Genomic DNA, 72,089 nt, shown 5'->3' on the forward strand with positions numbered 1-72,089 from the left:
TTGGGTCGATCAAGACCGCCATGATTGAGTACTTTGATGAGCGCTATGCAGCTCTTGCGGAGGCGGCTGCCGCGGCAGCTACAGCGGTTGTAACAGCGACAGGAGGAGGATCGGTCGAGGTTTTCAGTATCGGGACTTCGATAATACGAAGCCCCCTACTTTTGATGGTGTTCAAGATCCGATCGTTTCTATGAGATGGTTGTCATACATGGAGGGTTGTTTCTTCACGTGTTCATGCCCTGCAGATCAGAGGGTGAGGTGTGCTCTGAACCTTTTGAGGCTCGGGGCGAAGGATTGGTGGAGGTTGACTATGGGATCTTATTCGGATGCACAACGGGCTGCGGTTACTTGAGATCAGTTCCGAGAGATGTTCAACACTCGTTATGTTCCACGGGTCGAGAGAGAGAGAGAAAGAGAGAGAGAGAGAGAGAGTGGTTGGCTCAGGAGTTCTTGGAGTTGAAACAGGATTCAGAGTCGGTGACCGAGATCACCAGGATGTTCACTAAAACGGCGATGTTTTGCCTGGAGTTTGCTTCGGAGCAGGCTCAGATGTCCTGATATCTGAGTATGCTCGAGAGGGACATCATGCAGTTTTTGTCCACACAGAGATGTGATACCTTGTTAGAGTTGCAGGAGGCCGCCAGGCGGCGGGAGTTAGAGACAGAGTTGCAGTTACGAGAGCAGAGGCAGGCCCTGGTGCAGTCGCAGCCGGCGCCGAAACAGTCTAAGACCGTTGACTCTACGGTTGCAGGTCAGAGCAGCCACACTTGTGAGAAGTGTGGGAAGGGTCATGCCGGAGCTTGTATGTAGCACCTGGTTCTCGGTACGTATTCCCTTATTTTAAATATTTTGCATTTTGGCCTTAGACTCGGCGAGTTGAAGGACCAACTCGCCGAGTAGAAGCGAGATGAGACACAAAGTTTAAGATGTGGACTCGACGAGTCGGGTCCCGGACTCAGTGAGTAGGCCCTGTCTGTACAAAAACCCTAATCCGAGGGTTTGCACCCTATTTAAACACGTTAACTCGGCCTCCTTTGTCCCATTTGCTCCCAGAAGACCCCCATAACAAACCCTAGCCGTTATTGAAGCAATCTAAAGCTTTTGGAGTGATTTTGGTGCTTTTGTGATCCAAGGAAGGAAGGAAAAGCTTGAAGGATCAAGAGGAGGCTAGAGGGATCCGACTTTGAGCATCATTTGCAGCCTATAGAAGGTATAAAGTCTATACCTTGTTTGCTCTTTTGATAGATCCCATTTTGTGGAGTTTTAGGGCGTTTTCTAAGCCATTTTGGTCACCAACCATGATTGCAAGCATGGTTTGGGGTTGATGTTTCGAATCTGGTTCCTTAGAGGGGTTACAAGGCAGAAAGGAGTGGCTTTTGCACTCAAAGAAGGCCCCATGCATTGTAAGAGTTTGTTTTAGGACCTTTTGAGCTCAAAGTCCCATGCAAGCATGTAAAGGTTGTAACTTTACGTGCTAGATCGATTGTAGAAGCATAGATCTATCTTTTGATCAAGGGTTGTACATCAGAAATCGAAGTTTTAGTGAAGGGATGTGACCGACTCGGCGAGTCCAAGGTTTATGTCCCATTCAGTGAGGGTCAAAAGGACCTAGTTGAGTGTGGAAAGGTTTTAGGGAGTCCCGGGGAGTGACCCAACGTTTTGGACTAAGCCATTGTTCTGGAAATTCATGGGACTCGGCGAGTGCATGAGCAGACTCGGCGAGTCCAAGGCAATCTTCTTAAGGATGAAGATGAAATCGACGAGTTGTTCATCAACTCGGGAGTCGAGGACAGAACTTGTTCATCAGATGAAGGTGAACTCGACCACTTCTTCATCAACTCGGCGAGTCGGATGAGTTTTCATGTGATGTTCATATGAGAGAAGAACTCGTCGAGTTGACGGCCCAACTCGACGAGTGGGGTCATGGATGAGGACGAGTAAAGGGATAGGGACTCGGCGAGTCAGGTCAACTGGAAGTTGAATTTGACTTTGACTTGGTCACGGGTAAAATGGTCATTTTATGGCTAAGTGTTTTGTGGGAATTATAGCCGGAGGATTTCCGGAGCTGCAGCGGCAGCAGTTAGAGGATTCCCGCAGAGTTCAACAGCTACTACGAGGTGAGTTACCTTCCAGTAGCAGTGGGTCTACGGCCACAATGCCTGCCCACCAGTAGGAGTTGTATGTTAGATGATTGTTTTTGTGATATCATCTAGGTCTGCTTCTACCTGATATATTATATGTTGGCATGATATGTTATATGTGATAGTAGTATAGTTCGGTTGTTAGGACCGAATGGCAGGTCAGACACCCTAGATATGTCTGACAGTATGTGATGATATGTTTATATGCTGGCATGATATGTTATATGTGATAGTGGTAGTAGGAAGGGAATAGTCCCCAAGTTCGGTTGTTAGGACTGAAGGGTAGTTCGGACACCCCAAATATGTCTGATAATATGTGATAGTAGCAGTAGGGGGTGGAATAGTCCCCGAGGGTCGGTTGTTAGGACCGACGGGCAGGTCAGCACCCCAAAATGGCTTGACACGGGTAGGACGGAAACCCAAAATGGCCGCATGGGTAGGACGGCACCCCAGAATGGTCGCATGGGTAGGTCGGCACCCCAGAATGGCCGTACGGGTAGGTCGGCACCCCAGAATGGCCGTATCGGGAAGGTCGGGCGCCCCATAATTGCCCGACTGTATGTATGTTATGTGATTGTATGGTATGTGGTACGATGGGGGAACTCATTAAGCTTCGTGCTTACAGTTTATAGTTTTGGTTTCAGGTACCTCTTCAGCGAAGGGGAGGAGCTGGCGCGGTACCGGTACATCATACACACACATTGTTTTCCACACAATGAGTTATTCTGGGAATTGTACTCTGACATTATTATGTTTTACGAGTTGGTTTTCAGACTCGAGACATGTTTTTATATGATCGGTTGATATTTTGTTACAAATGTTTTGCAAATAACTTAATCAAAAATGAAATTTTTGGACGTGAAAATTGGGTCGTTACAAGGTGGTATCAGAGCCCTGATTTGAGGGATTCAGACACACCTTTGGGGGTGTCTGGACTCAAATCGAGGGATTAAAAGATTTTATAAGAAAATGATTTCCTAAAGAATAAGATAGAAGAGTTTTTGAGAAATAACAAGTGTGTGATGTGCGCAACCGGCCGAGCTCAAGTAAGTATTCCCCAAAGTACCCATACAATGTTATACTATGTTTATCAGATTCAGTAGAACAACATGCTAGAATAGGACTAAGGATCTAGGAATGATGCCTTATCTGCCTGCTCTATGTGCTTCAGCTTATGTGAATTTTATGCTAGTATTGAGTAGACAGCAGTAGGATAGCCTGTTTAGGTTATGCCTGATAGTAGGAGCTTAGCAGTGTATGCTAGTGGAGCTACTCATTATGAGAACAGATTTGCTTGAGTAGTTTTCCTGCATCCGAATGACGCTTGCTTTGTTCTTTGAGGGACTATGAGTGATGGGACTTAGCCATTAGGTAAATACATCACGTCACATGTGATCAGGGTTGAATAATCTCAGAGTGTTGGATTTGGCCCTATTGCGCAGCTCTTGTCTGAGTCTAACCGTTGTAGGGATGAGTCTGCTACTCGAAGGATTATCTGAGCCTCATCACTTGTGATGGTATTCAGGTAATGGCTAATTGGCATTACAAGGAGGCCTTCAGCAGCTGAGGACCGATTTGGGTGGAGTCAGAGATTTTACCTAGGGTAAGCCTAGAATGGGAATAACAGAGAATCAGCAGTGGTGAAAGGGACTTGGTGGAGTCAAGGCAGACCTTGAGGAAGGTACGGATAGATGTGGAAGGTAGTATGGGCCCGTACTACTGAAAGCAGAGGACCGGTACCCGAATTAAGGAAGGCTGAGACAAGACCAGGGAACTTGTAGTGAATGTGATCCCTCTAGAGGTATCGGTATCACTAACGGTTGGTATTATATCTTGCAGAATGGTGGTACTACGGCAGAGGCCAGTAGTTGGCAGTTCAGGAGAGGGATCGGGTTCGGGATCAGGTTTCGAGCTAGTAGATGAGAGGCTACGTGAGTTCATCGCGTCAGAGATCACCAGAGGCATCCTTGAGTCGACCCCCATCATCTTCGGGTCGATCAAGGAAGGGATAGTTGAGCTGATGGAGGATCACCTCAGGGCGTTCAGGAGTGATGTGGCGTCTGGCCAGTCAGGATCCCGCACACTGTCCTTTAAGGACTTCAAGGGTAGTGGTGCGCCGGATTTCCATGGGGCGAAGGACCCCATTGCTGCCAAACGATGGATTGCAGACATTGAGTCTACACAGTTGACCAGCTTTTGCCCCGAGGTGTCGAAGGTGAGATATGCAGCAGGGTGTTTGAGAGACAGAGCTAGAGACTGGTGGGAGTCTGTTGGTGACTCATTGGGAGCCTCGGCTGTGGAGGCTATGACCTGGTCGGACTTTTTGACCAGATTCAGGGCGGAGTTTGCGCTAGCTGTAGAGCTTCAGCAGCTGGCTAGAGAGTTTTTGCACATGAGGCAGACTACAGAGACTGTGGCGGAGATCACCGCCAAGTTCCGGGAGAGGGCATTGCTGGTGCCCCAGTATGCGGGAGATGAGGATATGAGGAGGAACTGCTATCATGACATGCTGCGAGCCGACATTCGGGAGCATGTTAGTTTTTCCGCTTGCTCTACCTTGGATTCCATGATTGCCGGGGCTAGGGAGAGGGAGATTGATCTGGATCATCTCCGGAAGAGGAAGACTGAGGAGGGTCAGACGACTGGGGCTTCGGGGAAGAAGCCCAAGGGATCAGATGGTAGGCCGAAAGGCCAGTCAGGACCGGGCCGCTGCAGGAAATGTAGCAGGCCACATGAGGGGGCATGTAGATTGGGATCGTCGGGCTGCTACAAGTGCGGCAAGGCGGGGCATTTCCGCAGGTACTGTACTGCCCCTGCATCGGTTATTCAGACGTCTGAGTTGCTATGTTTCCACTGCAACCAGAGAGGCTACAAGAAGGCCAATTGCTCCCAGTTAACAGCAGCATCAGCGCCAGTGAAGGCGCTAGCTCCAGCGACCCTGCGGATCACTGATGGCTGGGAGGGCAAGGTAGAGGCTCTAGTGGTGAGGAGCCGGGCATTCCAGTTGACTACCGAAGAGGCACGCACTGCCCCCGATGTGGTGACGGGTATGACTTCTTATTTATGCTGTTATGATATGCTGCTGTGATTTTGATATGTTATGTATGTGCTCTATTTAGGATCGTTCCATGTGAACGGTATCCCAGTTCAGGTATTGTTTGATTCAGGTGCTACTCGATCATTTGTCTCTCTTGCGCTTAGCAAGAAGTCCCCTGAGTCTTCGGGCATGTTGGATTGCCCTTTAGAGGTAGAGATTGCAGATGACCGATCGGTGCGAGCATCGACGGTATTCCGAGACTGTGTATTGAGAATATTCGAGGAGCGTTATCTGGTAGACTTGGTTCCTATTCCATTGAGAGGGAACAAGGTGATTATAGGCATGGATTGGTTGAGCCCCAATGGGGCAGTGATAGATTGCGCTCAGCAGCTGGTTCAGATCAGGACCCCAAGTGGGGGAGAGTTGGTAGTTCAGAGCGAGAGGCCACAGCAAGGACCTGCGGTATGTTTAGCAGCGAGGGCTAGGCGTTACCTTTAGTAGGGTTGCGCAGGATATGTCGCTCATGTCATGGACACCCGGGAGACGGGTAGGGCGACAATGGATGATGTGCCTGTGGTGCGAGAGTTTACGGATGTATTCCCCGAGGAATTGCCAGGGATACCTCCGGAGAGGCAGGTGGAGTTCAGGATCGACCTAGTCCCTGGTGCGGCTCCGATAGACAAGGCACCGTATCGGTTGGCTCCTCCTGAGATGAAGGAGTTGTCTACATAGCTGCAGGAGCTGTTAGACAAGGGATTCATTAGACCGAGTAGTTCTCCCTGGGAGCCTCGATTTTATTTGTGAGGAAGAAGGACGGGTCGCATCGGATGTGTATAGATTATCGGGAGCTAAACAAGGTAACGGTGAAGAACCGTTACCCACTCCCGAGGATTGATGACCTCTTTGACCAGGTGTAGGGAGCATCTTGGTTCTCCAAGATTGATTTATGTTCAGGATATCATCAGATGAGGGTCAGAGAGGAGGATGTACAGAAGACTATGTTTCGAACGCGCTATGGCCACTATGAGTTTGTGCTAATGCCCTTCGGGCTCACCAATGCTCCTGCCGCGTTCATGGACCTCATGAACCGTGTGTGTAGACCGATGTTAGACCGATCGGTGATAGTGTTTATTGATGATATCTTGGTTTATTCCAAGACGCAGGAGGAGCACGAGGAGCACCTGCGGGAGGTGCTGGAGACCTTGAGGAGGGAGAACTTGTATGCTAAGTTCTCAAAGTGTGAGTTCTGGTTACGCGAGGTGCAGTGCCTTGGGCATCTCGTCAACCAGAATGGGATTTCAGTGGACCCGGCCAAGGTGGAGGCCGTGATGAAATGGGAGGTTCCGAAGTCTCCATCTGAGATTCAAAGTTTCCTAGGATTAGCCGGCTACTATCGGAGATTCATTCATCATTTCTCCAAAATAGCCGTACCCCTGACCAGGCTAACAAGGAAGGCCGTGGTCTTTTGATGGGGGCCTGAGCAGCAGGCCGTGTTCGAGACACTAAGACAGAGATTGTGCGAGGCGCCAATCAGAGCCTTGCCAGAGGGCATGGAGGATTTTGTTGTGTATTGCGATGCATCCATCTCAGGGTTGGGCGCAATATTGATGTAGAGAGGGCATGTCATCGCCTACGCGTCGAGGCAACTGAAGCCTCATGAGGCGAACTACCCGATGCATGATTTGGATCTGGGGGCTGTTGTGTTCTCCCTCAAGATTTGGCGTCATTACCTCTATGGGGTTCGCTATACCATCTACACGAACCATAAGAGTTTGAGGTACCTCATGGATCAGCTGAATCTAAACATGAGGAAGCGTCGGTGGATGGACGTGGTAAAGGATTTCAATTGTGAGATCCTTTATCACTCGGGGAAGGCCAATGTGGTGGCTGATGCGCTTAGCCGCAAGGCAACGCCGATCAAGGATATCTGCCTGAGGATGATAGTGGTGACTCCGCTGTTGGAGCGGATTCGGGAGGCCCAGCAGGAGACCATGAAGGAGGAACATCGAAAGAGCGAGCGGATTATGGGGTAGGTTTCCTCCTTCGACTATGACAACCGAGGATTACCGACACTACACCGTAGGGTGTGGGTGCCATACCTCGGGGGTGTGCGCTAGGTTCCGATGGAGGAGTCGCACAAATCTCGATTCTCCATTCATCCGGGGGTGACGGAGATGTATAGGGATCTTCGTTTAGACTATTGGTGGCCCTGCATGAAGCGGGATGTAGCATGGTACGTGGAGCGGTGCTTGACCTGCATGAAGGTCAAGGCCGAGCACCAGAGGCGACACGACAAGATGCAGCCATTGGATATTCCGCTATGGAAATGGGAAGATATTACGATGGATTTTATCACAAAGCTTCACAGGACCGCGCGGGGAGTGGATTTGATCTGGGTCATCGTCGAATAATTGACCAAGAGCGCCCATTTTATCCTGATTCAGGAGAGTATTTCGGCCAAAAGGTTGGCCGATATCTATATCAGGGAGGTAGTGGCGCGGCACGGGGTGCTAGTATCGGTGATTTCAGACAGGGATGTGTGGTTCACTTCCAGGTTTTGGAAGAAGTTTCATGATGAGATGGGTACTCGTCTACATTTTAGCACCGCCTTTCACCCGCAAACGGATGGTCAGAGCGAGCGGACCATCCAGACCCTGGAGGATATGCTACGAGCTTGCATGTTAGACTTCGGAGGTAGCTGGGATACCTACCTTCCATTGGTAGAGTTCTCCTATAACAATAGTTATCATGCGAGCATTGATCGTCCTCCCTTAGAGATGCTATATGGGAGGAAGTGCAGGACCCCGATATGTTGGGGTGAGGTTGGCCAGAGGGTGATGGGGAGCACTGAGGTAGTACTCGAGACGACAGAGAAGATTCAGCAGGTCCGGAGCAGGCTTCAGACTGCTCAGAGTCGGCAGAAAAGCTATACTGATAAGCGTCGATCAGACCTGGAGTTCCAGGTCGAGGATATGGTTCTCCTGAAGGTGTCGCCATGGAAAGGCATTATCCAATTCAGGAAGCGGGGAAAGTTGGGCCCCAGGTTCATTGGAGCGTTCAGGGTTGTAGCCCAGGTGGGCAAGGTGGCGTATAGGTTGAATTTGCCAGCCGAACTCAGGCAGATACACAACACTTTCCATGTTTCTCAGCTACGAAAGTGCCTGGTGGACGCCTCAGCAGTGGTAACCTTGGAGGACAATCAGGATGATGGCAGCCTGAACTACATTGAGCGACCGGTGGCAATCCTCGACTGAAAGTCGAAGGATCTGAGGAACAAGAGAGTGGAACTCGTGAAGGTGCAATGGCAGCACCGGAAGGGGTCGGAGTGGACTTGGGAGCCGGTGGGTGAGATGATGGAGCATTACCCCGAACTGTTTCAGGGTCGTGCAGCAGACTTCGAGGACGAAGTCTAAAATAAGTGGGGGAGATTTGTAGCACCTGGTTCTCGGTACGTATTCCCTTCTTTTAAATATTTTGCATTTTGGCCTTGGACTCGGCGAGTTGAAGGGCCAACTCGCCGAGTAGAAGCGGGATGAGATGCAGAGTTTAAGCTGTGAACTCGACGAGTCGGGTCCCGGACTCGGCGAGTAGGCCCTGTCTGGACAAAAATCCTAATCCGAGGGTTTGCACCCTATTTAAACACCTTAACTCGGCCTCTTTCATCCCATTTTCTCCCACAAGACCCCCATAGCAAACCCTAGCCGTTATTGAAGCAATCTAAGGCTTTTGGAGTGATTTTGGTGCTTTTGTGATCCAAGGAAGGAAGGAAAAGATTGAAGGATCAAGAGGAGGCTAGAGGGATCCGACTTTGAGCATCATTTGCAGTCTACAGAAGGTATAAAGTCTATACCTTGTTTTCTCTTTTGATAGATCCCATTTTGTGGAGTTTTAGGGCTTTTTCTAAGCCATTTTGGTCACTAACCATGATTGCAAGCGTGGTTTGGGGTTGATGTTTCGAATCTGGTTCCTTAGAGGGGTTACAAGGCAGAAAGGAGTGGCTTTTGCACTCAAAGAAGGCCCCATGCATTGTAACAGTTTGTTTTAGGACCTTTTGAGCTCAAAGTCCCATGCAAGCACGTAAAGGTTGTAACTTTACGTGCTAGATCAATTGTAGAAGCATAGATCTATCTTTTGATCAAGGGTTGTACATCAGAAATCGAAGTTTTAGTGAAGGGATGTGACCGACTCGGCGAGTCCATTCTTGGACTCGGCGAGTCCAAGGTTTCTGTCCCATTCAGTGAGGGTCAAAAGGACCCAGTTGAGTGTGGAAAGGTTTTAGGGAGTCCCGGGGAGTGACCCAACGTTCTAGACTAAGCCATTGTTCTGGAAATTCATGGGAATCGGCGAGTGCATGAGCAGACTCGGCGAGTCCAAGGCAATCTTCTTAAGGATGAAGATGAACTCGACGAGTTGTTCATCAACTCAACGAGTCGAGACAGAACTTGTTTATCAGATGAAGGTAAACTCGACCAGTTGTTCATCAACTCGGCAAGTCGGATGACTTTTCATGTGATGCTCATATGAGAGAAGAACTCGTCGAGTTGACGGCCCAACTCGATGAGTGGGGTCATGGATGAGGACGAGTAAAGGGATAGGGACTCGGCGAGTTGACGAGCCAACTCGGCGAGTCAGGTTAACTGGAAGTTGACTTTGACTTGGTCACGGGTAAAATGGTCATTTTACCCTAAGAATAGTTAGCAGTGTATGACTAAGTGTTTTGTGGGAATTATAGCCGGAGGATTTCCGAGCAGCAGCGGCAGCAGTTAGAGGATTCCCGTATAGTTCAGCAGCTAGTATGAGGTGAGTTACCTTCCAGTAGCAGTGGGTCTATGGCCACAATGTCGGCCCACCAGTAGGAGTTGTATGTTAGATGATTGTCTTTGTGATATCATCTAGGTCTGCTACTACCTGATATGTTATATGCTGGAAAGATATGTTATATGTGATAGTAGTAGAGTTCGGTTGTTAGGACCGAAGGGCAGGTCAGACACCCCAGATATGTCTGACAGTATGTGATGATATGTTTATATGCTAGCATGATATGTTATATGTGATAGTGGTAGCAGGAAGGGAATAGTCCCCAAGTTTGGTTGTTAGGACCGAAGGGTAGTTCGGACACCCTAGATATGTCTGATAATATGTGATAGTAGCAGTAGGGGGTGGAATAGTCCCCAAGGGTCAGTTGTTAGGACCGAAGGGCAGGTCAACACCCCAGAATGGCTTGACACGGGTAGGACGGCACCCCAGAATGGCCGTACGGGTAGGTCGGCACCCCAGAATGGCCGTACCGGGTAGGTCGGGAACCCCAGAATTGCCCGGCAGTATGTATGTTATGTGATTATATGGTATGTGGTACGATGGGGGAACTCACTAAGCTTCGTGCTTACAGCTTATAGTTTTTGTTTCAGGTACCTCTTCAACAAAGGAGAAGGAGCTGGCGTGGTAGCGGCACATCATACACAAATTGTTTTCCGCACTATGAGTTATTCTGGGAATTGTACTCTGACATTATTATGTTTTACGATTTGGTTTTCGGACTCGAGACATGTTTTTATATGATCGGTTGATATTTTGTTACAAATGTTTTGCAAATCACGTAATCAAAAATGAAATTTTTGGACGTGAAAATTGGGTCGTTACATTGTAGGTCCGGTGGCGCGTGTCACAAGTGTGGGAAAGAGGGGTATTATGTGAGGGATTGCCGTCAGTCGGTCCCAGCTCAGGATATGAGTATCTATTATCATTGTCATCAGGTTGGACACTTGAGGGTCAACTGTCCACAGCTTGTTGCAAGACCGGTGCAGGATACAGCACCGACCACCTTGAGGATTACGGGTGGAGGTCAGGGTGGAGCGGAGTCTCCGAGGGCTCAGGGACGTGCTTTCCAACTTACAACAGAGCAGGTCAAGGCAGAGCTGGATGCAGTTGCGGGTATGTTTCCATTTTGATATCTTGTTATCTTATTTATTGTGTGGTATTGTAAATCTGTTCACCTTTTTCGCATGATTCATGGTATGATTGAGGATATTAGTAGTTATGCGTTGTAGTCAGTTAGCATCCAAGAGGATAGGTGATTGGAAGATAGGATATACGATCTCATTGCTAGGAATAGCAACTGCGATGCGAGAAGTGTTCAGTTGAGGTTCGAACTTCCTTGAAGTTCGGGATGTGCGATATCGAAGGAGTACTCTGTGAAGATTGCCCACTCTGGAGGGATTTAGTTCCGGGAGAAGAGGGGGAAACTTATTCAAGTAAGGTCGATCGAGTGGTGCCGGTTTGTTAGCGGAAGTTAGTAGTTGGTACACCAGGTGGGGAGAATTGGAAAATTCTCCGGAAAAACAGCAAGTATCCAGGGTTGGTTAGCTATTTAGATTTATCGGTGTTGTTAGCCGAGAGTGTGGCATGATTGGAGCAAGTGATAGACAAGTGGGGAAGGGAACAGACCATGGTTTCAGGGAAGGTAGTGGTCGATGTGAGGCCTGGGTTTAGGCCATGGAAAGGATTCCAGGAACGAAACGGGAGTTCGGAACCCCAAGAGGGCTAGAATAGACTGCATGGGAGAGATTCCCGAGAAGGATGGTTCAGGGCGACGCACGACAGTTTTGAGCGGTCCGGATAGACTGAAGGCCGGAAGGCGTACCAATCAGACCGAAGGCTCGAGGAACGGTCCAGACAGGCTGAAGGCCCAAGAGGGCGGCCCAGACATGCTGAAGGTTCTGAGAGTGGTCCAGATAGGCTGAAGGCCTGGAAAGGCGGTCCAGTCATGCTGAAGACTCTGTATGTGTTAGTGGATCGATATGAGGAGAATGAGTAAATATGTCGCCATGCAATAGTAATCGATATGGTCTGGCCCCAAGTATTGATCATGATGATGGAGTTGGCTGGAGGCCGTGCATGGGCCTAGTTAGTTATGTGATCAGATTCGGAGTTTATGGGAGTCCGAGAATAGCAGTTGCTCTACATTGATAGTGTAGAGTGGAGTTTAGCTCCGTGGCACTTATAGGTGCGGTAAGGGTTGTTGAGTAGACTTCCTGATCAGGGAAGGTATGTAGCTATGGAGGGAGTGTGGGTCCTCTGAAAGGAAGGCAACAAAGTAAATGGATGATTGAAAGAGCTTTAGTATTGGTAGTAAGCACTGGGATTGTACCAGATATATGGAAGCACATACGGGTTGGATGCCCGTTGAGGTTGTGGCAATGTTGGATGATGCGTAGGACGGCACCCCAGAATGGCTTGACACGGGTAGGACGGCACCCCAGAATGGCCGTACGGGTAGGTCGGCACCCCAGAATGGCCGTACCGGGTAGGTCGGGAACCCCAGAATTGCCCGGCAGTATGTATGTTATGTGATTATATGGTATGTGGTACGATGGGGGAACTCACTAAGCTTCGTGCTTACAGCTTATAGTTTTTGTTTCAGGTACCTCTTCAACAAAGGAGAAGGAGCTGGCGTGGTAGCGGCACATCATACACAAATTGTTTTCCGCACTATGAGTTATTCTGGGAATTGTACTCTGACATTATTATGTTTTACGATTTGGTTTTCGGACTCGAGACATGTTTTTATATGATCGGTTGATATTTTGTTACAAATGTTTTGCAAATCACGTAATCAAAAATGAAATTTTTGGACGTGAAAATTGGGTCGTTACATTGTAGGTCCGGTGGCGCGTGTCACAAGTGTGGGAAAGAGGGGTATTATGTGAGGGATTGCCGTCAGTCGGTCCCAGCTCAGGATATGAGTATCTATTATCATTGTCATCAGGTTGGACACTTGAGGGTCAACTGTCCACAGCTTGTTGCAAGACCGGTGCAGGATACAGCACCGACCACCTTGAGGATTACGGGTGGAGGTCAGGGTGGAGCGGAGTCTCCGAGGGCTCAGGGACGTGCTTTCCAACTTACAACAGAGCAGGTCAAGGCAGAGCTGGATGCAGTTGCGGGTATGTTTCCATTTTGATATCTTGTTATCTTATTTATTGTGTGGTATTGTAAATCTGTTCACCTTTTTCGCATGATTCATGGTATGATTGAGGATATTAGTAGTTATGCGTTGTAGTCAGTTAGCATCCAAGAGGATAGGTGATTGGAAGATAGGATATACGATCTCATTGCTAGGAATAGCAACTGCGATGCGAGAAGTGTTCAGTTGAGGTTCGAACTTCCTTGAAGTTCGGGATGTGCGATATCGAAGGAGTACTCTGTGAAGATTGCCCACTCTGGAGGGATTTAGTTCCGGGAGAAGAGGGGGAAACTTATTCAAGTAAGGTCGATCGAGTGGTGCCGGTTTGTTAGCGGAAGTTAGTAGTTGGTACACCAGGTGGGGAGAATTGGAAAATTCTCCGGAAAAACAGCAAGTATCCAGGGTTGGTTAGCTATTTAGATTTATCGGTGTTGTTAGCCGAGAGTGTGGCATGATTGGAGCAAGTGATAGACAAGTGGGGAAGGGAACAGACCATGGTTTCAGGGAAGGTAGTGGTCGATGTGAGGCCTGGGTTTAGGCCATGGAAAGGATTCCAGGAACGAAACGGGAGTTCGGAACCCCAAGAGGGCTAGAATAGACTGCATGGGAGAGATTCCCGAGAAGGATGGTTCAGGGCGACGCACGACAGTTTTGAGCGGTCCGGATAGACTGAAGGCCGGAAGGCGTACCAATCAGACCGAAGGCTCGAGGAACGGTCCAGACAGGCTGAAGGCCCAAGAGGGCGGCCCAGACATGCTGAAGGTTCTGAGAGTGGTCCAGATAGGCTGAAGGCCTGGAAAGGCGGTCCAGTCATGCTGAAGACTCTGTATGTGTTAGTGGATCGATATGAGGAGAATGAGTAAATATGTCGCCATGCAATAGTAATCGATATGGTCTGGCCCCAAGTATTGATCATGATGATGGAGTTGGCTGGAGGCCGTGCATGGGCCTAGTTAGTTATGTGATCAGATTCGGAGTTTATGGGAGTCCGAGAATAGCAGTTGCTCTACATTGATAGTGTAGAGTGGAGTTTAGCTCCGTGGCACTTATAGGTGCGGTAAGGGTTGTTGAGTAGACTTCCTGATCAGGGAAGGTATGTAGCTATGGAGGGAGTGTGGGTCCTCTGAAAGGAAGGCAACAAAGTAAATGGATGATTGAAAGAGCTTTAGTATTGGTAGTAAGCACTGGGATTGTACCAGATATATGGAAGCACATACGGGTTGGATGCCCGTTGAGGTTGTGGCAATGTTGGATGATGCGTAGGTATGTTTTCAGTCTCCTTGGAAAAGGAGTGGATAGTGGTTCCAGAATGGAGATTGGGACAAAGGAAGGTGAGACAACAGGTTAACAGACTCGGGAGTAGTCTGGACCGGTGCTGAGGACTGTATAAAGACATTACAGTCGGAGGTCAAGGACCTAGAGATCGTGATAGAGAGGTGTGAGTAGGTTGCACTCCGTTATGTCGAACCAAAGGGTTCGAGGGTGACGCAAGGACAAGATCCTTGGTTTCGAGTATGGTTGTGGTCATGAGCTATGGATGTAGTGGTGTTCTATCCTAGGGATGGTTGGACCATCATAGGCGTGCCTGGTTTTCCAGCCCGAGGATAATTTGTCCAGGTACGTTGTGTGTGAACGTTATAGCTGGGTGTTCAGGAGGGTTGGTCGGAAGTTGTAAAATGTTCCATCATCTCAGTGCAGTAAGGGATTTGATCCAGGGAGGAAACATGATGAGTTTCCATTGGTGCAAGCTAAGTAAAGTGGAACCAGATGGGCGACAGATAGCGGGATAATACTGGGTCAAGACCCAATGGGTTTAGAATGGTATCCAATTTTTGCAGGTGGCGAATGAATGCGTAGAGCAGAAGTAAGGCAGTGTCTTCTAGAGGCACTTAGTTGATGAGTGTTGTTATCAGAGAAAGGAAGCCGGTGGCCGGCTTGAAGCGGTTATCAGGACCCTGCAAGGGAAGAGATGGATTTTAGGGATTCGATAACAGTGTTTGAAGGAATTTGGGTCAGTTGAGATCAGTGGACGCATTGTGGGAGTATCATCCGTAAGTTAGTGTTGCCGCAGGCTTCGAGGACGAAGCCTAACTTAAGTGGGGGAGAATTGTAACATCCCGAATTTTAGAAGTATGGATTAAAGGTTTAAAGTGTAATTTTGAAGAAGGGACTCGACGAGTAGGTATGCTTACGCTCCGAGTTGGAGCGAGTTTGGGTCGCGAATTAAGTGACTAACTCGCCGAGCCGAAAGCTGGACTCGACGAGTTGGTGCTGGAATGAGAAAACCCTAATCTTAGGGTTTGCACCCTATTTAAAGGACGTCATGTCCTTCTCCTAGCCTCCTAAACCTCAGAGAGTTCCAAAAAACCCTAATTTTGTGTGAGACTTCATTATTGAGGAGATTGGAGCTTGGAAGAGGAATTTGGTGGAAAGAGCTTGAGGAATTTGAGGCTAGCATCAAGGGGCTTGTGTAGATCTGGGATCTACATCTATTTGGGAACATTTCAGAGGTAAGAAGCCATAATCTTAAGCTAATTTCCTTTTTGGTTCATCCTTGGTGGTTGTTTTGGGAATTCCTTAGCTTGTTTGAGATCTATTTCGGGTTTGAAGTTTAGATCTGAGGTTGCTACTCCAGATCTAGGCTTGTGATGGTCCATAATGTCATAAAGTTTCAGTCATTGAGTTGTTAGTGAAGCCCCTTTGTCTAAAATCCAAGCCCTAGTGTGTTTTGGGCCTTTATCTCCTTGGTTTCACGTAAAGTTTGCAACTTTATGTGAGGGTTAGATTGTAGAAGGGTGGATCTATGGTTTGGAGCCCCTACATTGATCGAAAAGCCTCTGAATGGATTGAGAACTGGAGAGACTCGGCGAGTCACATGGGTGTACTAGAAGAATTGTATGAACATGTGCATGGACTCGGCGAGTTGGAAGAACAACTCGGTGAGTCTGTTGAAGATTGCCTTGGACTCGGCGAGTCAGGTCGCAGAACCCAACCTCTTTTGGTTAAAGCCTTGGATTAAGTGAGTCGGTCGGCGACTCAGTGAGTCGGACAGGATGCGACTCAGAGATCGTTGGACTCGACGAGTCTTAGGGCGACTCGGTGAGTTAAGCTGTGTTATGAGAGTTTTCTGGGAATGGGAACTCGGCGAGTCGACGGGTTGAGTCGGTGAGTAGAATCAACCAGGCAGGTTGACTTTGATTGAGGACTTTGACTTTGACCAAGAGTTGACCAATTTGACTTCCAAGGGTATTTTGGTAATTCTGGTATTTATGGAATTGGTTCTTTGGTAGTGTTCTGTGGTGTAGTTCGTGTCGGTGGTCGGAGCAGCTTGGTCTTATCTCGTCAGTCGACAATTGTAGGTGAGTTATCCTCACTATATCGACAGGGTCTACGGACCAAAGCCGGCCCTTTATCGGATGGAAATCCGGGTATTGTTTGTTATGTTATTGCTCTGCTAGATCTGCATACTGGTATTTAGGATGATATTATGTTAGTGACCAGGTTAAGGTCGGTACCCGGTATTTAGGGTAATGCTATGTTAGTGACCTGGTTAAGGTCGTTACCCGGTATATAGGGTAATGTTATCCTAGTGACCAGTTAGGTCGGAATCTTGGTTAGGATGTTGATATGCTATGTGATCTGTTAGACTGTTTGTCTGATTAAGGATTTGTTATGTGATTAACTGTTGTATGTGCACATGGTTGTTTGACGGGGGTTGGGTTGAGGTGGGTCCTGCTTTGTGCTGTAGGACAACATACCCAGGGCGGACCGGATATTCCGAAGGCCCAATGAGCGGTCCGGATAGGCTGAAGGCCCCAAGAGGGCGGACCAGACGTGCCGAGGCTCGGAGAGTGGACCAGGCCGACTGAAGGCCCAGTGTGGGCGGACCAGTCATACTGTAGACTCAGAGAGTGGACCAGGTGGGTTGAAGGCCCGATGCGAGCGGACCAATCACACTTTAGACTTGATGTACATTGTTGGACTCGAAGGGTGGACCAGGTGGATTGAAGGCCCGGTGCAAGCGGACCAGTCACACAGTAGACCCGATGTGCATGGCTGTTCTATCTGTGATATGTTTGAGTATGTTGATGTGTGGTTGGTATTTTTGGGGGTAACTCACTAAGCTTTCGGGCTTACAGTTCAGTGTATTGTTTCAGGTACTTCAGGAGATCGTGGCAAGGTGAAGGCGTGATCGTACCGCTCCTCATGTTTTATGATTTATGTGATATGGTTCTGGGAGATACTCTATTGTTTAAACTATTTTGAAAACAAGATGTATGAACTTAATGGTTTTTGAATGAGATAAAATGTTTTAATTTGGCTCGAATTTTATGGTCGTTACAACCGTCGTTAGCATACGCATCTGGCTTTGGTGTACTAGGCTTCAAAATTTGGTACTTTGTAGTAGGCATCATCTTTTGGTGTGTCGAAATGTTTAGTATGTGTATTCTAATAGAATGTTGAAAAATCGAAAGATGTTAACTTTGTATTCAATATAAAGTGTACTTTGTTTTCTATTAGAATGATCTAAAATTGAGTTACGTTGGATTTTATATTTAAAATAGACATCAGTCTTTGCTAGTTTATAGTAGACATTAGACTTTGGTACATACATTATATTGGCATATGCTATATTAAATCTAAATTGTATTCTATTAAAATGAAGGTGTAACATCCCAAATTTCGAGTCCAAAAATTTCATTTTTGATTTAATAACAAAACCATAATTATCAACCATTTCATTCATAAACAGAACTGTTATATCAAATCAGAGTATAATCTCAAAACATATTATTTTTATTAGAGTAAACATCCCAGGCTAAAACTCCTTTGGTGTGTGTGCCATGTGATCACCTCGAGCTCTTTCCTCCGCTACCTGAAGTACCTGAAACCAAAACTAAAAACCGTAAGCACGAAGCTTAGTGAGTTCCCCAATCTACCACATACCATACACAATCACATAATACAAGCACTGGGCCTCGCCCGCTACATTGGGCCCCGCCCGGCTCCGGACAAATCTGGCATCAAGCCACGCCTGACTCCTGGCCCCGCCTGGCTTCGAGCCCCGCTCAATATACATATTTGTTTCTCTGAGGCCCCGCCTGTCTCTGGGCCTCGCCCGCTAAACACATACAACATACACACATAACAAGTAGCTAACATACTCTACTATACTACTAATCTAAGGCCTCTCCTAACTAGGGCCCCGCCCTTGTCCTGCTACTGACGAGTCATGAAACCCCGTCCACGCTCCTTCTGATAGTGAGATACGGGCCCCCGCCCACACTCACCTCTCTCCTATCTCGGGCCTCGCCCCTGCTCTGCTACTAATGAGATACGGAACCCCGTCCATACTCTGCTAGTAGTGAGATACGGGACCTCACCCACACTCACCTCCCTACCAGGCACATACGAGTATCACACAGACAAAAAGTATAAACTATCATACAAACATTCCTCAGGCACCCGCCCGACATCAGACCTTGATCCGAAATCACATACTACCATATAGTACCTAGGGCTAACCCCCGGGTCTTCCTACTCATAAACTACATGGGCCGACATTGTGGCCTTAGACCCATTCACATAGTGAGGAGACTCACCTCGCACTGCTGAACCCTGCTGATACTCCTCTGGCTGTTGACTGGCACTTCCCGAACTGCTGACCCTTCGGCTTCCCGAACTACCAATACCAAACATCACTTAGTCCAATACAATACTCCTTCTTAGGGTAAAATGACCATTCTACCCTTAGTCCAACTTGGTCCATATCTAAGGCCCAAAACTAAGGCCCATTACTAGGTAAACTTCGTAAGCCCACTAGTGGCCCACTAATGGCCCAATTTGCTGAATCGGGCCCAATCCTTATAATTGGACTTATCCTAAGCCCAAACATTTCCTTGGCCCATATTATCTAACTTCTGATGACCCACTAAGGCCCAATAACCCAAAGCATGGCCCAATCCGAGGCTCAACAACACAAAGTCCAAACTGACAGATTACGCGGGGCGTACTCCTATGTACGCTAAGCGTACTGGCCAAATGGTGTGTACGTTGGGCGTACCTGTATGTATGCTCAGCGTACTCCCCCTGTTAAGTCACTTTCCCATTAAGTGCTTAATATGCTACTCCAGAAGCTACAAACACAGATCTAAGTCTTTTTCCATGTCCTAATCCATAAAGTCACTGACTTGGTGACTTTACATGGCTCAAACAGACCCAAACTCCCAAAATGACATTCCACTTCCATAAAGAGGGCTAGATCTCATGCATGAACACAAATGGACCATCAAGGTGGCCACTTTCTGCCTTAGGGACTCATTTAGAGCTGAAAATGGCAACTCAAGGTCAAACAAAACGATTTGAGTCATAAAGGTCCAATCTTGGGACCTAAAAGATCCGAAAACTCCATCCTAGAAGATCTAAACATTCAAGAGACAAGTTCAAGACTTTATACCTCAAGAAGGTCTGGAATGAAGCAATAACCCCAGATCTATATCTTATCCTTTGATCTACCACCTTGCTTTGCTCCTTCCTTGCTTGGAAAATGGTTCTATAACACCAAAATGCTCACTAATGGCCACCAAAGCTTCAAGAACACACATGGGAGGATTAGGGTTTTGTGGTGGCTGTTCAAGGGTGAAATGTAGGCTGACCCTTGAGGCTTATCATTCTTTTTATAGTGACATGCCCTAAATTTTAGGGTTTCTGGACTCTGGACGTACGCTGGCCGTACGCCAAAAAGCACCTGCAACCATTTCTCTTATACGCTGGGCGTAACCCAGCCTTACACTGGGCGTACTCGCGCGTTTACCACCTTGCATGCATAGTCCCACCTTGCCATTTATTTCCATTAAAGCTCCATTTCTGCCAATAGCTTCAAGTGTCATAGCTCCTTCGTTCCAAGTCCGTTTCCAACGAACTTTATATCCACGGAAAGGTGGCAAGAAGCCCTACGCTTCTAGCGACACACCCTGGCACAAAACCTCTAGAATAAAAACTCAAGCCCATAAAAGACCAAAACGCCCGTAGCCTTGGCCTCTGCAATCCATAAATGGATACTTTCAGAATACGGTGTTACAGAAGGTAAATTGGTCTTTAACTGAACAAGTATACGTAATTCTAAACGAATGTAAAATGAATAAAAAACATTTGAAATATGATAAAATTAGTGTTATGTTAACAGAAAAATAAAAATTTAAACAATAGTTTATTAAGCAAAAAAAACAAGAAATTAAGAATAAAATAAAGTCATTGTAAACTAGTTATCTTTATTCTTAAGAGGACAATTTCGCTTGTCATGATTAACCATCTATTGACATGATGCACACAATCTCTTGGATTTCAATCCTTGAAGTTGAACCATTTCGTTCTTAGATTTGGATCTTTTCCCTCTACTGCCAGAACCTTTGTTCCGAATATCTGATGGATTCTCAATGTCCACCACATTAGGAATAGTGACATTTAGAAGGTTCTTATAGTAATTGTCTCTGGTGGGAAGTTCATTTGATGGACAATCATCAATATATTTTTTCTTCAACTTATGCTGATCATCGAGATATGCTTGTAACTTTTCAGGATCATGACTCAAACTTGATACACAATTATCAACAATTGAAAAAATTTCAATGGCATACTTGTCAGTATGTAAGTCATATCCGGAGTCCGAGAATCACCTTTTAAGTAATTCTATTGGAATAACATCCCTTATCCAACGTTTCAATATGTATCGTGATGGAATTTCAACACGACTGTAATATTTAAAAACACAAAAAATGTTTCTACACAAAAGGCCAACATGTTTGAAATTCATGCAACTACACACGAAGGTATCTTCTGATGTTGAATGTGTAACCTATAAAAATGGAATATTAAAAATTGAGATGATGTAATTAAATTTCACTTAAATGAAGTGAAATATTATAAAATAATAAAGTATATGTACCCTGAATTCAGTATCCTTCAAAATTCTATCGTAATGATATTCCTACACTGTTTCATCACCTATTTCCTTTTGAGTTTGCCTAGTGATAATGTTTTTTTTCACTAATATAGTAATTGTGTCAACACCATCTTCAGATGACACACACTTTTGGAAACAGGTTTCTCAGATTTTAAAATCTCTTCCTGAACTTGGTAAAAAATGGTATGGGTGTACAGTTTGGATGCATGAACTTCGTATGGAAGATGCTTGATTATTTTAGGAAAAGTGTTAGAAGTCTTAAAATCATTGAAAATCTGATTATGTCTTTTTCGTTCCAAATTAGTCTCAAAAGACATCATAAACATGACAAGATACAAACTAGAAAGGGTATTGGTTTGAAATAACCAGTTTTGGCTTTCGGACAATGACGTAGTTCGCATAAGACCAGACATTGGTATGTCCTTGAAAAATGTTGGGATCCATAATCTACGCAACCTGTACATAGCATTCAACCACTTGTTATTTGTAATATTGAATTCGCTCAACAAACATTCCCAACCAGCCTCAAATGCTTGTGGTTCAATTTTAGAATTCCATATGAAACCATGGAAATGATTACGGAACTCTGGATTGGTAGAAATTTCAATTGATATCTATTCAAAATACATGGATGTGTTAGTATGAATAAGAATTTCTTTGTAATGTAATGAAATGCAGGATATGGTTTGTATTCAATTTGTATTGTGATGGAAGAATGACAATTCTTTATGAACTGGTATGATTCTGATGTAATTAGTATGGTTATATAATTATTATACAAGTATGAGAACTAAATTGTACCTTTTTTGGTAACTTTTTAGTTATATTCCACATGCAAAGTCTGTGTTGTGTCGTTGGAATAAATTCTTTAATAGCTTTGGACAATGTTGGATCCTGATATGATAGTATCAATGTAGGTGGTTTTGTAAATGTCTTCAAGAAGGCCTTAACCAGCCAAGAGTAAGAGTCATAGTCTTCTTTACTCAACATACCAACACCAAATGTTACACATTTTTTATGGTTATCTATACCATTGAGTGGAACAAAAACCATGTTATACCTGTATAGAAAATATATTTTATATAAATGAAAATTAACTACATGTTTTAGTGAGGATAAATTAAGAAAAAATAATAAAAACATACCTATTTGTGTTGAACGTGGCTTCAAGTGATACAACACCCCCAAAAGCATTATAGTTAAACTTAGTTGTCTCGTCGGCCCAAAAAAGTGTATTTAGCTTCTTGTCGACAACTCTATGCTCAAAAGTAAAGTTTGGGACATATTTTTTCCTTTCGATCATTTTGTCAATAAGAAATTTGGAATGCCTCCCACCTACGTAACAATTAAGATTTCTCGTACTATTTTTGAAGTCAGAAACCAAGCCTTGATCATAATGACAACCAGTTATGCCAGTATAAAATCTATGTGTTTTTGTTGCACCAATGTTTTGTTTGGACATGTTGTGAATAAAACTTCCATGTGCGTAATCAAGTATTCTCTTGGCATGTGATAAGTGAATAGTTTCCTTACTAAACAAAGCGTGAGAATGTTTCTTGGTAAAATCTTGAACCACATACTTTACAGTGCCAGGTATTATCTTTAAAACAATCTTTGCTTTGCAATCCACCCTAAATGAATCTTTTCTTCTTTTAGGCTTATTGTGTTGAATGTCCAAAGTATCCACTTTACCAGTGTTGGGCTTGCCTTCACGGTTGCAGAATAAATGTCTTTCCGTAATAACTTTATATGTTGATGTTCTAAGAGTCCCAAGTCTCACATCAAATCCAGCTTCTAATGCATAGTTTCTATACATTCTAACAACATCAACATATAAATCATATATTGATTTGATCTTTGGCTTAATATGATCAGATACTTCGGGAGTCCAATACAGTGAGCCACCAGGTGAAACATAATCATGATCAACAGCTGATTGTTCTGAAAGTAATAAATCATAAATATGTCTATAGTCAAATTATTGGATTAAAATATATGTTACCACGTAGTTGATCGATATTCTATGCTATATCATCGTCATCTGATGAGTAATTGTCAATTTATGCATCTTCAAATTCTGCTAACAAAAGGAATGAAATTAAAAAAATATGGAGTTAAAATCTATTGGTATTGGGAACATTAAATAATTAAAAGAATCACCTTCATTAGATTTACTACTTTCACCAATTGACAGTCCGTCGTTGTAGAGTGTGTCAGAACCAAGGTTGGCATATGAATAACCGCCTTACAAGAAACAAATTCATAATTGACATTTAAATGTTTATTATAGAACACATTATGAAAAATGATATACTTCATATATAACAATAAACTCACAATCATTGATGTTACTAGTATCAACAATCTGCAAATTTACATTGTCAAGTGTATCATACTCAGAAAATTCAAACTCTTCTTGTTGTTCTTCATAATTTATAGGAATTACTTTTTCATCAACTGAAAGTACTTACTCCTCCATTAAATTAATATGATAACATACACCGATCTGTAGAAAGAATAGGAAAATGAATAAAATCTACTTGATCAATAGGAATTTCAATGAACAAACAATCCAAATCGGTGTAACTGATAACACGTGATATCATGGGTCCAAATCGGTGTAACTGATAACACGTGATATCATGGGCTATCATTCATTCATTTTATGATTTTAATTTTTTTAAAGATATCATTCATTAATTGATAATATCTTGTTTTATGAGAATATTTTGTCAATTAGTTTTAGATTTGGTAACTTGGCTCCTTGACATTATGTTTTAAAAATTGAATATATTCTCTAAAATTTAATGGTGATCTGAAATCAAAAGTTAATTACTCATGTAAAAAATTTATGGTAATTACACGGAATTCTGACAGAATGACTACAACATTGGTATTTTAGCAACTAAATACCTGACTATTATAAACAAATTACATGATAAAAAGCTTATAAACAGAATTATACTAATCACAATAATATAATTTTGTTTCACTTTTGTTTCGGAGTACTATTGAACTTAAGAGTTCTGTTATCCTTATAAGCCCACAATTCTGGCAGAATTGCATCGATATTTTACTTTTATTAAATACGTATAATAATTCTGTAAACAATTTAAATTACAAAAATTCTAAAACATCAATATACAAATGGTAAGACTATAAATCTGTTTTCCTTTTCTTTCAGAATTCCAAAATATAAATTCATACAACTTCACATTGCATTATCACATTTAAAATTAAATTGAACATTTAAGTTTGTATTGTTGAATAATTTAAACATAATTGTGAAATATCAAAACAAAAACAAGATTGCTCATTATCTTCTTTAATAAATGAAGGTTTTTTTTTGCCATTTGTCACACTCTTATTCATTTTGCCACATGTCATTTTATGGTTATTTTGAATTAATTTTTTATTCCATATGTAATTTTGTGGTTTTCCTATTTTATTAAATTCCATATGGTATTGAAATTTAATAATAAATGCATATCAATTTCATTAATGAACTTTCCTTATAATTTCAAAATTTTAAAATAAAATCTCATTAATTTGCTTTGATTATTTTATCTAAATGATTTGTTTAAAATTAAAAAACAAAAAAACACTTTAATTTTAGTAATTCATTATTTTTCTCATTTTTATTATAAATTCAAATTTCTCAAATGTTTATACATATTTAATTGTTTTAACTATACCCATGTAATACATGGGGCTCACACCTAGTATAAACTAAAAAAACACCAATTACTATAATAAAATCTACCCATACATCAAATGATGTATGAATTTATTTGAGTTACATAATGAAAATACCTAAAGTTTTTAAAGCTTCTTTGGTAGAATCAACCCATACATATAAGCGAAAACTTATTTTTATTGAAACATAAACTCCAAACAACTAAAGTTCTAGGTTGATTTCCTGGCAAACGGGCACTTTCGCATGTAATCATTCACCAACTTATTACAAATCGAACATCTTCTTTTTCGAATCTTACTTGCATTCGTCAGAGGAGGATCCATTTGAACATTGAAATCGTTGTTTGGTTGTTGTTGAAAAAAATTATGATACTAACACATATTGTATCGAATTTGTTAATTATATAAACACAAACTGTAATTCATTTGTACCTGATCTTGATTATTGTTCGGATGCTCCATTGCAATTTCAAAGAAAAAAAACGAACGAGGATGATATACATGAAGTCAGACGTTCAGAGATTATATATGGGTTAAAGGATAATGAATACAAATTATAATTATATCTATAATTAGGCTAAAAACAAGGGATTTGATTGGGAATAATATCTAATTAATTAATTTATTATTTTGGTTTAGAATGATCCCTACATCCACACAATATATGTGGATCCACATTTGAACCTATACACACACACAACGAAGAATTTGACGTCAACAAGTTTAGATTAATAGGTGTGAAAAAGACCACCAAAGTTTATTATGGAAAATGACTTTCTTCTATTGGTTTTATTCAATTTAACTAGTTTAACTAGGTTTTAAGGGTACAGTTTAACCAGTTCAACCATTTTTTTATTAAAAATACTAAGGTATAAAAAATCCTTAAATCATATTGAAGTTAGTCACTGACGAATACAAGAAACAACTCAAAATCTAAAAAAAACAAGCTTGATATCGGTTTTGAAGTTATCAACTTGTAACAACCTTCATGGCTTTGTTCTAACAAATGCTTTCTATTTTGGGCAAGTACTAAACTCAATTTATCCTTATGAGTACATGTGTGAAGCTATAAAATATTATAATTTCCTCATACTTGCTTAAATGCTTCATGAATATGAGAGGCAGAACCAGGAATTTTCGACAGGCGTATCACAATTTTTTTCCTGATAAAATATAAAAAGTAATACCAGATTAACCACAAAAAATTCATTGGTTATATTAAGAGCAATACCAAAGAGGTACACGTACATTCATATTATAAACGTTTGATATTGACAAGTTTATAAATTCCTCCATGAACATTAACAAGTAAAAATACGAAAAAAACCAACAATAAAAAAAGAAGTCAATTTAAAAGGACAAAGTCTATGTATGTTGTGTCCATCCACATCATATTTTAGATATAAGCAGTAAAACACTCAAATATTATTAGCCGTAATCATAGATACCCAATTTGTTTCGATCTAGTCCTTTATGCATAACATCAAACACTTGTAAGAGATATTGGAATAACCCTCAACACTTACCAATTTCCAGAAATAAGGATTACCCAAACAAATTAAAGCTTATCAACATTTGTAGATGAGATTGATTATGAAAAAAAGAAACAACAATACAGAAACCCATTTGGAATCTAAGTAAAAAATGAATTAGGAAAGGATATGATATTGTTGAGTTAAATTTGACTCCTTCAAGACAATCTTTAGGATATCTTTGAATAAATCTCTAGTTCCTAAGAAAAGGGAAGCATAATTTTGAGAATAAATTGGGTTAAGATTGAATCGAGAAAATAGTCTTCCTAAATAAACATTGAATTGATTTTGATCAAGTAAAATTGAGTGTAAAAGTGATTATTTGAAGAACCATTTTTAACAAATCATAATTTTGAGAAGAAAGTGGGTTAAGAACACGTACTTATATGATCCTTCATTTAATCATCTTTCTTTGCAAGGTCTAAGAAATAGCACCTCGGAAATCTAGTATTAGCACTAGAGAAACATAAAAGAAAATATATTTCTCGAACAAACTTAAGGGGTAGCACAGGCTACCACTGGTTACAAGTTGGTTCCGCCACTGCCAAATAGTTAAAACCAAAAACAAAGTTCTAACTTGGGTTATGGACAGTTGTATTATGTTTTGAGCTACTTTAAAGAATGTAATTTTTATAAGATGTTGGTATGGTTAGGACTCAACAAAATAACCTATACAAACAAGCATGCTAACCCAAAAACCATACACAACACTATACATACAAAAACCCAAGTAAAAAACCCTAAAAAAAGAAAAATGTCTCCATTCAATGTGTATATGTTGAAGATACACCCACTAACACAACATGTTAGTAACAATTCTAATGATTCATAGACCTATTGGGTTATACATAAAATACAATTAGTGTTCAAAATGACAAGAACAATTTAAGAGGGACTAATTTGTTAATTAATCATAAGTACGATGACTTAATTAGAAAATTGAAAGGTTGAGAGGCTTATTATGTTATTAATACGTGTTTGGATTATTACCATATATTATTAATAATGTATTATTGTTTTGAAATTCAAATAAAACATATAATAAAATATAACAAATAGAAGGATAGAAACGTTTGACTTCTCTCATATCTTGAATAATTCACATGTCCCTCATAGTCTCTCCAAATCTCTCAAATATCTTTCCTTTTTTGCAGAAACAAAGGAACACACACAACTTTAGTTTGATTTTTGGTGACCAAGAAACAACAAGGCATATTTGCTCGTTTGTTCGATTCTCATTTTGGAGTGCGACTTTAATAAATGAAATCTCATTTATGTTCTCTAGGCCATCCACCAAGTTGAAGAAAGGTATCCATTTAATTCTTCTTGTAGTTAGTCTTTTCGTTGTTTGAATTTTATGAACACAGGTCCAATAGCTAGATCATGATATTTTGATAAATTCCTCCCTGTTCTAGTTTTGATTTGTAAATTTTGATTGAGCATCATTATCCAACAGTGATATAAGAGCATCGTGTTCATCATTTCTTGCATAACAAAAAAATTTATTTTGATGATAATTTATTAAGTATGATCTTGTACACACAAATGTGAAGTTATGTGTACCATATATACATATAGAAATTTCAAAAGGTTTTAAAAACAATAATAATATACTAGTTGTGAGACCCATGTATTACATGAGTTAATTTTTTTTTAAAAGTTAAAAATAAATGTATAAATATTTGAAAACTTTGAATTTATTAGAAAATAAGAAAAATAATGAATTATCAAAATTGAAATGTTATTTTGATCTTTTAAATTAAAGAAATAATTTAGATAAATAAACAAAATTTTTTGAAAATTTAAAATTATAAGGTAACTCCATTAATGAAATTGATATCTATTTATTACAACTTTTATTGTAATTATTACATTAAAATAGTATGTGGAATTTAAAAAAATAGAAATGCCATAAAATGACATATGGAAAAAAATTAATTAAAAATAACCACACGATGACGTTTGACAAAATATATGAGAATAAGACATGTGACAAAAAAAGCTTCATTTATTAGAATATATATATATATATATATATATATATATATATATATATATATATATTGTAGTGACAAAGAACATGGTTTGGCATGCGGAATTTAAGTTTGCACAACTGAACATGGTGATTTGGGTGCTAAAAGATATATTCGATCATAGTAAATGAGTACAAAAATGGATCTAGTCTAGAGCTTCATAAATATCTCACTCATTAATCACTATGACTACATCTCTCAAGCACACCTCTACAAGTGGACAAACCCACGTTATATGGAGGCGTTTACATGTCTCTCTCTCACTGTCACTAACAAATGGGTCTAAAGGCTAATGCACCACATGCAAGTGAGTTTTACAAAAGTCAAACATTTACAAAGTCAATCATGAATAACTTTGCACCCCAACATTCTCCCCCTCAAAGTTAGGAATGAATGACCCACTTTACATCTTCAAAAATCAAGCACTACGCGGTTCGAGCCTCAAAGGTGACATATGTTGAAACAAACTTCAATATTCAATTCTTCCATGATTCTTCAATTTGGGCTCTAGGATGTGAGACCATACAATCCGAGCAGCAACGAATGATCAAGAGTATTCCAAACTCCAAATAATCACCCATAAGTTGCGCACAAAAAAACACCCCAAAATTCTTCAATAAATCCAAACCCATTTCGAATACATCACTTCCAAACTTCCAATTGCATCATCTCGTGGGCTTCAAAACTTCAAGATCACTTCGGTCTTCAAATCCGTGTAATATGAAAAATTCAAGTTCGAATTTCCATATAAAACTTCTCCCCCTTTTTATAATCGAAATTTGATTATAAAACTCCAAGGAAAAAGAACGTGCTCTATTTAGAATTTTTCATGTCAAAACTCCCCCTTAACATGTGGCATAAACTCTGTGCTTCAATCTGGAAAACCCAAAAAATAATAAATTTTTATTGTCATTCACGGATTGCCTTTGACAAAATTTCTCAAAAATGGGTAGAAATTGTCAATTTTAAAATTCTGCAGTGATCCGTTGCGCCCAAAACAACCAAATATGCAAAACTCTCCCCCTTTTCCAAATCTGGGTAGAAAGCGTTAATTTGCACAAACTGCAGGGACCTGAAATGCATTTTCTTCAATTTCAGCAAAAACAGTCCTTTTTCGAATTTGGGTATGAACTGCCAAACATTCGAAATTTCAGGGGCTGAATTCGAAAAATTCTGCTTTTTGATCAAAATGTTCAAAACTTTTGCCAATCATTCGAAGCCTTGCCCCAACATTCGAAGTTAAACCATTTGTGTCACTTCGTTAAAAGAGCAGGGACCAAAATTGTAACTGTTCGGTTTCTTCTCCAACTCACCGATTCACTTGGTGCGAAGCGACGCTTCGTACAAAACTGCATCCAACACACACGATATATATATATATATATATATATATATATATATATATATATATATAGAGAGAGAGAGAGAGAGAGAGAGAGAGAGAGAGAGAGAGAGAGAAAGTTAGGTTCAAATGTTTTTAGCAAATAGTGTGTGACTAAATGCACCAATGAGAATTCAAAAATAATAAATCATTAAATAAATTAAAAAAAGGTATAATGGTAAACTTCCTATATCTAATTATGGTAAAAAATAATTCAATGAATATCTTCTTAATTAGTTTAACCCTACAAAGCCCACATCCCTAACCTTAAAGAGTACGACGGCTTCCTTAAATCATCAATATCTCAGTTCCTCCTTTCCACCAGAAATCATCGATACCTCAATTCCTCCTTTCCACCAGAAATCGATTCTTTCACAGCTGCATGTTCGTCGGCCTATTATGATCGGAAAGAGGCTAGAAGTGAGGGTTCAGTGGTGCTGGTGGATCGCTAGCATAGGCGATGGAGGGAGGCCGGTAGCGCAGGGCTGCTCCCCTCGGCTCCATTCTTCTTCTGGTCCGATTGTCTTGAAACACGAGGGGGGTTGCAAAATTGGGAGTTGTAAGGCGACAGTAAGTCGTATGGGGTGGTGGCAATCGGCAGGTGGGTGGAATCGGTGATGGAGGAAGCTGTTCAACAATGATTCAATCAATAGGTAAAGGCTCCTTTTTTTCTTTTTGTTCTTGTTTGATTTGGCAGAATTACATAGGTGTTCGTTTGATTAAGAATCGATGGATGTTTGTAGAAATGCCTCAAAGAGAATTTGACAGCTTTGTTGTAGAAATGGCCTAAAAGAAATTTTGATTCCTATGTTGCACGCCAGGTGTTTGTAGAAATGCCTCAAAGAGTATTTCTTTTATTTTCATCATTAAACCTTTTGATATGTTTTTTTTGTTGTTTTATTAACTCCTTGTTTGTTAATTACCTGAGTAACATCAATCTTTTCTATTGGTATTTGATTCTTTTAATCAATTTAGGGTGAAGATTTGATTAAGGGTTTATAAGAGATTTTCACAAATTTGAGACATTTTAGAACTTAAACATTGTATGAATGAGAAAACTATTCTCAAAAGCATTTGTAATCACCTGATTAAATAAGCAATATGTGGAAAATATCAAAATCTAACCTTCTAATATTTGAAAATTATTAAACTTAACATGTTTCACTGTTCACAATTTTATAATCTTGATTTAGTAGCAAATTTTATGTAATCTATCAGAATATATTCTATGTATTCTTCCAGAATATATAAAATGCTAGGAATTGCAAGTAACATTATAGTAATTCTGACAGAATGCATTTATACATTCTATGCTTTAGAATGTTTATATATAGAGAAATACGATTGCAAATGGAAAATCACATGCTTTTAATTCTTTATAGTGGCATGTAAAGTTATAACTAGCAGATTTTATTCTATGTATTCTGCGAGATTGTATTCTATGTATTATGCAAGATTATGTTCTGTATATTCTACCGGAATGAATTATATGTATTCTCCCAGGATGTATAAAATAATAGGAATTGCAAGCAACAAGTTTTTAACCATTATTAGTTTTTGTTGCATTTGTGATAGGAATGGTCGGAAGAATGGCTTGAAGACCTGATAAGAATGAGTTGAAGAATGAGCCAAAGATTGATGACACTCACAGTTTAAGAATGTTCTTATTTTTTAAGAATTACACTTGTATTTATTCATTAACTGTATATTCAAGAATGCTGATTTTTTATGATATTTTTTTAGAATATGTATAAATATATTACATTGTAGAAGGCTATTAGTATGTAAGAATATGTATGAATTTCTATTTAAGTTCGAATGTATATGAAAATATTAAAATGTTGTTATTCTTCAACTAGGAGTTCAAGAATTCTGTTATTCTTCGTTAATATTCTACTAGAATTAAACTCTGAAAGAACATCATTCAAACAAAAATTCATTCTGACGGAATAAAATCGGTTATCTTTACAAATTATGTTTAGAATTAATTGAAATTAATTTAAAAAATTAAGATTTTAAAATTAGAAGTGTTAATGATCCCTTAAAATCCGAAAATTACATTTTTTAAAATAGGTTAATTGACCAAAATGCTCTTTTTCTAAAATTTGTGTGATTATATGGTACATACTACTTTATTGTAATATCATAGACCCTCAGATCATAATCATTGATTTTATTCATCCGGTGGTCCAGATCTGTGCATTCTGGCACACAATAGTTAGTAAAAACAAAATAACCTAAGCCTATATATATATATATATATATATATATATATATATATATATATATATATATATATATATATATTCAACCAAACATACTCTCTCCTCTTCATATGAAAATCATCTTCCCAAACACACGAATTCGAAGAATACGAAGACTTATATATGAACAGTAACCCTTCTTACATTTAGATCACCCTTCGTTCAAACAACAAAACATTTTCCCAGTTCATTGTTTATCTAAAATCACAGACCCTTCGATCATTCACTCTTTTTATCCCTTCGTATCTAAAATCTTCAAAACCAAATCACAAATCGACCATCTGTTCGTTATTAATCGTTGACCATCGAATCGTTGTTTTTCATTCACCAACCTAAAGCATCAATCATCCTTCGCATACGACCCAAAGAGAATTCGATTTCTACTCATTTGATCACATACCTTCGTCGATTAACCTAATGAGCTCCATCGATTCAATCCTTCGACAATTACTCCTTTGAAATCGACTCCAAAATTCCAATTTTATACCCAAAACAATTTCACAATCTTCGTTTCTCAGTTATCAACAGCCCTTAGAAATCAAAATCCAAAATTATCGCGAATCCAAACATCCGTTCTTCGCTTTTCAATCGATTTTCAAATCACATTAAACTCCCACAACAAATGGACTTCTTAATTCCAAATCAAACCAGTGAAAATCAATTTTGATCTAAAATAGAATGTTGACTTTCGTCTTTGACCATAAAAAAATGTTGTTCTTCATCTGTTCTTGATTTTTCATCACAAAAATCATCGAATATTAAACGGAAATTCTCAATTTCAAAATCATAAAGTGATCATCATCGATGTAGAAGAATATTGATCACATGCTTAGAATCATACCCGAAAATCATCAATTTACAGAACTAATGAGAAGTGATAAAGAAATCAATGAAAGACTTTAGATATTTGAATGAACAGATGACAAATCGTAAGGTGAAAAACATCACATATGTTTATCTTTATTTGACGATTTGGAATTAATTTTGTATACAGTGATGGATTGATTTACTTTTGGGCTTATCAAATGAAGATATTAATTAGATCGAATTGGGCTCAAGTATGAATTAATATACAAATTGAATTAATATACAAATTGAACTTGGGCTTATTCTGGACTAAACGAATAGAAAACATGAATCAATCTCGATGAACAGTAACATACGCTTATATTCGAATCAAATACAAGATGCATTTTGGACTCGGTTTTGATTCAACACAACAAATTCAAATTTAGAATTAAATCAAACAAATGGATTCGAGATTGGATTAGGCTCGATCAATGAAAAATTTATTGGATCACAACAAATGGGTTTTTCAAGAAAAATTTGATCCAACGAGTCAAACGATCACAAATAAAAAACGCAACGTACGATTCAATGAAATTAAGAGAGATCATAGAGAGAGACTCACAAAAATTGCCTAAATTGCGACAAAATTTGCCAAACTGAGAATCGTTCTTCAAAAATCACCTTGATCTTGAAGACCCGCTCTGATACCAATTGTAGTGACAAAGAACATGGTTTGGCATGCGGAATTTAAGTTTGTACAATTGAACATGGTGATTTGGGTGCTAAAAGATATATTCGATCATAGTAAATGAGTACAAAAAGGGATCTAGTCTAGAACTTCATAAATATCTCACTCACTAATCACTATGAACTACATCTCTCAAGCACACCTCTACAAGTGGACAAACCCACCTTATATAGAGGTGTTTACATGTCTTTCTCTCACTCGCACTAACAAATGGGTCTAAAGGCTAATGCACCACATGCAAGTGGGTTTTACAAAAGTCAAACATTTACAAAGTCAATCATGAATAACTTTGCACCCCAACACACACACACACACACACACACACACATATATATATATATATATATATATATATATATATATATATATATATATATATATATATATATTAAAAAAATCAAATAAGAACTTATAAATGTAGGAACCATTTAGGAACCCAAAAAAGTTAAGAAAACTTTTGTCAATAAGAAATATTTAATCCAATCTTATAAACATCCCATCATATTTTAAGTTGAGCTAAATTAGATATACTATTTTTCTCTCAACATGGTCTAAGAACAAAACCCTTCCCTCATTTCCTTTTACACCTGTGATGAATAATATTGCCATCATCGACCATCATTATCGTTGACCCCTAGATGTCGACATTTTCATTAGATCAACCATGAGCCAACACCATTGTTTTCATCAAATTTGTCATGTTCATCAGCTCTTTCCAACGAACGCTGCTACCACCATGAACTAACACCTCCGATCTGACTTGTGTGGTCAGATGTGATTACAAATGATGAAATCTCACAACCCTACCGCCTCTTGACTTCTTAAACTATCAAATATGATGAAAATTTCACTCCATTTCTCTAGATCTATGAAGTTACGAGGATGATCCAACACAACCGCCTCCAGATCTATAAAATTTCAGTGAGGATGCACCACAACCACTTTAAATATATAATTTCCGACACCACCGCCTCTAGATCTATGATTTCCGACATCACCGCCTCCAAGTATATGAAGTTTCGACGAGGTACCACCAGATCTACCACCACCACGATATCTACTACCTATCACCACCGCTAAACACCACCATATTTGTTCCAACATGCGGTGCAAAGAAAATGTTTGATAAAATGCCTCAATGAAATTTGGTAAGTTATTAAGTTGTGAACGATTGTTCGAACTAGAGTATTAAACTATGAATAAGTGTGTCTGAACTGATGTGTAAAATGTGAATGAGTGTCCTCAACGGATGTATTTGAATATGGATTATAAAAAAGTGATTTTTTTTGTGTATATATGCACATATTTAGATCCGCATATATGTATATCAGAAAACGTGCTTATATACATAGAAAAAAAATCACTTTTTAATTTTTTTCTAGCAAATTAAGTGCTTAATAAGTGACTTAATGGGTGGTATTTAAAAAAAAGGTTAAATGTCTCAAAGTATATAAAAAATAGAAATGTTCTCGGGTTTTCACAAATGTTTGAACTCTCAAATGCTAACCTTATATATATATATATATATATATATATATATATATATATATATATATATATATATATATATATTCTCCCGCTTCCTACAACAATTTCACCTAGCTTATCAGACGCCATGTCACCTGCCTACTTAACGACACGAGAAACTCACATGTATTAGCTCGGAGAACTAGCTGCAAGCAAGTATTGAGAAGTTGAATAAGCGGTAAATCAAGCTCTAAATAACCTATACAATTTACCACTAATAACTAGGCATGTCAATTGAGTTGGGTTTGGATTGGCTGGTCACGGGTTGGGAGGTTGACGGGTCAGAAAACATAAACTCAACCCAACCCATATAATATATGGGTTGACGGGTTGTTGGGTCATGGGTTAGTGGGTTGGAAACTTCAACCCATCCCAACCCATATAACTCGTTTAAATATACGGGTTTGCAGATTCACAAGTTAATGGGTTAAACGCAACCCATATAACCAATTTAATAAATAAGCAACACATTCTAAAAATAAGGTTTTTCAACTTAAACTCATAAAATGATTAAAGTAATTAACATAAAAAAAGTTTTCAATATAAATTCATAAAGTCAATAACATCCAAATAAAAATGAAAAATGAAAACATTCATAAAAAGTGGATGTGTTCTTCTTTCGTGACTTGTGGAAATAACGACATATATTTTTTCTTTTTCTGATTAGCGAACCGCAAATACAGATTAATCATATATAAATATGGAAGGAATACAATGATACGGAATATTACGAATACGAATGGAAAAAATCAAATTTCATATATATATATATATATATATATATATATATATATATATATATATATATATATATATATATGGGTTGACGGGTTGACCCGCAAACCCAAACAGATAACCCAACCCAACCCATGAAATAATCGGGTTGGTGGGTTGACAGGTCAAAACCTCAACCCAAATTACCCGTCTATTTTCGGGTTGGGTCAGTGTCGGGTTACGGATTGGGTCGAAAGTTGCCACCCCTACTAATAACTTGTTGGTTCACAAAATTTAGTCCATACTTAACTATACTTGTTTAGCAATTCATTTTAATTACACTTTCTGTACTGCAGTTCGTTCGAGCCATGATCTACCCCGTTACATGCATTTTCAGAGAAAGGATTTATAAAGGGAATTACTATCTCTTAGCTTTACATGGATACTAAGCACGCATGCACACGATGTTTCTATGATTTACTATGGATTTTACAAGTTGATAGCATCAATGTGCCAACTTAGACCAGTTTGTGAAAAACGCATCTTGCACCAGATTAGGAATTGAAATCAGGTTAAGTGATCTATAAATGGGGAAAGTAGGCTCACATATATTTCTAATGACAAAAACCTCACCTTCAAATGATTCTTTTATGATGTTTTATGATTTTTACAACCTATAACTGCAGCAGTCTAGTTCAGCTCGACAACTCTAGACAAATTGCACTGTTTAACCCTATTAAACTTAGAATCTGAATATAAAGTCCAGTAATGAAAGAAAGCAGACTCCTAATCCTTCTAACTTTTGCCTCATACGATATTTTTACTATTTATTATGATTTTTACAAAATAGGGTAAAAATTTCATGATCACCTAACCCTAGGGTTAGTGTTTTCGATCCAAGCACCCAACCCTATGGCTAGGCTTCAGACCTATACAAACACTCATGAATGATCTATTATGCATCAACTTGCACCAAAAACAATTTTTCTTCTTGCTGAAAATACAACCTTGTTCCATAACCTATATCTCGAGCTCTATTCATTGAAATCACAATCCATTCGGTCAAAACCTTCATGTATATCTTAGAATTCTGTAGTCCAAAAATTACGATGATCCAACGGTTCAATATCTAGGGATTGTCCGAACACTTAGGCTATGTCTTCAAAAGCGGGAAATCCGAGAATTCCCTTTGATGTCGTTGATAACAAAAAAGGAGGGAGAAACGGAGGCTAGAGTTTTGGACAAAAATCCAAAGAGAAGGGACGGAGTCAGCTTTGACTTCCCTTTCTCCATTAACCACAAAGCTGACTTTGCAAGAAAATATTGTTGTTCTTTCTCTCCTTGCCTCTCTATTTTTTGATGATTTATTGCTGAAAGATATAAAAGATAAGAAGAAAGGTGAATGTGTGTTGTGGGTATGTAAGTATGTTGCTATTTTGTGAATGTTTTATAAGGTACATGTCCATTTGGCATTTATAAGTTTAATTCTTTTTTTTATTCTCCTTGGTTTATGATTTCCATCATTTCGTCAATCAATCATACGCAAGGTGTCTCCGCTACCATCTTCGAGTTGAAGGAACAATCCGACATTGAGGTTGTTGTATTAAGTGTAGGAGGTTCAAGATGAACATGAAAAGTTACTTGTTGTCTTCTCCCGATCCTATCAAATTTTAAATTTGGGTGTTTCAAAACTCTATATGATGATATCATGCTAAGTGTTTGTTGAAATGAAGATGTGATAATTATAACCAAGAACATTGTTCCAACCACTAAATAAAACAATGTTGTTTCATATTTGTGACGATTGATGTTTGGAACTAGAAACTTCATGGTTAGTTGGTCGGATTCCCTTGATCAATCTTGTGTTTACATGTTTTTGATGCAAACACATACACATACACATTTATGATTAGAATCATTATGTTATTCCCATGTTTTTGTGTGTTCTTTCATATTTCTTACGAGTTGTTCAATTTCAACCAATCTTGTCCAGATAAGGATGTAATGGATTACATCTATGTGCATCATCAGGCAGCTTTCGATCATCTTGTTTTGAAATGAACAAAGTTATTGGTGAGTTTACATTTCTTGAAAAATTACACAATTCATTATTTTTAACATTTTCATATAATTTATCTTTGCATTTTTTGTATGCTTATATTAGGACCCACCTTATAGACAAAATGGGTATAATCATGCAGGGATGGAGCTGGAAAGCTATCAGCTATGGATATCTGGATAATCTTACCGGATGAGATGAGAACATTGTGACTAGAGGAAGGTATAAAAATTCCAAAACCAATTAGAAGAGAAACTTCTAATGGGGCCATGACGTAAGTTCTTCCAACCATCTTTTTATAATTTGGATTATTAATTACTTAATTCATATGTGAATGCTCTCGTTTAAGTTATAAAGTTTGGTTGGTAAAGAGCATCGTTTTTCGTTTTTCTTTTATAATAAGTTACCTTTTTAAAAATAAAATACGTTTATTGGTATTTTGAAAACAAATGACATCGTTATTTTTCAAAAAATAATGATATAACCTAAAAATGAAAAATCAAAGTGGATTTATAAGTAACAATTTGCTTAAAGGATGCACGTTCTCTCAATTTTTATTTTCATCTATTCTTTTTCAAATTTAATATTTAGACCAATAAATTAAAACATAATTTAAATCGTAATTAGACACGCAAAAATCCAATTCTATAATAATATAACATTAAACGAAAAAAAATATTGTGAATATTGGGATAATGCCTTACCATGATACATCCCTTTCTATCTCGAATTCTCGATCATACATCCTTAAAAAGATGAAGAATTAAAATTAATTCGTTTCAATGGCTCCACTCGTTTCATTTTATGTCCCAATCATATCTCTTCCTTTTAATATCAGGATATCATGTTCGACTTTTTTCCAACATTTTTAGGACACTTCATGTCCTTCTTTACAGAAATAATTAAAATTTATATTCATTTTCTTTACAAAAATTATATACGGCGAGTAGGATGCTAAAAATACCTTAACGACAATTACTCTTCTTTAAGACAATCTTATTTAATAAGAGATGATATAACAAGAAACCTTGTATATATTGCCAAATTCAAAAAAAAAAAAGGAATAACGCAAATACTTTGTAAAAATAAATAAAATGAAGTTTTGGTTTAATCCGAAAAACAATATATAACTCTTTTTTAATATGGACCGGCTAATAACTTAAAATTCAGATCTTTGTAATTTGAAGAATTATATAAAAATACAAAATCATTAAAGTTACAATTATAAGAACCTTAGTTGTAACTAGACCTGTCAAACGTATCGTGTCGTGTCAAGAAATTAAACGGGTTGAGAGTGCTTGATCTTGATCCGACACGTTTAATTATCGTGTCGTGTCGTGTGAACCAGTTTATTTTTGTGTCGGGTTTCAGGTTAAGGTTTATACCTTATAAATATGTTGTGTCACGTCGGGTTGAAACATTTTAAAGGTTGAAAAGTAAGAGTCATGGAGGAAAAAAATGAAAAAGTGAAATGCTGGAGTTGGGAAGTGGAACGGCAAAAAAAAATTATAGTAAGTTTAGAAAGCAAAATGGAAAGAGTTAGAGTTAGAAAGCAAATGCGATAGGTAGTGAGGAGGAGTAAAATTAAATCACTTTGAAAGTTTGAATTTTGCTTATAATTCTTGAGTTTAGGCCACTAGAAATGTATAATATTTAAAATATTTATAAAAATATGAAATTTATAAAAAATTATATATAATTAAACAGGTCATATTCGAGTTGGAAGTGTTGACCCTAACCCTACTCGTTGAATTATCATGTCGTGTTGTGTCATCCCATTTACATAAACGTCTCGAAATCTCTTACCCAAACCCGCTAACTTCGTATCGGGTTGTCATGTCGTGCAAAATTTTTTCAGGTCTAGTTGTAACAATCTAACTAGAAAATAATTCATGCATATTTCTTGTAATTTTGTTTTAAGTTCAATTTTTTTAGGTACTCATGGTATCATTTGTGTTTGAATATCCAAAAAAAACCCTAATATTTTGAGGTAGATTACGGTTTAATCCAAAATTATTTATTTTACTAAAAAAAGGAAAGATTACAGGATCACCACCTTTTCCATCGCCGGGATCACCACAAACATCTTTATCGGAGGTCGGATAGAAACCTACAAACATTTTCCAACCAATGATGACGGTAGCCACCTACGATAACACCACTGCCATCACCCGATCACCATCACCACTTTTAATGTTTATAGGAGTTTGTTGCACATTGTATGAGATATGGATGATTCCGACGGATTGTGAAGAGGTTGTCGTAGGTTGCTACCGATGATGTTGGGTGGAAAAAGTTAGTAGGGTTTACGTCGAACCTTCGATAAAGGTGTTTGCGGTGATCCCGATGATTTTCGTTGATGAGAAGTGGTGCTTTTGTGCATTTCGAAAACTTTGTAGTGAAACCAATAAAATTAAAACTAACTAATATCATACAATAAAAATAAATTAATAATATAGTAAATAATATTTATTATAAAAAGAAAATAATAAACTAAAAGTAATATTCCAATAAAAATAATTAATCCAAAAAAAAGAATTAAAAATTTAACTAAAATAAATTAATAATATGATAATATATTATTTATTAGCATATAAATATTATAAATTAAAAAAATATTTATTAATATATAATAATCCAATAAAAAAGAATTACTTTAATAAATAAAATTAACTAACATAAATTAATAATCCAATATAATAATATTTATTAATATATAAATATTATATATTAAAACAATATTTAGTCTTATAAAGTAATCCAATTAAAATATCCGATAACAAACAAATAAAAAAAATTTAATTAAAAGAAATTAATAATCTAATAAAACAATATTTATTAATATATAAATAGTATATATTAAAAATAACATTTATTAATATATAATAATTTAATAAAAATAAAAATGAGATATGTAGAAATGTTCCTTATACTTTGGTTGTAGAAATAGTCTGTAAGGGTCAAACAATCATTATAAAGAAAGTTAACAAACAAGTTGTCAAAGTTAACAAATAGTTGAAAATGAGTAAATCTACAGCTTTTCAAAGGTTTGGACTGTAACCATATAAAATGAGAAACCACAAAGACTATTTTTGCAATTTTGTCAAACCAAGGCCCACTTTTTACAGGTAAGTGGAATCTTTATGCTCAAAATTCCGATTCAATGAGGGGCTACTTAATGAAAAGACAAACCCGCTACTAGAGCGGAAGAAGGATTATATACTCTATTTGACAGGTCCAACAAGTCCGTCTTCAAAGAAAGCCTTCATGAAAGCTGCAACAGGATAAATGATATCCCCTCTTCTCGCTCTGTCTGCTTAATGCCTTCTATTGAATCGAATGGTGCCATTTCCCCACTCTTCTTTGATCCGTATTAGGGCCGAGTGGCAGCCTCGACCCGAGCGGAAGTGCGATGTGTCTGGAAACTCGGGATCGTAAATGGACTCGGCGATTCTACCCTACCTTTTTCCCAGGATTTGATTGCTGCTTGACGAGAATTTGGCCGGTTTCAGAAAATTTAGCTGATACCCTTTTTTTTTTGTTAATTTCGTCAAAACGTTAAGGCTTTTCTAAAGATTATGTTATTTTTAACCAACAACAAAAGAAATACAGTCGTTGCTGAATTCTAGGAATACAAAGGTGCATTAAGTACCCTCATATTGCTTATTGACAACTTCAAACTTTCTATGTTCATCTTATGCATCGTTATGTGTGTTATGGTGAGATGCATTTTGTGGGAGTTTTCTGATGTTGGTGTTCCTCTTATGTGTGACATCCCTAAAATCACGGCCAGAAAAGACCGATTTTGTTTATGCTTTTTTATTTTATTTTAAAATCACAGTACTTCTTTTAATAAAAATGTTGCGGAATTTGTTCGTAGAAAAACATGATCAAATACGTTATTAAAACATTTTCGAAGAAACGTATTTTATTAATTTTAAAACATTTGGGATGTCATTGTCAATACAGAAACATAAACATAAACATAACTTACATTTATTTACACTAGTGATCTACATCTCTTTAATCTCTCAGTGTAATGTGACTTCATATCAACACCTGTGATATAAATAAACTGAGTGGGTCAGGTTGGGAAACCTGGTGAGTACATAGGGTTTTCAATCCACAATAATATAATTATTATGTTTAAACATCAAACAATCAACCCAATTTACCAAGAATTCGTAACTTCTTCATACAGACTCCGTTTTCGTCCATCTTTTTACCGTTGAGTTCCTATTAGTGAGATCTTCAACTCTCATTTAGGTCGCGTAAGCCAAAAACCGCTCGAACTAAAATTCGAGTTTCGGGCCGTGCACTGCTAAGCCGAATCTTAGAAAAATCATAACTTCTTCATACGAAGTCAGATTTGGGCATTCTTTTTATGGATTTTCTCGGTTTTACAAATTCTATGACTTTCTTTTTGGTCTCTAAGGCTAAATCTCGCTCTATCGTAAATTCACTATTTACGCTTCCCGGTGTCGTGCCGGTTTTGCCGTAAAACTTCGACGGGCCATAACTCCTTCGTTATAACTCGGATTTAGGTGTTCTTTATATGTCGGAAACCTTGAGACATATTCTAAAACTTGGTTAAGACTATTTATTATAAATAATATTTTTCCGAAAAGTCATTTTCACACTTATTGCCTCTAAATTGATTAGCCCGGATCTACGGGCGTTACAATTATATCCCCCTTAGGATGATTACGTCCCGGAATCATCAACGATACAGGATAGTATAATGAATCCATACGTTATCTCTTCATCCTAGGTAATAATTGTAACTTCCTCATTTCTTCGAATGAGTATCTATCTCTTGGACTCCTTGACTGCAGGCGGTGCTCGATCTTGCACTTGCTCGTTAGACTTTCAATCATGACCTTCGTGTCACAACCTCATTCTTTATCAGAGACTCCTGCTTCTTATTAACAAACTTAGGATAAGTTAATTTGATTTCTACAATTGACCGATGTGTCATATTCTAATGACCTATCACCGTATGTAGCAACGCTTAGACTCAGGTCTCTTAGAGTCAAATTACGGAATGGAATATGCCTTCCTTCATGGTCTAATGTGATGTAATCACATGTAGCATTTCTAGCTACCAACTTCTTTAACAACGAGCGCGATACTTCTATTGATCGCTTTGATTTCAATCGTTTGGGTTAAGTCGGACGCTACATCAAACTTGGTTCTCTGAACCACGTAACCTACTCATCGTAGTCGGACTCAATGTGATATGACCACTAGGGTCGGGATAACAACAATCTTATTAGTCATTACCGAAACAATGGTAATGACATACTTGAATAAAACGAAATCAATTACTAGTTTTTTGGTAACTTTGTGACTTTCCCTGATCCAAGTTTGAGTCCTGTGCTTCCGGTAGTATAGGCCTCTACTACCATTCACACCTACTCTTACTCGTCCCAAGTATCGTCTCGCAGTTTTCCAAGTTACCATACAAGAAAATCACATAACAATTTAACACACCAGATAACAAAACAAAGATTTTATTATTTCTTGAAACTATTACATAGGTGTTCAAGTTCACCCTGGACTATGCCTCTAATGGGCTACATCATACGATACTATGGCTACTGCATATCTTGATCTTCGGGTATAAAGTCCTCATCCTTGATTCCTCGCATGGCTTTCTGCTTCGTCGAGGATCATGTGAAATGCCCTTGGCCTTGGTGGCGTTTTTGGTCTTGCTGCTTTATTTTTCCTTGGGCAGTCTCTGGACATATGCCCCTTGCCTCCACATCCGTAGCATACTTTATCATTATGTGTGCAGTCCTTGGAATAGTGACCAGTCCTTCCACACTTGTAACAAGTCACTTCTTCGTTGCACTTCCCATAATGCTTCTTCTTGCATTTATCACGCCATCTCGCTTCACCTTCATCTCCTCCTCCAAGCTTTGAGAATTTGCTTTCCTTGTTGGACCTTGAAGATCCTTCAAACTTCCACTTCTCTCCTGCCTTATCTTTTTCTAGACCCTTTTATCTTATCCGGGCCTCTACGTTCTTAGCTGCCCTAACAACTGTTTTCAAGGTAGTTGGCATTTTGACCATTGGGCCAAAGTCAGTGGGCAGTCCGTTAGCAAACATATCAATCTTGGAGAGTTCAGTAGGCACCAAGTAGGGGAATAACTTCATCCTCTCGGTGAATGCGGTGGCATACTCATCAACACTCATCTTCCCTTTCTTCAGGTTCTGAAACTCGTTGTTTAGGTCTATCAGATCTATCTCCGAGCAGTACTGCATTTTCAACTATTCCAAGAACTCTTCCCATGACATCCGTAAGGCTTCTCCTCGTGGAATCGTATCTGCCAATAGCTTCCACTAGCTCAAGACTCCAGTTTTCAGTTGTCTTACAGCGAAGACGGTCTTCTGTTTCTCGCTACAGTCGCAGCTCTCAAACAACATTTCCATCTCGGAGATCCAATCCATAATCTCAACAGGCTTTGGGCTTCCTGAGAGACTTGGTGGTTTCGTACCCAAGAAATTCTCCTCTCCGGGCCATCCCTTTGTTCACCCTGAGTCCCCACTTGACTCACTTGGCGGCTGTAGTTCCCTTCCTCCGATTGCTCGGGAATCAGCTCGGGTTGCTCAGTGGGCATAGTAGGTTTGTCCCTCTTCGACATCCGCCTCATTTCTTCCCTTTGTTCCGCTAGCATAGCCCGAATCATGGCTTGAACTCCAGCCATGGTGACTGGCTCAGGTGCAACTTCTTCTACAATAGGTATTTGCTGAACCACTGGGGGTTGGTTCATATTCTCATTTGCATTCACGTTTCCGCTACGGGTCCTTGCTATCTTGATCTATACACCGAATAAGGTGAATCTAGACTAGGACTATTAATTATTTGGATAAAACCGAATTGTCCAATTGGACAAATTGGATTGGACTATTTGGTTCGGATATTTGGAGTTTTGGATTGGTTTTCAACAAAACCGAATTACTATTTTGAATTTCGGATTGGTTTTGGTTTATAAAATATGAACCGAATAATCCAAAAAAACCGAATAACAATTTATTATTTATTTATTTTTAATATAACTATAACTATTTATTAATTTTATAATTTATTTTTTTAAATAAGTTCAAAAATTTTCATCTAATAAAAAACATTAATATGCATTTTCTCTTAAAAGTTCTTTATCTATTAAATATTCTTTATCTATTAAATATTAAACTATAATATACATTCTTAGTAGTTTATAAAATTTAAATTACAATTAAATAATTTTTTGCTTCTTCTATAAAAATTAGATAATATTATAATTATATGTCATTTTAAAATGTTTTACTTTCTGAAAAACCGAATTATAAAAACCGATCCAACCGAATTGTAATTGGATTGGATCGGATCGGATATGAATTTAGTTTGGATTATTCGGATTCATATTTTGAAAACCGAAATCAATTTGGATTTACTTAATTGGATCGGATCGAACCGATCCATCCAAACGAACACCCCTAATCTAGACCTTTACTTAGGATTGACGTTTAAATCATCCTTATCACTCCGAAACGTTTACATGCTAGTTCTAATATCGTATTCGTACGTTTAGAATCCTAAACACATAAGGTCTCCAGATCCGGTAGGCAATAGACCATAGATCCGAATAAATAACAGCATATAAGGCACAAAGCATTTAGCACATAAAAGCATTTTAGGCATAATTCCTAAAATAATCTAGTGCTCACACCTCACAATCATCGCTTAACATTCTAAGTTTAAGTCTAGAAATAAATCCATATTCCTAGTTCGCTTAAACTAATGCTCTGATACCAACTGTGACATCCCCAAAATCACGGTCAGAAAAGACCGATTTTTTTTATGCTTTTTAAAAAAAAAAAATCAGAGTACTTCTTTTAATAAAAATATTGCGGAATTTGTTCCTAGAAAAACATGATCAAATACATTATTAAAACATTTTCGAAGAAACGTATTTTATTCATTTTAAAACATTTGGGATGTCATTGTTAATACAGAAACACAAGCATAAACAAAACTTACATTTATTTACACTAGTGATCTACATCTCTTTAATCTCTCAGTGTAATGTGACTTCATATCAACACATGTGATATAAATAAACCGAGTGGGTCAGGTTGGGAAACCTGGTGAGTACATAGGGTTTTCAACCCACAATAATATAATTATTATGTTTAAACATCAAACAATCAACCCAATTACCCATTCCTATAATCCTCACATTACGTCCCTAAAACATCTAACACAAGGGACCTAGTCTAAGGACTATCATCGGGATGAACACTACTGCTAGGGGGATTCCTCAGCATTAAATATCCTAAAGGCAACCATGTAGGGGATGGAGTACACCTGGTGAGCACACAGTTCAAATAAACACACAATTCGAATAAACACCTACAGGCTGCGAGCCTGCTAGTGTTCCACTGGACTGTCTAGAATAGTCCGTGGTCGTCATCTATACTTCGCTAGATGACTAGATCATCAATAACATCTATAACGAGGCCTCTCATTATTTCATTTTATCACAAAGCAACTAATACATCTACCCATGTTTTACCCCAACATTTTCGTAGATATAAAATACATATACAGTTTAAATCATTGAAAACATGTATAAAAATGTTCATCCAACATAGATAGCAAGTATTCAGGTAATATGCACACATAACACGTAATTTATATAAAATACTTCATATCTATGTGTAAGCTGAAAGTAACTATGCACTCACCTAAAAGGTGGTGACTCAGCACTCGGATAGCGTTTCGATACTCTCAAAACAATTTTCCTTCGATAAAACCTAGTACCAATACCACTAGGGTTTAGTCTAACGATAATCGCGACTAATTAATAGTCTAGCTATTATTACTATTATATAAGCTTTAAACAATACTTATATAACCCATAATAATAGCCCAAGTATTTATTATAAGTTCCTAATAACGTTACTATAATTAAATAAAAGTTATATTAAAAATAGCGTAGACGTAGCTTACTTACAACGGATTTTTCTCAAAACCGGGCGCCGCTGGAGCAGCGTTCCCGAGCCGAAAGGGTCTTCCTCTCAGAGCCGTCGGGCACTCCGGGGCTTCCTCCTCGCACTAGGGAGGTTCCCTAGGCTTTTCGGGGTGTTTCGGGGGGTTTCGGGGCTAGAGAGAAGTTCTAGAGAGAGAGGGAAGTGAGGGGAGGTGTGAGGAATGAATGGAGGCCTCACCACTTATTTATAGGGTCTGGAGGAAGGTTCACGTCGTGAATTTTTAATATTCACGTCGTGAGCCAGGCTGGCTATAGCTAGGCGCAGCCTGGTGCTGACACGTGGCATCGCACATAGGGTGAAAATCAGCCGATTTTCAAAAATTCATAACTTTCGCATACAAACTCTGTTTTCGACGTTCTTTATATCCACGATTAGGTAAAAATAAGATCTACAACTTTCATTTAGACTCTGTCGGCTAATTCGCGACCGATCTCAAATTTTACAGTAGGAGGCGTTTAGATTGTTAAATGACTGCGAAGAATTCGTAACTTCTTCATACAGACTCCGTTTTCGTCCATCTTTTTACCGTTGAGTTCCTATTAATGAGATCTTTAACTCTCATTTAGGTCGCATAAGCCAAAAACTGCTCAAACTAAAATTCGAGTTTCGGGCCGTGCACTGCTAAGCCGAATCTTAGAAAAATCATAACTTCTTCATACGAAGTCAGATTTGGGCGTTCTTTTTATGGATTTTCTCAATTTAACATATTCTACGATTTTCGTTTAGGTCGCTAAGGCTAAATCTCTCTCTATCGTAAATTCACTATTTACGTTTCCCGGTGTCGTGCCGATTTTGCCGTAAAACTTCGACGGACCATAACTCCTTTGTTATAACTCGGATTTCGGCGTTCTTTATATGTACGAAAACCTTGAGACATATTCTACAACTCGGTTAAGACTATTTATTATAAATAATCTTTTGCCGAAAAGTCATTTTCGACACTTATTGCCTCTAAATTGACTAGCCCGGATCTACGGGCGTTACATTATGTTCTTTAACCTAACTACAACCCAAACTTTCATACATTACCTAATAATAACTATTCGATAACACACATCTAGTGAGACTGAAAAGTCAACCTTGAATGACAGTCTAAATGAAAATGAGTAAAGAGTGAATATTTATTTAAACTTTCATTTAAAATTCACTTTTCACTCTCGATGGATATGAGAGTTGATGGTTGTTACCATGTAAGGTATGGAGGTTAGGTGGTAGTTAGGTTAGAGAACATAAGAGGAATACCCAAATAATGCATCTCACCATGACACCAATAACAATGCGTAAGAGGAACGTAGAGAGTTTGAAGTGGTCAGTAAACAATATGAGAGTACTTAGTCCACCTTTCCATTCCTAGAAGTTAGCAACAACTATATTTCTTTTGTTTATAATAAAAGAACTGCGTTTAGTTAAATGATTTGTTAATAATAATTTACATTAATTCAAGGGTAGTATTCAAAAAAGTCCTAGTGTTTTGGTTATTGATTAAAAATAGGGTAATCATTAGAAAGTCACAATATGTTGATCAAATTAATAAAAAGAGACGGGACACTAGCTAAATCTTCAAAACCAGCCAAAAACGTTTATTACGAAGATTTAGTTGGTAATCTATCATTTTTATAAAGAAAATAATAATTTGAGGTTAAAATGAAACTGATCCAAAATATTAGAAATTTATTAGAGATTTCATGAAAACGAATATTTAAATACTATACATTTAATACCTAGAGGAGATCGTATATAGTGATAATTGTATAAATTACCATCAGTTCTAGGCGACAATAAATAGACTAAAAATTCTATATTATAGGAGATTGTATTGATAATTATGTAGATTACAATGAGTTCTCGGCTTCATTAAATAGACTAAGCAATGAAGCTAATTTAGGAAAGGGCTAATTACAAAACTTATTCAAGAAAAGTGAATATATGTTAACCCCCCCCCCCCCCCCCCCCCCCCAAACTCAAGGAGGTAGATGAAAGGCCAAATAAATCATAGAGCCAAATGTGATGATGTAAATTTGAGTCAATTCAGTCTATGTTTTATAAGGTATATTCATGTGAACCAAATGTGATCATCAATAACTATTACAAAATACCTCAGACCCCTGTGACATACTCTAATTTTTAAAATAAAAAAAATTCTTTATGCGTTCAAAAAGCATAATATCATTTATTGCGGAAATTCTCAGTACATTAAAATCTTTTGAGTACAAATGATTGTCTCAAATAATAAAATCATAAGGATGTTATAATCGATACATAACATACGTTACAACGTAAACACCACTATTCGTAATGCATATAAAATCAGCAGATTAGGTTGGGAAACCTGGTGAGATACATAGGGTTTTCAATCCCACAATGTGATTATATATATATATATATATATATATATATATATATATATATATATATATATCAAACCTACAAAACTATCACAACTACCAAATTTAGGGTTAAGATGGTGTTTCATGTACAAAAATTTCCTCTACGTAACCTTGCAACATCAAATTAGTGAAATTCAAACTACAATGTTATTTGAATACATAAGTGCATACATCATGAATCAAGTTGAAATAGCCTCATGCAAGCCTAAAACTTGATCCAATAGCTAAGCCCAAACAATTTTAGGCCTTGGCCTAAGAATTCTCGGCCCAACACCCTATTGGACCGAAAACTCTTCCTTGGGCCCTATTGACTGAAAACACATTCCTTTAGGCCTTATTGGACCAAAAACTTTTTACGGGACCCAAATTAAGCCTAAAATCCATACATACTCTCCAAAACCGCAAACTCTTGAAAGAACTAGGGTGTTTTCGGCCACCCTAAAACCGAAAACCCCCTTGAGAAGCCTTTAAGGCCGCAAAACCTATCGTTTTCGGTTAGGGCATGAGTAAAAAACCCAAAAAGGCTTGCCACCTCATTTTTATCCCACAAACAACAAGGCTATGGATCATCATACTTCTAAGCAAGCTTCACATCAAACATCACAAAACGGAATTTGTGACAGAAGAGTTTGTGTGTCATAATCTGCCTATCATAAGGCTTTTAAAGCATGAGGAATAAGTTGTTTGTCAAAAAGCTTTAAAATGTGTGTCATAAAACTTCAGTCATAAATTCACACTAGTAATGTCATTTTCATTATTGAATAATGGAAGTCAAAGTTTGCATAAATCTGTTAAGGCTCTGGTGAGACACTGTCTTCATTGTACCTACCTAGCGTACACCTTAAGTCCTGCTTTATAACCAGAGTCTCCTGGAGGGAGAGCGAGACCGTTGTGTATAGATCTATACGGGATTGACAATCCCACACCTCAGCTATTTCGCTACAGTTAGACCGGCTAGTCTAGGGTGACAAAAGTCTACCAATTTTGACGCTTGAAGAACGTCGTTTAGGAATATCAGTCATATCAAGCATGGTTATAAGAACTCACTCAGAGATTCACAAAACTATCTTGGTTTATAGTTTTATTTAAAATATAAAATTGCATATCATTTTTCAGTATACAGTCACTTACACTTCTAGTGTGAGGGTTTAAGACTACAGTTTACTTATAAGAAGATATTGGATTTTATGGGAAAATACGATTTGCATTTACAAACAAAAGAAAACAAAGGACATGCATGCATTTATTCACAGTTTTGGGACGAGATTCACAAACCATTTTTATAGAAAATATCGGATTTTCTGGAGTCATACAAACTATTACAAACACGGATGTTACAAATATTTTCTTACAAATATGCCTATGAACTCACCAACATTCAATGTTGACGATTTTCAAAACGACTTGTATTCTCAGGAACACAGTAAGCATGTACTTGGGCTATGGATGTTGGATATTTTGCTGCATATTAAACATTACATTCCTGTCATTTTTCTGTAATTTGTGAACAAATACAATTCATAAACAATGTAAGTTTGTTATCTTAATGTATGCCTTTTGGTTGCTATGTTTCATTCATATTCAATTGTGATGGTGTGACAACCCTATATTTTTTCAAAAGCAGTGTAACGCTCAAATGTCAAATACAACGAAAACTATTTGGAATCAACTACATTAACCTAAAAAATAAAGTGTTCAAATATCTAAGTTGGGATGCATCAAATATTAGATATCGTGCCAAGGTTTCCAAAAACATAAAGAACGTTCAAAACTGGGTTATATTGAAGAAATTATAACCACTCGTATATTTACGACACATCGTTAAAACGTTATTTAACGTAAAAAGTGAAATTTCAATAAAAATGCATTTTTGCCTTAAGTATCTAAACAAAAGATGTAGAGTTCGTTAAACTGTAAACGTACATAAAAAGATCGCCCAAATTGGACCTCGTATGAAGAAGTTACGAATTTCCAAAGTTTCGTAACAGTAGTAGAGGGCTAAAAACTCGAATTGAAGATCGAGTGTTATTTAGCTAACGCAACCTAAATGAGAGTTGAAGATCTCCACAATAGGAGTAAAATGATAAAAAGACTAACGAAAACCGACGTCGAATAAAGAAACTATGAATTTTTACCAGACTTTAGGAGTCCTGACCTATTAAAAATATATCATTAAAAATAAAAACTAGCCGACGGAGTCTAAATGAAAGTTGTAGACCATAGTCTCACCTACGCGTGGATATAAAGAACGCAAAAAACAGAGCCCGTACGCAAAAGTTACGAAATTTAGAAGATGGGAGACTGGAGTACGCCCAGCGTAATCCCAGATTACGCCCAGCGTACTAGACCCAGAGTCGAGTCCCATCGGCTGCAACTCTACGCTTAGCTAGACCGGAGTCGTAAGTTGTGACTCATTTTTACGCCCCACGTAACCGAAGTACGCCCCGCGTACCGCGTACGCCCAGCGTACTCTGGAGGTACGCCCCGCGTATGCCATCCTCCAACCCTATAAATAGAAGGTTTGAGCCTCGGGTTTTTGCACACTTTCTTAAACTCCAAGTCACTCTCCCATACTTCCAAGCTCCAGAGACCATCCCGACGCCCTCGGTTTCCGCACCCGAGCCCCCGACGAAAGATCTACGCTACCGAGACCCCCGAAGAGTCCGAAGGCACAACTTTCCGCAGTCGAAGTTCTGCTCAACTCTAGCCTCTCTCTCTTCAAACCAAACGAGTGAGTTCATATCCCTACCTTTCAATTCTTTTCATGTTTTAGGGGGGAAATACAAGTACATTACGAGTCAAAGTATCATTTTATAAACATAAATGTAATATCTATCTCATAGATATCGATACAAACATCTTTATGTTTAAAGGGCTATTATATCACCAAGTTATTTTTACTAAATGGAAACATACTTTTTGAGAAACTATAATGAGTATAGTTAGCAAGTTATTCATACATTTTACATATACATCTTGACAAACGAAATACTTTCAAATGAAGTAAAGTCTTTCTTATCGTAAATCTGTTTATACCAAGCAATGTGAGGCATTCAAACTTCAACGTACTCTTATGTATGTATTTCAAGTCCTATATTATTGTAATGACCCGTCTCCGGTATGATGATTCCATGGTATTTATTTTTGAAGTTTGCAAGAGGGACTCGGCGAGTTCATAGCCTGACTCGCCGAGTAGGGACGGGATTTCGAGCACGTGTTAGCTGGCGACTCGGCGAGTCCATATTCTGGACTCGGCGAGTCTGTCTGTCTGGGAGAAACCCTAAATCCCCGGGTTGCCCACTATTTAAGCCACCTTATAGCCCCTAATCTCGCCTCCTTCACCCTCAGAGAGCTGTGAGAAAACCCTAATTCGTTCTTGAGTGATTTAAGTGATCTTGTGTGCATTTATGAAGGCTTGAAGAAGGAGAAGAAGAAAGGAGCAAGGAGAAGAGTTGTAGAGCAAAGATTCAAGGGAAAACCAGAGTTCTTTGAGGTATTCTTCGGATTTCCTTCCCTTTTATGCTTTAAAACCCCATTAGAACTCTTCTAGATCTAGTTGATGCTTTTCTCAAGCCTTATGTTGATATGGTGGCCCTATTATGTCGAGATATCCTTAGATCTGTTCATTTAGGAGTTGTAGAGCCCAGATCTATTGCCTTTATGGAGCTATTTTGCATAATAACCCTAGATCTACCCTTTTAAGTATCTTTTTAGCCTTTATCTCCTTTTTCATGTGTTTGTACACGTAAAGTTGGAAATTTTACGTGGTAAATCAGCTTATTGGACTCAGATCTATCATTTGTATGTAATGGATTCAAGCAGAATCGAGTGTAGAATAGTTGCATGGTTGTGACTCGGCGAGTCGGAAGAACGACTCGGCGAGTCGAGTCGCGAGTCCCCGATTTCTTCCTTTTGAGCGGTGTCGAGTGGGACCAGTGAGTAGTGGAGTGGACTCAGCGAGTTTGAGGGTAGACTCAGTAATGGAGGGACTCGGCGAGTTGTTCATATAACTCGGCGAGTCCAAGGCAATCTTCTTAGCTCGAAGAACAACTCGTCGAGTTGTTCATATGACACGGCGAGTCAGATGCAGATTGCCTAAGTTTTGATTCAAAAGGGAACTCGTCGAGTTGATGCCATACTCGACGAGTAGCAGCGAGTAGGGTCGAGAAGTGAGAATAGGGACTCGGCGAGTTGGCGGCCCAACTCGGCGAGTCAGGTCAACTGTGGGTTGACTTTGACCGAGAGTTGACTTTGACCAAGGGTAAAAGAGTCATTTTACCCCAGTGCAGTGTTTAGTATTTGATTGAGTGTGTTTATGGACTTGTAGCCGGGGAGATAGCAGAGCAGCAGCAGCAGTTAGCCCTCAGAGCCATTCACACAGTAGCCAGTTCACGAGGTGAGTTTCCTTTCAGTAGGAACGGGTCTACGGCCACAATGCAGGCCCGTTTAATTAGCAGTAGTCCCGGACTTTGGTCTGATGCAGTAGCTAGAGTGCTTGATGTCTTTGTGATTCAAGCATATTTGTGTTATGTGTTCCGGACTCTGTTCCGATGCAGTATGCAGTATATGTGATTATAATAGTTGTTATGTTTTATGCTATGCCATGATCAGCCAGTTCCGGACTTCGGTCCGATGCAGTCAGTTCCGGACTTCGGTCCGATGCAGTTAGTTCCGGACTCTGGTCCGATGCAGGGGACAAGGTCCCAGTCAGTTCCGGACTTCGGTCCGATGCAGCTAGTTCCAGACTTCGGTCTGATGCAGTGGGCAAGGCCCAGTATGTGCTTTATATATGTATTGTATGGTATGTGGTAGTTTGGGGGAGCTCACTAAGCTTCGTGCTTACAGGTTCAGTTTTGGTTTCAGGTACTTCCGCAAGCAAAGGGAAGAGCTCGGGATGATGGCATCGCACACACCACAAATTCTGCTTTTATCCTGGGAGTTGATTCAGTTTTTGATTTAGATATGATACAGTTTTCCTCACAGTGTTTTTATTATGTTTGAGATACATTACGTATGGTTTATGATATGACACTCAGATTATGGTTTTTGGTTATATTGAAAAATGAAATTTTTGGGTCGTATTTTTAGGTTGTTACAATTATATACCATAATCTCTTGGAGGGAGAGCGTGATACTTGTGTATAGATCTATACGGGATTGACAACCCCGCACCTAAACTATTCGCTATAGTTAGACCGGCAGGTCTGGGGTGACAAATGTCATAACACTACAACACCTGAAGAATGTTGTTACAGGCAGTCAGTGTCAATAGTATGGTTATAAAACTCACATAAAAGTATAAAAACAAGTTTGATTTACGAGATTCATATATGCATTCAGTTTTCCACATTATTTTTAGCACAAAGTTTATCATTATTATTCAAGTATGAAACATACTAACGCACTCCAACTCTAGGAACTTTTCAAACCATTTATAGAAAATATTGGATTTTCTGAAAACCTCGTTCATCGATTTACTACCAAAAGGACATACTTTTCAATACAAAACACTTATGAACTCACCAACTTAATTGTTGACACTTTTTCGAAACCACTTGTATTTCTCAGGGAATCAGTAATACAGGTAACCACCAGCTTTTGAAGAAGGAACGTTAAGGACATTTATCATTAAACATTTATATCATCATATTGTAATATTCTTTTGCAAATATGTATAACGCAACAAGATACGTTTTTATTATATATAGGATGGTTGTGTTACTTTCTTTACAATATTCAATTGTTGTGATACTACGTGAAGTCATCCACCCCCGAATGTTTCCGCCATTCTGGTTTGGGGGTGTGACAGATTGGTATCAGAGCATTGTTTATAGTGAACTAAGTATATCGAACCACATAAGATATACCAACTATAAATGCAAAGGGGACCAAAAACCCTCTGACAAAACGTTTTCATGAACAATATACTTTCTTTTAAAAATATACATATTTACTCGCATGTATTAGTCTCGTATCATGACAAGTTTTCTAAAAAGTATTAAGGCAAGTTGCGACACTACGATTGGGCCTCGGGGTATGTAATCAGGTCGAGAATAAATATAGCCTGGTCAACTATATTTATCCTAGATTTTACCAACGTACGTCGAGGAATGGTCATAGTGGACAACAAGCCAAAAACTTACCAAATACAAGTTATTTTAGATTCGCCAATTTGAAATACAATAGGAGTATTATTAAAAATAATTGTACAATGAAACATTTGCGCTCCGTAAGGATATAGTTAAACGTAGGAAGTCGTTAAGTAGAAATTTGTTTTCTTATAAAATTTTCATACCTCTATCCTAGTACAGACAAATGGCCGGATTCCATTTATTGGGAGATCCCTACTACCCAAACCAAGGCAATGGCGGCTGGATAGAAGAAGACCCGGAGGAGGACCCAGAGGAAATCGAAGAGGAGGTCGAGGAAGAACTCGGAGGGGAAGTCGAAGAAGAATTCGAAGTCGAAGTCGGAGAGGAATTTGAAGTCGACGAGGAGGTCGAGGAAATTACTAGTGGAACAGACTCCGAGCCGGAAATAATCGACCCTCCCATCCCTCATCCTCCCGAAATCAGACCATATCAACCGGGACCCATTCCCATGTGGGGAAGTCACCTCTACTACTGGAGCCGCCAGCAAGGTGTACGCCCTCCCTTCGGCATGTGTCGAGATTTTTACAATGTCAGTGGGGGAGGCTCAGCTGATCGAGCACTTCCTGTTATTGTGGGCGCTATAGCTACCCAGAACTACCAAACGGACAATCTAGCAGCCAGAGTTCGCGAGGTCAATGTTGCTACTCAAGGTAACGCCGCAGACATCCGTCGTTTGGAAGGACTACATGAGAACACCCAAATCTACACAGGGACGCTTCAGAATCAAATGATAACGGCACTAGCAGAAATAAGAGAAATGAAGGAGCAACAAGCAGATCTCGAGAGGCGCCTGATGGGAGTCAAACAGTCAGATGCCGAATCTAGCTCCAAATGTGCAACACGCCGCAAGTAGAGCTTGCTCAAACCCCATCAATTTTGTTATAAAATAGGACTTCGGATAAAAGTTTTTTCCCTTATTTCCTTTTGTATCTGTAATCAGAGACCTCTAGGTAGGTCAAATTTTCCAAACTAGAAGCGTAATGTAACACACCTCAGGTGTGACCTATATATATAAATATGAAGTACTTCTTTGTATACCTCTCGGAACTTATGGGATTAACTAAAATTACTATACCTACCTTGAAACCATAAACTAAAGTCAAAACAAATTACAAGATACAACTAACAAACGATTGTCAAAACATTAGAAACTCATAGTATTCATTCTTATTTTCTCTACCAGAACATGCCTCCTCGTAGATCAACACGCAGAAACTCAAATTCAACACCACCTCCACCACCTCCTCCAATTATGGATGTTGTTATGTTCCAAACTGCTGTAACCGCAGCGATGGCTCAAATGAGCAACAACGGATCGGGAGGAGGAACAAACAACTTTACAAATGGCCAAGGTCAAGGCCGTTCAGGGGTATGCACTTACAAAGACTTCACCAACGGAAAACCTATTCCCTTTTATGGGACTGGGGGAGTATTGGCTCTATCTCAATGGATAGAGAAAACGGAAGCTGTATTCGAAATTTGCGCATGCCCTGAAGAAAGCAAAGTAAAGTTTGCTGCTTTTACTTTCTCTGAATGCGCCCTGACATGGTGGAACGGCCACGTCAAGACACTAACCCTAGTGGTGGCGAACTCCATGGGTTGGGAAAACTTGAAACGAATGCTCCTTCGAGAATACTGCCCAAGAGGCGAGATTCAGAAGCTTGAACAGGAACTGTGGGGCCTTTCGATGGTAGGCTCGGACATCGCAGGTTACACCAACAGGTTCAATGATTTAATAGCACTTTGCCCAGGAATGTTGATCCTGGAAAGCCAAAAGGTTGAGAGATACATCTGGGGACTATCACCCCAACTTTGAGGAAGTGTGTTAGCTTCCAAACCCATGACCTTTGACAGCGCCAAGGAACTGGCACAATCCCTCGTTGATCATGGTGTCTGTCAAGGAGTCACGACTGTCATGGCTGAACCAACCAAAGGGAACAACAACAACGAGATCAATGCCAACAACAACAGCAAGAAGAAATTTTGGAACAAGAGAAAGGGGAAAACTTCGCAAGAACCTTCAAAGAAACAAATGGTTGCGGTTCATGCTGCTACTGCTCCCACCACAACTCCTGCTACCCCTGCGCCAACAAAACCATATGCAGGGAACCTGCCCAAGTGCAGCAAATGCAACTACCATCACCACGGTATTTGCCGCGAGATGCGCTGTAAGAACTGCGACAGGAAAGGGCACACAGCCCGTTTCTGTAAGGCACCAGCACGAACAGTCACTCAAGTTCCTGGTACTAGGATAATCCAGGCATGTTATGGGTGTGGAGAAACTGGGCACTTCAAGAGGGACTGCCCCAAGACGAGAAATGTTGGCGGTGTTGGGAGAGTGCTGACAATAGGTCAAAATGAAGCAATAGCCGACCCAACGGTGGTTACGGGTACATTTCTCCTCAACAACATTTATGCATGCATACTCTTTGACTGCGGTGCGGAGAGAAGTTTTGTGAGTCATAAATTCAAACACTTACTTAATCAAAGACCCCAACCACTCAATAAAATATTCACTGTAGAAAGGGCTAACGGTAAAACGGAAAGCACAAGCGATATGTACGTAGGGTGCACATTAAATTTAAACGAACACTTATTTCAAATCGACCTAATGCCCATTTCGATAAGAAGTTTCGATGTCATCATTGGTATGGACTGGTTGAGCCTTCACCATGCCGATATACTTTGTCACGAAAGGGCCGTTCGCCTCAATCTGCCAAACGGCGAAACTCTTGTCATTACCTAGTTCGAGTTTACAAATCATCTCCTGTGTTAAGGCACAAAAATATCATCGCAAGGAATACCATGCCTTTCTAGCCCACGTAGTGGACCAAAAACAAGAACCAAAGAACATTAAAGACATTCCGAAAGTCTGCAACTTCCCAGATATTTTCCCAGAAGATCTTCCAGGAATTCCACCAGAGCGCCAAGTTGAGTTCAGAATCGACTTAATCCCCGGAGCTACCCCAGTAGCAAAGTCGCCTTACCGTTTAGCCCCAGCCGAGATGCAGGAACTGTCCAGTCAATTAAACGAGCTGCTGAGCAAGGGCTTCATCAGACCGAGCTTCTCATCATGGGGAGCACCGGTCCTATTCGTGAAAAAGAAGGACGGATCCTTTCGCATGTGCATCGATTATCGGGAGCTGAACAAACTCACAATCAAGAACCGATATCCCCTACCGCGCATAAACGATCTGTTCGACCAACTACAGGGAGCAAGATTCTTCTCAAAGATCGATCTAAGATCTGGTTATCACCAACTGCGAGTGCTAGAAGGAGACATCCCCAAAACGGCTTTCCGAACACGTTATGGTCACTACAAGTTTGTAGTAATGCCCTTCTGATTGACAAATGCTCCAGCGGTGTTCATGGACTTGATGAACCGAGTATGTCGTCCCTTCCTGGATAAATTCGTGATCGTGTTCATAGATGATATACTCATCTATTCTAGAAGCCAGGAAGAACACTGCCAACACCTCCGCCAAGTCTTGGAAACGTTGAGGGCAGAGAAGCTTTACGCAAAATTTTCCAAGTGCGAATTTTGGATTCGGAAAGTGGATTTCCTAGGACATGTAGTAAGCAAGGAGGGGATACACGTGGATCCTTCTAAGATCAAGGCAATAGAAAGTTGGACGACACCAAGGACCCCTACAAAAATCCGACAATTTTTGGGACTCGCCGGGTATTACCAAAGGTTCATACAGAACTTTTCGAAGATTGCCAAACCACTTACCACCCTAACTCAGAAGAGTGTGACCTTCGACTGGGGAGAAAAACAAGACGCCGCGTTTCAAACGCTAAAGCGAGCCTTATGTAGTGCGCCCATCCTAACCTTGTCGGAAGGAACAGAGAACTTCGTGGTCTATTGCGATGCATCAAACCAAGGACTTGGGTGCGTCCTGATGCAACGAGGGAAGGTCATCGCCTACGCCTCAAGGCAACTAAAGACGCACGAAGTGAACTACACAATGCACGATCTTGAGCTAGGAGCAGTCATCTTCGCTCTAATGATATGGAGACACTATCTTTACGGCACGAAATGTACGATCTTCACCGACCATAAAAGCCTCCAACATATCCTCAACCAGAAAGAACTCAACATGAGACAAAGACGGTGGGTAGAACTACTAAATGATTATGAATGCGAGATTCGATATCATCCCGGAAAGGCTAACGTGGTGGCCGATGCACTTAGCCGGAAGGAATACTCGGGCCGCAGAGTGAAGTCTTTAACCATGACAATCCATTCACACCTGTCCACACAAATCAAAGAAGCCCAGATAGAAGCCTTAACATCTGGAAATGTGGCAGGGGAAGCCTTAAGGGGAATGGATAAGAAGTTTGAGGTCAAGAATGATGGAGTTCATTACTTCATGGATCGGATCTGGACGCCGAAGTTTGGCGGATTCAGAGAAGTCGTCATGAACCAAGCCCATAAAACCCGATACTCCATACACCCCGGCTCCGATAAGATGTATCTCGACCTCAAGAAATTTTACTGGTGGCCGAACATGAAGGTCGAAATTGCTACCTACGTGAGTAAATGTTTGACGTGCGCCAAGGTCAAGGTAGAATACCAAAAGCCCTCGGGATTTCTGCAACAACCAGAAATACCCGAATGGAAGTGGGAACGGATAACCATGGATTTCATAACCAAACTACCCAGAACGGCAAGCGGACTCGACACTATCTGGGTGATCGTCGACAGATTAACTAAATCAGCGCACTTCCTACTGATCAAAGAGACAGATAAATTAGAGAAGCTAACTAGGACATACCTCAGAGAAATTGTACGACTACATGGTGTGCCCATATCCATTATTTCGGACCGAGATAGTAGGTTCACCTCAAGGTTCTAGCAGTCGCTACAAAAAGCTTTGGGGACAAGACTAGACATGAGTATCGCTTATCACCCACAAACCGACGGCCAGAGTGAGAGAACCATACAAACCCTAGAAGATATGCTGAGAGCTTGCGTAATCGATTTTGGCAAGGCATGGGACACACATCTACCTTTGGTCGAGTTCTCGTACAACAATAGCTACCACACCAGTACTAAAGCTGCCCCGTTCGAAGCCCTCTATGGCCACAAATGCAGGTCACCTTTGTGCTGGGCTGAAGTGGGGGACACACAACTACAAAAGGCCAAGCAACAGACAACACGCTCACTGGACCAGAAATCATAAGGGAAACTACGGATAAGATCGTTCAGATTCGGGAACGTCTAAAAGCATCAAGGGACAGACAAAAGAGTTATGCGGATAAAAGACGGAAACCCTTGGAATTCCAGGTCGAAGATCGACTCCTACTAAAGGTCTAGCCCTGGAAGGGATTAATACGCTTCGGGAAGCGCGGGAAACTGAACCCAAGATACATCGGACCATTCGAGATCCTTGCCAGGATCGGTCCAGTGGCTTACAAACTTAGATTACCTCAGGAGCTCCACAACGTACACCCTACCTTTTACATATCAAACCTAAAGAAGTGCTTTTCCGATGAGACCCTTGTCATCCCTTTAGACGAAATTGCAATAAATGAGAATCTCCAATTTGTAGAGGAACCAATAGAGATCATGGATCGGGAAATAAAAAGGACTAAACAAAGCCGCATACCTATTATAAAGGTCCGCTGGAATGCTGTGACAACCCGATATTTCAACTCTTTGTAACGACCAAAATGGGTCAAGTATTGTAACCACTTCCGAATAATAAAAATTTACTTTCATAATAAAATGTACAAATAAGTTCTATTTAATTTCCTTCTATGATTAAATGTCTTTGAACCATAATCGTACGTGAAAAGAACGCCCAAATCCGACTTCATATAGCGAAGTTATGATTTTTTCAAGTTCGGCTTAGCAACAGACAGCTAAAAACTCGAATCGGAGATCGAGCGACTTTTGGCCGGAATGACCTAAACGAGAATCGAAGGTCTCGACAATGGTATTCCAGCGGTAAAGAGTCTGGCAAAAACCGACATCAGATAAAGAAGTTATGAATTTTCAAAGAAATTCCTTAAACACGATGGGTTTTTAATAAATAATAAAAGAAATAATTTCGGAATTTGCCGACGGAGTCTAAACGAAAGTTGTAGAGCGTAGTCTCACCTTCGCGAGGATATAAAGACCATCGAAAACGGAGTTCGTATGAAGAAGATATGAATTTTTGAAGTTTATTAAATAAATTAATAATTTATTTAATTCAAAATTCGGATATTATCCGAAGGGGAGTCAGCATCCTTCTCCGAGGTACGCGCTGCGTACCCCTGTACGCCCCGCGTAACCGAGGGGATTGGCCTCTGATCGTCCACGTCGCACTATCCGAAGAAACCGACCCATCCGACCCGTCCGAAGCCCCGACCCGTCCGACCCGACGTCCCATCCGACCCGGCGTCCCATCCGACCCGCGTACCCAGCAACCCGTCCCATCCGAACCGAGGCAGTCGAGGCTTCGGTCACGCATGACGTACGCGTACGCGCTGCGTACGAGCGTACGCCCCGCGTACCGAGGCAGACCAACCTTACTATAAATAGGATGCGAGGGTTTCCAAAGAAAGCGTTCAATTCTCTTCTCTCTCTCTCTCAACATTGCCTCGTTTTCCGTGTCCGTTCAAACCCGAAGCTCTGGTCTTTTTGGCTCAAGTCCCGAAGGTCGATTTTGCTCCCGAGATTCCCGAGAATCCCGAGGAAAATCCGTTTCCCGAGACGAAACTCTGCCCGGTTTTCCATCTCGCTATCTCCAAAACCTTCAAGTGAGTTTCATACCCCTTAATCAACCGTTTTAATTATTCTAAATACTTTTATATGCTTTCAAGGGGGGGATTACAAGTAAAACACACGAGTATTATCGTGTGTTACATAAAGAAACTCTTTTATATACTGTTATATATTAAAATCACATGCGATTTATAAACATTTAAAGGAACTTTTATATATATAACATATGTCACAATAACATTTTACCTTTTAAAATATAATGTTGTTGTAATGCATGTATAAACTAAACTGTTCTTAGATTTTTCTTGTCTATCCTAGACTCTACACCAAAAATCTATACTTTCATAAACAAGTGATTCCTTTTCTCAATATTTCTAAACAAACAAGACACGCTTTTTGGAAACTATAATAGGTATAGTTTTACGAACAGATTTCTAACTCTTATGTACTAGAAACACATATTTCAAGAAGTTTACTTTCGTATACAAGAACAAACGTAACATTTTAACAAGTAGATCTGTTTTTATACCACGGATTTGTGAGACACTAACTTCATGTACGTTCGAGTACACATTTCAAGTCCTGTATTATATACCAGAATCCCTTGGAGGGGGAGCATGGTGTTTGTGTATAGATCTATACGGGCTTGACAACCCGCTCCCTGACTGTTAGCTGCAGTCCACCGTTTGGGGTGACAAGCGTCATAACATTCCAACGCCTGAAGAACGTTGTGTATAGGCATTCAGAGTCAATAGTATGGTTATAAAACTCACAAGGGGTATTAAAAATGCATTGATTTACAAGGTTTTCAAACTCATTGGTTATTTTACATTTACATACATTTTGGAAACAAACATTGGTCTTGAGTGAAGGCTACTTTTATACTAGTAGAAAATATAGGATTTTCTAAACGCAAACAAACAAAGATAAAACATTTCATTTCATTCAAACATTGTCACTTAAATACTTATGAAATTCACCAGCTTAAATGCTGATCTACTCTTTCAAAATTACTTGTATGTCCCAGGAAATCAGTAATTTCAGGTATTCATTTCGCTTTTGTTGAAGGGATGCTGCGGCGCCTGTTTAATCTCGTATTTTGACATCATATTGTAATTGGGTTTTGAACATGTAACTCTTGACAAATGTAAACTTTCAATTATATATATGATGATTGTATTGCTTTCTTTACTATGTATTCATTTGTTACGTTACCACATGAAGTCATCCGCCCCCGAACGTTTCCGCCGTTCAGGTTTGGGGGTGTGACAGATTGGTATCAGAGCAATGTTTATAGTGAACTAAGTATATTGAACCACATAAGATATACAAACTATAAATGCTTAAGGGACTAATACTCTCTGACAAAACAAATTTTCTTTTTACACTTAAGCAGCATTCCGTTCAACTTAAATTGATAGTTCATTTAAGTACAATTACATGCATACCACAAACTATTTTCATGTTATACAACTATACAAGTATTTAGACAAGTTGACACTACGATTGAGACTCGATATATGTAATCAGATTTTGGACAAATATAGCGTGATCAACTATATTTGCCCAAGATTGGACCAACGTATATCGAGGAATGATCATAGTAAGCAACAAGTCAAAACTTACCAAACCATTACAAGAATCAAACACAAGAACTTAAATACTATAGGAGTATTTGCTATCTAAACTAATTAAACTTACATGTTTTACATGTTCCGACTTTATTCAATTCTTATAAACCCATTTCTCGTACAGTCAAATGGCTGGATTTCACCACCCTGGCGACCCCTACTTTCCCAACCAAGGCAACAGAGGATGGATCGAAGATGATCCCGAAGAGGACGAGGAACCCATAAAAGTGGGTGATGACTCCGGTACCGACTCAGAGCCGGAAGTTATCGATCCACCACCCATTCAGCCTCCCGTCTTCGTAAGGAACTTTCAAGGACCGACTCCCGTCTGGGGAAGTCACCTCCACCATTGGAGCCAACAGCAAAACCTACGCCCTCCCTACGGCATGTGTCGGGACTTCTATGATGTCCGCGGCGGAGGTTCGGCTGATCGAGCACTCCCGGTAATGGTGGGTAAGTTAGCCAATCAGTCCTATCAGTCTGGAGTACAAGCTAGTCGACTCCGGGATATCAACGTAGAAGTGCAGGTTCACACTTCTGACATCCGTAGGCTGGACAAGATGCAAGACAACGCCCAATTCCAAGCTGAAGCGTTTCAAGCGCAAATGATTGCAGCCCTCGCCGATCTAAGGGAACAACAAGCCGCTTTCGATAGACGTCTAATGGAGTCAAAGCAATCAGATACGGAGTCAAGCTCCAAGCGCAACCTTCGACGCAAGTAGTGCTTGTCTAGGACTCAAATTTTGTTATAGCTTAGGACCTCGGCTAAAAGTCTTTAAATTTCTCGAACTTTGTAATCGGAGACCCTTATAGCGGTCAAATTTTCATGATCGTTGTAACAACTTTTATATTAATATAAGTGGCACTATTACTACTATGTTGAGTATTTCGTTCAAACCTTGAATGGTCTTTGTGAACCCAAATACTTGTTTCATACCTTCAGTCTTACAAATAACTTTCATTCTTCTATTTTAAGACTCATACTATCATCTGTAGTTGAACTATAAACGATTTAGTTCATGAGACACATACATTTTCCATTCTATGAAATTCTTATCCTTGTCTTTTCAATCTATAGTTGAAGGATGCCTCCGCGTAGGAATCCGAGGCGAAACAACGGTGAGGAAGCACCTATACCACCACCACCTCCACCACCCCAATTTGATGCTGTAATGTTTCAAGCAGCAGTCACCGCAGCGGTGGCAGCTGCCATGTCACAGATCAATAACTCAAGTGCTAATGGCTCGGGATCTGGCACACACCCATCCAACCATGGCGAGAGTCATGGACCACCTCGAGAATGCACCTATAAGGACTTCACTAATGCCAAGCCCCGGATGTTTTATGGTACTGGTGGTGTGATGGCCCTGAGGCAGTGGATTGAAAGGACGGAGGCAGTCTTTGAAATCTGCTCCTGCCCCGAGCACAGCAAGGTCAAATTTGCAACTTTCACCCTTCTCGATAAAGCTTTAACTTGGTGGAATGGCCAAGTTAAAGTACTTACCCTAATCGTGGCAAACTCCATAAGCTGGGAGAGCTTGAAGGCCATGATGATGAGAGAATACTGCCCACGGGGAGAAATTCAAAAGCTTGAACACGAGCTATGGACTCTCGGAATGGTGGGTACCGACATCGCTACTTATACCAACAGATTCTACGAAATGGCAATCCTTTGTCCAGATATGATTGCTCCCGAGAGCAAGAAGATAGAAAGGTACATCTGGGGACTGACGCCCCAAATGCGATCAAGCGTGTTAGCTTCTAAACCTGACACCTTTGAAAGTGCTAAGGAACTGGCACAATCTCTGATCGACTACGGAGGTCATCAGAACTCAACCACTTCTGCACCAGCACCACAGAAAGCAAACAACAACAACAACAACAACAATGGCAGGAAGAGAGCGTGGATTAAAGGGAAGGGTGGGTCTTCCCAAGAATCCGCAAAGAAACAACTGGTGTCAGTAAATGCTGCCATTGTACCTGCTACAGCCCCTATAAATACCTACCCAACAAAGCCTTATATAGGCAACCTCCCAAAATGCACCAAATGCAATTACCACCACCATGGACCTTGTCGAGATATGCAGTGCGCCAACTGCAGCAGGAAAGGACACACAGCCCGTTTCTGCAAGGAACCCGCAAAGCCGATCACTCAAGTTCCCGGTGCGGGTGTAGGGCAGGCACCGGAGGTGTGGGACGAGTTTTGGCAATAGGCCACGACGAAGCTGTAGCTGACCCAACTATAGTTGCTGGTACGTTCCTTCTCGATAATTCATACGCATGCATATTATTCGATAGTGGAGCGGAGAGAAGCTTCGTGAGTCAAAACTTTATTCATTTACTTAAACCTAAACCTAGCAAGTTAGAAAAATCATTCACTGTAGAGATGGCCAATGGAAAAACCGAAAACACAAATTGCATATACATGGGCTGTACGTTAACATTAGACGGCTATTCTTTCCCAATCAATCTCATGCCGGTTCAAATTAAAAGTTTCGACGTCATAGTCGGCATGGATTGGTTGAGTCTTCTTCGCGCCGACATCATGTGCTTTGAGAAAGCAGTCCGTCTTAACCTCCCAAACAACGAAACATTAGTTATCTACGGCGACAAATCTAGTGCAAACCTTCGCATCATTTCGTGCATCCAAGCTCGAAAGTGCTTGCGGAAGGATTGTCGAGCATTCCTAGCGCACATCGTCGATACAAGTCAAGAACTGAAGGACACCAAGAGCATCTCAGTAGTACGCGACTTTCCCGATATCTTTCCAGAAGAACTACCAGGATTACCACCGCAACGCCAAGTCGAGTTCAGAATCGACTTAATTCCAGGAGCTACCCCAGTAGCGAAGTCGCCTTATCGTCTTGCACCAGCAGAGATGCAGGAACTTTCCAGTCAGCTTAATGAACTCCTTCACAAAGGATTCATAAGACCAAGTTTCTCACCTTGGGGAGCACCGGTCTTGTTTGTAAAGAAGAAAGACGGATCGTTCCGTATGTGCATCGACTACAGAGAGCTGAACAAACTTACTGTCAAGAACCGCTATCCTCTACCCCGTATTGACGACCTATTCGATCAACTTCAAGGGGCGAACTACTTCTCCAAAATAGACCTGCGATCCGGATATCACCAATTACGAGTTCTAGAGGGGGACATTCCAAAGACAGCCTTCCGAACTCGTTATGGACACTATGAATTCGTGGTGATGCCATTCGGATTAACCAATGCACCAGCAGTATTTATGGACCTAATGAATAGGGTATGCCGCCCTTACTTGGATCAGTTTGTCATCGTCTTTATCGATGATATACTTATCTACTCTCGAAGTGAGGAAGAGCATAGTCAACACCTACGAAAAGTCCTAGAAACACTACGAACGGAGAAACTCTATGCGAAGTTCTCTAAATGCGAATTTTGGATTCGAATAGTCGAATTTTTAGGTCACGTTGTTAGCGAGGAAGGTATACACGTGGACCCCTCCAAAATTAAGGCTATTGAGAACTGGTCGGCACCAAAGACACCTACAAAAATTCGTCAATTTCTAGGTCTAGCTGGCTACTATCGCAGATTCATAAAGAACTTTTCGAGCATTGCGAAACCTCTTACTTCATTAACCCAGAAAGGTGTGGCCTTTGACTGGGAAGCGAAACAAGAGAAGGCATTCCAGACACTAAAGCAGGCTTTGTGCACCGCACCGATACTATCCCTCCCCGAAGGGATATAAGACTTCGTAGTGTATTGCGATGCTTCAAATCAAGGACTTGGTTGTGTTCTTATGCAGAGAGGGAAGGTTATCGCTTATGCCTCCCGACAGCTTAAGACACACGAAGTGAACTATACGACACACGATCTCGAATTAGGAGCAGTGGTATTTGCTCTGAAGATCTGGAGGCACTACTTATACGGAACAAAGAGTACTATTTTCACCGATCATAAGAGCCTTCAACACATTTTCGATCAGAAGGAACTCAACATGCGCCAACGACGATGGGTCGAATTACTAAATGACTACGAATGCGAAATTCGTTATCATCCTGGCAAGACCAACGTAGTAGCCGACGCCCTCCGTCGAAAGGAATACACTGGTCGGAGGGTCAAATCTCTGACCATGACTATCCATTCCCACTTATCCACACAAATTAAGGAAGCACAAATGGAAGCTTTGCAACCTGAAAATGTGGCGGGTGAATCCCTGCGGGGAATGGAGAAGAATTTAGAAGTCAAGGGTGGCGGAGCCTACTATCTCATGGACCGAATCTGGACCCCAAATCATGGTGGTTTCAGAAACGTAGTCATGACCGAGGCTCACAACTCAAGATATTCCGTTCACCCGGGTTCAGATAAAATGTATCTGGATCTTAAGAATCTGTACTGGTGGCCTAACATGAAAGCAGAAATTGCTACCTTCGTGAGTAAATGTCTTACTTGCGCTAAGGTTAAGGTCGAGTATCAGAAACCGTCAGGACTACTACAACAACCAGAGATACCGGAATGGAAATGGGAGCGGATTACTATGGACTTCATAACCAAGTTACCCAAGACGACAAGTGGACTCAATACCATATGGGTCATTGTCGACAGATTGACCAAATCCGCACATTTCCTACCCATCAAGGAGACTGACAAAATGGGGAAACTTACAAGAACTTACTTAAGGGAAGTAGTGCGACTGCATGGTGTTCCGATATCCATTATCTCCGATCGAGATAGTAGATTCACTTCAAGATTCTGGCAGTCACTACAAAGTTCCATGGGAACTAGGCTAGACATGAGTACAGCCTACCACCCACAGACAGACGGACAAAGTGAGAGAACAATACAAACTTTAGAAGACATGCTGAGAGCCTGCGTGATTGACTTTGGAAAGGCATGGGATATTCATTTACCCCTTGTCGAATTTTCATACAACAATAGTTATCATACAAGCATAAAGGCTGCTCCGTTTGAAGCCCTCTATGGTCGAAAGTGCAGATCCCCTCTGTGCTGGACTGAAGTTGGCGATACCCAGTTAGCTAGAGGAAGAGTTCCTGAAAGCACTCTCACAGGTCCAGAGATCATACGTGAAACAACAGAGAAGATCGTTCAGATTCGTGAACGATTGAAAGCCTCAAGAGACCGACAGAAAAGCTACGCTGACCAAAGGAGGAAACCTTTGGAATTCCAGGTAGGAGACCACGTCTTATTAAAGGTCTCACCGTGGAAGGGTTTAATACGATTTGGAAAGCGTGGGAAACTAAATCCAAGATACATAGGGCCTTTCGAGATTCTTGCCAGAATCGGCCCTGTGGCTTACAAGCTTAACCTACCGCGCGAACTTAGTAACATCCATCCAACCTTCCACGTCTCAAACTTGAAAAAGTGCCTGTCCAACGAGACTCTTGTTATTCCACTCGACGAGATCGAGATCAACGAGAGCCTCAACTTTGTGGAAGAACCAGTAGAAATCATGGACCGAGAGGTCAAACAAACAAAACAAAGTCGCATACCCATCGTGAAGGTTCGCTGGAACGCCAAGCGGGGACCCGAATTCACATGGGAACGCAAAGATCAGATGAAACAAAAGTACCCTCATCTCTTTCTTGTTCACTAGTATCTTTACTACTTTAAATTTCGGGACGAAATTCTCTCTAACGGGGGGATGATGTGACAACCCGATATTTCAACTCTTTGTAACGACCAAAATGGGTGAAGTATTGTAACCACTTCCGAATAATAAAAATTTACTTTCATAATAAAATGTACAAATAAGTTCTATTTAATTTCCTTCTATGATTAAATGTCTTTGAACCATAATCATACGTGAAAAGAACACCCAAATCCGACTTCATATAGCGAAGTTATGATTTTTTCAAGTTCGGCTTAGCAATAGACAGCTAAAAACTCGAATCGGAGATCGAGCGACTTTTGGCCGGAATGACCTAAACGAGAATCGAAGGTCTCGACAATGGTATTCCAGCGGTAAAGAGTCTGGCAAAAACCGACATCAGATAAAGAAGTTATGAATTTTCAAAGAAATTCCTTAAACACGATGGGTTTTTAATAAATAATAAAAGAAATAATTTCGGAATTTGCCGACGGAGTCTAAACGAAAATTGTAGAGCGTAGTCTCACCTTCGTGAGGATATAAAGACCATCGAAAACGGAGTTCGTATGAAGAAGATATGAATTTTTGAAGTTTATTAAATAAATTAATAATTTATTTAATTCAAAATTCGGATATTATCCGAAGGGGAGTCAGCATCCTTCTCCGAGGTACGCGCTGCGTACCCCTGTACGCCCCGCGTAACCGAGGGGATTGGCCTCTGATCGTCCACGTCGCACTATCCGAAGAAACCGACCCATCCGACCCGTCCGAAGCCCCGACCCGTCCGACCCGACGTCCCATCCGACCCGGCGTCCCATCCGACCCGCGTACCCAGCAACCCGTCCCATCCGAACCGAGGCAGTCGAGGCTTCGGTCACGCATGACGTACGCGTACGCGCTGCGTACGAGCGTACGCCCCGCGTACCGAGGCAGACCAGCCTTACTATAAATAGGATGCGAGGGTTTCCAAAGAAAGCGTTCAATTCTCTTCTCTCTCTCTCTCAACATTGCCTCGTTTTCCGTGTCCGTTCAAACCCGAAGCTCTGGTCTTTTTGGCTCAAGTCCCGAAGGTCGATTTTGCTCCCGAGATTCCCGAGAATCCCGAGGAAAATCCGTTTCCCGAGACGAAACTCTGCCCGGTTTTCCATCTCGCTATCTCCAAAACCTTCAAGTGAGTTTCATACCCCTTAATCAACCGTTTTAATTATTCTAAATACTTTTATATGCTTTCAAGGGGGGGATTACAAGTAAAACACACGAGTATTATCGTGTGTTACATAAAGAAACTCTTTTATATACTGTTATATATTAAAATCACATGCGATTTATAAACATTTAAAGGAACTTTTATATATATAACATATGTCACAATAACATTTTACCTTTTAAAATATAATGTTGTTGTAATGCATGTATAAACTAAACTGTTCTTAGATTTTTCTTGTCTATCCTAGACTCTACACCAAAAATCTATACTTTCATAAACAAGTGATTCCTTTTCTCAATATTTCTAAACAAACAAGACACGCTTTTTGGAAACTATAATAGGTATAGTTTTACGAACAGATTTCTAACTCTTATGTACTAGAAACACATATTTCAAGAAGTTTACTTTCGTATACAAGAACAAACGTAACATTTTAACAAGTAGATCTGTTTTTATACCACGGATTTGTGAGACACTAACTTCATGTACGTTCGAGTACACATTTCAAGTCCTGTATTATATACCAGAATCCCTTGGAGGGGGAGCATGGTGTTTGTGTATAGATCTATACGGGCTTGACAACCCGCGCCCTGACTGTTAGCTGCAGTCCACCGTTTGGGGTGACAAGCGTCATAACATTCCAACGCCTGAAGAACGTTGTGTATAGGCATTCAGAGTCAATAGTATGGTTATAAAACTCACAAGGGGTATTAAAAATGCATTGATTTACAAGGTTTTCAAACTCATTGGTTATTTTACATTTACATACATTTTGGAAACAAACATTGGTCTTGAGTGAAGGCTACTTTTATACTAGTAGAAAATATAGGATTTTCTAAACGCAAACAAACAAAGATAAAACATTTCATTTCATTCAAACATTGTCACTTAAATACTTATGAAATTCACCAGCTTAAATGCTGATCTACTCTTTCAAAATTACTTGTATGTCCCAGGAAATCAGTAATTTCAGGTATTCATTTCGCTTTTGTTGAAGGGATGCTGCGGCGCCTGTTTAATCTCGTATTTTGACATCATATTGTAATTGGGTTTTGAACATGTAACTCTTGACAAATGTAAACTTTCAATTATATATATGATGATTGTATTGCTTTCTTTACTATGTATTCATTTGTTACGTTACCACATGAAGTCATCCGCCCCCGAACGTTTCCGCCGTTCAGGTTTGGGGGTGTGACAAATGCCAAGCGAGAACCTGAATACACCTGGGAACGTGAGGATCAGATGAAACAAAAATACCCGCATCTTTTTCCTAACCTGTAAACTCTATCTTAGATTAAATTTCGGTACGAAATTCCCTTAACAGGGGGATGATGTGACAACCCTATATTTTTCCAAAAGCAGTGTAACGCTCAAATGTCAAATACAATGAAAACTATTTGGAATCAACTAAATTAACCTCAAAAATAAAGTGTTCAAATATCTAAGTTGGGATACATCAAATATTAGATATCGTGCCAAGGTTTCAAAAAACATAAAGAACGTTCAAAACTGGGTTATCTTGAA

This window comes from Lactuca serriola, chromosome 4 (assembly GCF_051521515.1).
Source record: "Lactuca serriola cultivar US96UC23 chromosome 4, Lser_US96UC23_V15, whole genome shotgun sequence".
In the NCBI taxonomy this organism is placed as follows: Eukaryota; Viridiplantae; Streptophyta; class Magnoliopsida; order Asterales; family Asteraceae; genus Lactuca; species Lactuca serriola.